The 72,089-nt window shown below is 42.0% G+C and overlaps 1 protein-coding gene across 1 annotated transcript; it reads left to right on the top strand.

The window, feature by feature from the left end:
* Nucleotides 1-37,343: 37,343 nt before the first annotated feature.
* LOC143983004 (uroplakin-3b-like protein 1) lies at nucleotides 37,344-65,889 on the top strand. The gene is made up of 6 exons (XM_077482203.1): nucleotides 37,344-37,520; nucleotides 41,512-41,655; nucleotides 45,931-46,147; nucleotides 52,458-52,534; nucleotides 62,535-62,664; nucleotides 64,548-65,889. The coding sequence occupies exons 1-6, from the start codon at nucleotides 37,463-37,465 to the stop codon at nucleotides 64,717-64,719; spliced, it is 798 nt and encodes a 265-aa protein (XP_077338329.1). The 5' UTR covers nucleotides 37,344-37,462; the 3' UTR covers nucleotides 64,720-65,889.
* The last annotated feature ends 6,200 nt before the right edge of the window (nucleotides 65,890-72,089 follow it).

Genomic DNA, 72,089 nt, shown 5'->3' with positions numbered 1-72,089 from the left:
TGGCGAGGCTTCCCCTTCCCAGACTGGCAGAGGAGGACTGTGCCATGCTAGACGCTGGTCTCACATTGCAGGAAGTTTGGGAGGCGGTTTTGGCCTTCCCCCCCAACAAGGCCCCGGGGCCTGATGGACTCCCGGCGGATTTCTACAAACAACATTTAGACCAGCTGGACACGAGACTACACTGGGTATTTGAACAATGCTTTGAGAGCGCCTCCCTGCCGGACCTGGGAAGGACTTGACGGATTGTGCGTCGTATCGCCCCATTGCATTGTTGAATGCCGATTTAAAAATTTTAACAAAAATTTTGGCAACAAGACTAGCTAGGGTAATTCAAACGATAGTTAATATAGATCAGACGGGCTTTATACCCGGGAAATCAACTGACACTAACCTGAAACGACTGTTCACGCACTTACAACTACCCCCAACTGACTCTCCCTCTAGAGTCGTGGTGTCAATTGACATTGCGAAAGCATTTGACTCTGTCGATTGGTTATATATGTTTAAGGTACTAGAGAGGATGGGGTTTGGCCCACGGTTTAGGAAGTGGATCGCTATGCTGTACAAGAATCCCAGGAAGGCCATCAGAATGGGGTCAACTAGATCAAATTTTTTTACTGTGGGCAGGGGCACTAGGCAGGGATGCCCATTATCCCCATTTTTATTTGCCCTGGTTATGGAGCCCCTGGCTGCTGCACTGAGGTCCTTGGGGGAGGTAAGGGCAATAGAAGTAGGTTCTATCAGAGAGTCATTGGCTCTTTATGCCGATGACATGTTATTGTTCTTGGCCGACCCTGGGAAATCATTGCGGGCTGTGTTGACTATCTTTGATGAGTTCTCCAGGTTCTCAGGGCTGACGGTGAACTGGAGTAAGTCATCTATCTTACCAATTGATGCCAAAGCCAGGGAGGGGGCGGATTTGGACCTGCCTTTGCGCTGGGTGACGTCGCTCACCTATTTGGGGGTTAAAATCACTGCCAATGTGAGAGACTATATACCTCTGAACCTGACTCCCCTATTGACCTTCCTCCGACAAAAAACGCAGGTGTGGACTAGGCTACCGCTTTCTTTAATAGGTAGAATTAGTCTAATTAAGATGAAGATCCTCCCAATTATACTATATTTCCTGCGCCATGCGCCACTATGGATACCCAAAACCTTTTTTAGGCAGATTGAGGGAGTTGTGAGCTCCTTTGTCTGGGCCCCCAAGTCCCCAAGGATAGGGAATAGGGTACTTCAGGAACCAAGTGAGAGAGGGGGCTTAGCTTTGCCAGATTGGCACAAGTACTATTTGGCTGGTCAGATGGTGTTTGCTCGCAGATGGCTCGTGTCGGATGACGGTGACGCGGCTACCGTTTTAGAAGCTGCCTCGCTGGGTTCGTACGAGAGTCTGCGTTTGGCACTATTTCGGGGGGGCAGGTCGGACCTGCCCCTGACGCAAACAATGAGGGCCACTATCAAAGCTTGGGGTCAAGCGGTGAAACTGGCGGCCCCTAGTTATAGAGGACTTTCCCCGTCCACCCCGCTGTGGATGAATCACTTACTACCTCACTTCTACAATTTGCCAGATCCGATGATTTGGGCAGTGAGGGGAGTAAAAACGCTTAAGGATATTACCTCTTTTGGAGACTTGCTGACATTCCCCCAACTCCAGACGCGACACGAACTACCGAACACATATCTTTTTTGCTTTTTTCAGATTAGGCATGCCTTCCAGAAACAGTTTGGGGAATTGAGGATAGAGTCCCTCCCGTCGTGTCTTGAGTCCATGTTGTCCCGAGTGGACCTTGAAAAGGTTCTTTCAGTGTCATACAGGGAATTCTTTAAGTTAACGCCAAAGGCTGTCCTGAACTGCAGAGCTAAGTGGGAGTTGGAGGTGCCGGATATCCAAGGGGAAGATTGGAATGATTTGTGGTCCCAATCCTTTAAACACCTGATATCTGCCAGGGATAGGCTAATCCAATTTAAGTTTCTCCACAGGAGCTATTACACGCCAGCAAGACTGGCGAAGATTTATGGCCATGATCGGGCAGAATGCTGGAGATGTTCGGTCACCCCAGCTGATGCCAGGCACGTTTTTTGGTTATGCACACACGTACAGGATTTTTGGAAAGAGGTCACGACATGTATCTCAGATCTCTTGATGGTGCACATTCCACTAACTGTGAAGGTTTGCCTACTGGGGTTGGTAGAAGAGGTAGTGCCTACGAGGGCCTTGCGAACCCTACTCACTATCCTCTTGTACTATGGGAAAAAGGCAATATTACTTAAATGGAAAAATGCTAGTGCTCCTGATCTTAACTTTTGGAAGGGCTTGGTTAACGGTATGCTGCCATACTACAAGGCTACATATATAGCCAGGGGGTGTCTTAAGAAATTTGATAGAGTGTGGAGGGTGTGGTATGAGGCTGAAGACACTGTGGGGTAGATGGTCTCCTGGAGAGGATGATACTGAACTATTGAGTGCATGATGATCCTTGAAATACCACTGGACATGGTGTGATGTATGGAAGGGGGAGAATTTTGGGTTATAGATATGTGAGGGGAGGGCCCTAGAGCGGCTGGGGACGTATATGTGAATGGCAACAAAGAAGGAATTTATTGGGGACATTCTGATTTTGACTTGGGTCTCTGTGATCCACTGTGAGCTGTGACAAAATGGGAGGGAGTGATGGGGAGGGATATGGGGAGGGGGGGAGGGATGTTCTGGGTAGTAGATAGGAGCTATCAATGTTAGTCAGGAATGACTGGGCCCTGCGTGGCCCTTCTTTTTTTTTTTTTTTTCGGTTTATTGTTTGCTTAAAATGTAAACTTCAATAAAAAAGAGTTTTATAAAAAAAAAAAAAAATGTATCCACATCCCTCAGTAACGCTCAAGTGTATCTCACAAGTCTGTGGCAGAGACTTTACCAAGCATCCCACCGGCTGCTAGGCCTAGTGAGAGAGGTCTATCCGGGGGTTGTTGAATCCAGTTGTGAAACAGTTTTATTCTCTGGATGCTCTTAATATTTTCACCTTGCAATTTAAGTGCCTGAACTCACCCCTAACACTCTACTCTCCATTAAGAGACTTTGTTTTTTCTAAAATAAATAACCCAAAAGAGGATTCAGTGTCAGTTTCAACATTCTTTGGGCCATTTACCATGGGATCCCCAAAACGGAGAAGCAAGCAGGTGAGGTAACGGTAAGCCCAAATCAAACCAGCAGCTCTTTCGGGGGTCAGTGCTCTAATATATATATCGTCAAAAAATGAGTGAGACTTTTGGTCTTCAGTATGTCAGCCCTTGTGCATTTAAAGCAATGCAGAAGGCTGATGTAGTGCGCTTGGCTGCCTTGAGTGATCCAGAGCTAAGGCTTTTGCTTCCATGTCTGGTTCGCATGGCCTTATGTGCCGCGGCAGACCAAAGTCAGAGCTGGGCTCAAGACAAGAAATTACTTCTATGGCTTCTATCTGGGGTGGAGGCTGTGGATGCCATTGTATCCCTGCTGTCTGTGGATTTTGAAGCTTTGGAGCAGGATGCCAACAAAGAGCAGCAACTAAGGTATGTTGAATTGTTCTTTCTAGGGTTGCACTGATACTAGTATTTGCACAAGTATTGATGCTTGTGCAAATACACTGATACCTGAAACCGATACTTTCATGCTCGATTCTTTGAGCTGTCAGTGGGTCTCCCCTGTTGACAGCTGAAGTGTTAAAAAAGTCCGGTAATTGGAGCTGTCAAAAAAAAAAAAAGCAGCCGGCAATGTTTATTAACAACATTGCTCAGCCGCTGAAACACTAAAATAAAAAGAAACATTTTCTTTTTGAATCTTTTTGTTTCTTCATCTGCAGCTCAAAGGGATAAACAAATGATGTTCCTCTGTTTTAACCCCTTTTATAAACCCTTAATTTACTCTAATCAGCGTTTAATTAACGCCCTATTCTCCTCCATTTAATTATTTTCCTAATTATTATTATTTATTTATTTATTTTGTTTCACGTCTCTTTTATAAACGATAAACAATTATAACTTTTTTTGTTTGCTTTGTTAGTGAATATTTTTACACACACATTTAACATTGAAAAAGCGCAAAATCAAAAAAAAAAAATCAATTTCAATTGTAAATTTACTTTTCAATGTTTTGTACCATTGCTGACAGCTGAAGTGAAAACAAAACAGTAAATGGTATCGGCGAGTACTAAAAAGAAAAGTATCGATACTCGTATTCGTTGTAAAAAAAATGGTACCAGTGCATCACTAGTTCTTTCCATAGTATTTATTTTAAAGATGTTGTGGCTTTTGCTTAAAATGCTAAAGAGAAGTGACTACAGCCTTGGCAGCAGACTTGTCATTTTCCATTCACAGAACACTGTGAATGAGTGATGCACCAGGTGGAGTTTTAAATTTTACAGCTAGCGGGTGAGAAGATCCTACACTAGCAGTCAGACCGGGGGATTGCAGACGAGCTTTCATAACCTGTTACATATTACACCCTGAATATGGGTGTAACAAGTTATGAAAGGTGTACTTATCCTGTAAAAAAAAAAAAAAAAAGTAGCACGTTTCAGTCTTCCCCCCCCCCCCCCCTTTTTTTTTTTTTTTTTAAACAAGATTACTTTTAAATGTGAACATGAACTTTACCCATGCAGGCATCCACTGTACTATTTTAGAGTTTATGTTTGGGTTCTGAAATTGAAAGATTCTGTAGTTTGTCAAGGACAACCATGATCCAGGTCAATGCCTGGTCACTGGATTTTGCTACAGATTGATCTGTTAGCATTTAAGACCAGTAACAGTAAGTTTGAGATTATTACTACTAATACAGGTACTTATATAGCGCTTTCAATTTACACCTCTATACACATATATACTAAACATTCACATCAGTCCCTACCCACAAGGAGCTTACAAAGTAATGGTGCCTAACTTACATTCATACATATACATACTGGGGCCAATATGGATGGGAGTCACTTAACCTACCAGCATGTCCTTGGAGTATGGGAGGAAACTGGAGTACACGGAGGAAACCCACATAAACACAGTGAGAACGTGCAGACTTAAGGCAGGTAGTGTCTAGTGGCGGTGCGTCCATAGAGGTTGCAGGAGTGCCGCCCCCTCTCTCCTGCACCCATCTATCTCTAATAGATAGATTCATACATTGCTATTGTCGCCGCTGCTGCCCCATATTCAGGTGTCCGGCCCCTTGTCGGGCATTGGGCGTCTGAATTACAGCAGCGGGGGTGCTTTTGGAAGTGCCTGATTAGAGTCGCTGGCTCTAATAGGCATCCTGATTAGAGCCATGGGCTCTAAAAGGTTTCCAAGTTGGTAAACGGCGAGCGCACTGCTGTGCGTTTGGGGTTTACACAGTGTCGCGTTAGGGAAGTGATTTGATTCCCTGACCCGCCTCTCAGCCAATCGGGTGCACTGGGTCTGGTTACCTGTCACCTGATTGGCTGAAGCAACAGGCACTGTGATTGGATGTCTATCAGTCGTCTATTCATAGCAGAAGAGGATGGAGAAGACATCAAGGACTTGGAGGGAGCGTGGAGGACAGAGCTGACCCGAGAGCAAGTACCAGGCGGGGGGCACACTGGCGGCAATTGATGGGGCATGCTGGTGGCAATTGATGGGGCAAACTGGCGGGAATTGATGGAGCAAACTGGCGGCACAGTGGCAGCGTTTAATGGGCACAGTGGTGGCAATTTATGGGTACAGTGGTGGCAGATGATGAGTAGCTGCGTTTGATGGGCACATTGCGGCTGCAATTGATGGGTTGTTTTTTTTTTTCAGTTTGAGCCCCCCAAAAAATTTTGAGCACCAGCTGCCACTGGTAGTGTCATTGGTGACCCTAATGCTGCTAGATGGAAGTGTTAACCACTTAGTCACTCACTTTGTGCTTTAGTTTTATGCCTGTATATGTGAGTACATGGTAAATACCTGTGGGCATATTGATAAAGCAGTCAATTTAACATTCAGTGATCACTACAGCTGGGCCTTACTGCTGCATGTGCTTTCAATGACAATGGATACACTTTTCATTTACTCTTTTATTATGCTCCTTGTTGAGTACATCTCCAAAACTGTATAAAACCCTCTTCAGCTCTATGTTTTTTCTGATGTACTGTACAGCTTCACAGCCTGATAGTTTGTTCACTGCAAGTGATTCTTGCCTTGATCTAGACACAAGCTTGGGCGAAGTACTGGAGAAAGTATTTTGGTGTCTCAGCTTCAACATGACCTTGAACTGGAGTTTGAGCACAGTGACTCTCCCTGCCAGTTGCGTCTAGTACTTAACCACTTTCAGACCGGACCATTTTGCTGGTAAATGACCAGAGGCCTTTTTACACTTTGGCACTGCGCTGCTTTAACTGGTAATTGCGCGGTCATGCAATGTTGTACCCAAACAAAATTTGCGTCCTTTTCTTCCCACAAATAGAGCTTTCTTTTGATGGTATTTGATTGCCTCTGCGATTTTTATTTTTTGCGATATAAACGTAAAAAGACCGCAAATTTTGAAAAAAAATGATATTTTCTACTTTTTGTTATTAGAAAAATCCAATAAACTCAATTTTAGTCATACATTTAGGCCAAAATGTATTCAGCCACATGTCTTTGGTAAAAAAAAGTCAATAATTGTATATTTATTGGTTTGCGCAAAAGTTGTCACATCTACAGACTAAGGTACGTTTTCTGGAATTTACGCAGCTTTTAGTTTACGACTGCCTATCTCATTTCTTGAGGTGCTAAAATGGCAGGGCAGTACAAAACCCCCCAAAATGACCCCATTTTGGAAAGTAGACCCCCTAAGGAAATTGATAAGAGGCATGTTGAGCCCATTGAATATTTTATTTTTTTGCCTCAAGCGATTGAATAATGACAAAAAAAAATTTTTTTTTTTTTTTTACACAAAGTTGTCACTAAATGATATATTGCTCACACATGCTATGGGCGTATGTGAAATGACACCCCAAAATAAATTCTGCTGCTTCTCCTGAGTACGGGGATACCACATATGTGGGACTTTTTGGGAGCCTAGCTGCGTACGGGGCCCCGAAAACCAAGCACCGCCTTCAGGCTTTCTAAGGGCGTAAATTTTTGAGTTCACTTCTCACTACCTATTACAGTTTTGAAGGCCATAAAATGCCAAGATGGCACAAAACCCCCACAAATGACCCCATTTTAGAAAGTAGACACCCCAAGCTATTTGCTGAGAGGCATGTTGAGTTCATGGAATATTTTATATTTTGCCACAAGTTGCGGGAAAATTACAAACTTTTTTTTTTTTTTTTTCACAAAGTTGTCACTAAATGATATATTGCTCACACATGCCATGGGCATATGTGAAATGACACCCCAAAATAAATTCTGCTGCTTCTCCTGAGTACGGGGATACCACATATGTGGGACTTTTTGGGAGCCTAGCCGCGTACGGGGCCCCGAAAACCAAGCACCGCCTTCAGGCTTTCTAAGGGCGTAAATTTTTGAGTTCACTTCTCACTACCTATTACAGTTTTGAAGGCCATAAAATGCCAAGATGGCACAAAACCCCCACAAATGACCCCATTTTAGAAAGTAGACACCCCAAGCTATTTGCTGAGAGGCATGTTGAGTCCATGGAATATTTTATATTTTGCCACAAGTTGCGGGAAAATTACAAACTTTTTTTTTTTTTTTTTTTTTTCACAAAGTTGTCACTAAATGATATATTGCTCACGCATGCCATGGGCATATGTGAAATGACACCCCAAAATAAATTCTGCTGCTTCTCCTGAGTACGGGGATACCACATATGTGGGACTTTTTGGGAGCCTAGCCGCGTACGGGGCCCCGAAAACCAAGCACCGCCTTCAGGCTTTCTAAGGGCGTTACAGTTTTGAAGGCCATAAAATGCCAAGATGGCACAAACCCCCCCCAAATGACCCCATTTTGGAAAGTAGACACCCCTAAATTTAGGGGTACACTAGTGAGACTAGGTAATAAATGGCGGGTGCCCTGAAACTATAAAAAAATAACTAACCAACCAGCGTCACCTGTAACAGTTATATGGTGATCACTGGTAAAAGGGTTAACTAGGGGGCAATCAGGGGGCTTTATGCGGTAGTATATGGGGGTCCCTGGCGCTATAAAAAGCTGCGGCGAACCTAAATACCTACCTGCTTAACTAGCGTCACCTGTGACACTAATACAGCGATCAGAAAAACGATCGCTTATTAGGCTGGGTTCACACTGGAGCGATGCGGGAACGCCACGAATGCGCGGCGGGTTCCCGCATCGCATGCCTCCCGGCGGCAGTTCACACTGCCCTATGCGAACTGCTGGGAGTGTCAGTGAAATGTTACTGACACCCCCAGATCAGTTCGCATATCGCAGTGCGATCTGCAAACTCGGATCGCATGGTGTGAACACCCATGCGATCCGATTCTGCTGCGGGCCAAAAAAAGGGTCCCGTGCGAATTTGCGGCGGGTGCGGCGGGTGTGGCGGGTGCGGCGGGTGCGGCGAATGGCTGAACTCGAATCGCACAGAGATCGGATGTGATTTGCACTGCAGTGCGGTGCGAATCACATTCGTTCTCATAAACCGCTGCAATGTGAACCCAGCCTTAGTGACACTGGCGACGGGGGGTGATCACGGGGTTAAACCTTTATTGGGGGGGTTAGGGGGGTACATTAGAACTAAAGGGGGCTAACTCTAACTGCCCTAACAGTTATTACAGTCACAAATGACACCAATGCAAAAAAAAAAAAAAAAATGACATTGGTGTCACTGTGACTGGGGGGCAGGGGTAATTGGGGGGGTGATCGGGGGGTAAAGGGGGGTGTGAGTGTGCCTGGCATGTTCTACTGTGTGTGTAGAGTGTTGGTGCAACTCACCGATCCGCTCTCCTCCGTGTCGGAACGAAAAATACCGACACGGAGGAGAGAATACATCACTTCCTCTCCTGTGTTTACATTACAGGAGAGGAAGTGATGTCACGGGGGATTTCCATTCGTCGAGAGCGATCGCGAGGGGGTGGCCATGAATGAATGGCCGCCCCCTCATCCCGGATCGCTCTCGAAGGAATGCCGACCGCCGCAGGCACCGGGGGGGGGGCCCGATCGGGCCCCCCCCCGCGGGCAGGCAGGGACTTATATATACGCCCATATGCCTGCCCGTGCCATTCTGCCGACGTATATCGTCGTGCGGCGGTCGGCAAGTGGTTAATGAGTTGTTGGCAATAATAAATAAGGTATGATGTTTCCATAATTTTCGTTTGAATTTAATAAAAAAATTATCCCCTTTTTTCAGATTTTATTTTAATTTTTTTTGTTCTACTGTGTATTTTTCTCTTTCAATAATTTTTATTGAATTTAACTCTTTGGTAAATACATCATGTATAATCAGAAAATAGAAATAGAGCAAAAACATAACATAAAAGACAGAGAATTCAAATAAGGCAGGATGCATCAATCAGAAAAAGACAAGTTATGCAAGGTATCTTATACAGATATATTTGGGACTATTATAAGTCATGAAAGACTTGGAGTGTAAAGATCCACTTCATTTAAAATTTATAATAATGATATATAAAAAAAAGGGACACAAAAAAAAAAAAAAATTAAAAAATATATATATAAATATATACAGTGGTGTGAAAAAGTGTTTGCCCCCTTCCTCATTTCCTGTTCCTTTGCATGTTTGTCACACTTAAGTGTTTCGGAACATCAAACCAATTTAAACAATAGTCAAGGACAACACAAGTAAACACAAAATGCAATTTGTAAATGAAGGTGTTTATTATTAAAGGTGAAAAAAAATCCAAACCATCATGGCCCTGTGTGAAAAAGTGATTGCCCCCTAAACCTAATAACTGGTTGGGCCACCCTTAGCAGCAACAACTGCAACCAAGCGTTTGCGATAACGTGCAATGAGGCTTTTACAGCGTCCTGGAGGAATTTTGGCCCACTCATCTTTGCAGAATTGTCCTAATTCAGTTACATTAGAGGGTTTTCGAGCATGAACGGCCTTTTTAAGGTCATACCACAACATCTCAATAGGATTCAGGTCAGGACTTTGGCTAGGCCACTCCAAAGTCTTCATTTTGTTTTTCTTCAGCCATTCGGTGGTGGACTTGCTGGTGTGTTTAGGATCATTGTCCTGCTGCAGAACCCAAGTTCGTTTCAGCTTGAGTACACGAACAGATGGTCGGACATTCTCCTTCAGGATCTCTTGGTAGACAGCAGAATTCATAGTTCCTTTTATCACGGCAAGTCTTCCAGGTCCTGAAGCAGCAAAACAGCCCCAGACCATCACACTACCACCACCATATTTTACTGTTGGTATAATGTTCTTTTTATGAAATGCAGTGTTCCTTCTACGCCAGATATACTTGGACACACACCTTCCAAAGAGTTCCACTTTTGTCTCATCGGTCCACAGAATGTTGTCCCAAAAGTCTTGGGGATCATCAAGATGTGTTGTGGAGAAATTGAGACGAGCTTTGATGTTCTTTTTGCTCAGCAGTGGTATTCTCTTTGGAACTCTGCCATGCAGGCCATTTTTGCCCAGTCTTTTCCTGATGGTGGAGGCATGAACGCTGACCTTAACTGAGGCAAGTGAGGCCTGCAGTTCCTTGGACGTTGTTGTGGGGTCTTTTGTGACCTCTTGGATGAGTCGTCGCTGCGCTCCTGGGGTAATTTTGGGCGGCCGGCCACTCCTGGGAAGGTTCACCACTGTTCCATGTCTTCGCCATTTGTGGATAATGGCTCTCACTGTGGTTCGCTGGATTCCCAAAGCTTTGGAAATGGCTTTATAACCCTTTCCAGACTGATAGATCTCAATGACTTTCTTTCTCAATTATTCCTGAATTTCTTTGGGTCTCGGCATGATGTGTAGCTTTTAAGGATCTTCTGGTGGACCTTACCGTGTCAAGCAGCTCCTATTTAAGTGATGCCTTGATTGTGAACAGGTGTGGTAATAATCAGGCCTGGGTGTGGCTAGAGAAATTGAACTCAGGTGTGGACAACCACAGTTATAGTATGTTTTAACAAGGGGGGGGCAATCACTTTTTCACACAGGGCCATGATGGTTTGGATTTTTTTTCACCTTTAATAATAAACACCTTCATTTACAAATTGCATTTTGTGTTTACTTGTGTTGTCCTTGACTATTGTTTAAATTGGTTTGATGTTCCGAAACACTTAAGTGTGACAAACATGCAAAGGAACAGGAAATGAGGAAGGGGGAAAACACTTTTTCACACCACTGTATATATATATATATATATATATATATATATATATATATATATATATATATATATATATATATATATACATACATATACATAGATAAAAGGGAAATAGGAAAAGAAAAAAGAAAAAAAAAAAAAGGATTTGATTAAGGTTTAATTGGGAGGTGTAGAAGATTTAAGTCATAAACATAGCGGCAACTTCTAAGGAGACCCCCAAGGTCACCACTCCACCCCAATGGGCTCACACTGTGGAGTGGGATAGCTCAGGGGACTCTACTGTGTATTTTTAATGAAGTAGGCTTGCTAGGAGACACCTGGCTAGCTATAGGATTTAATGGCTGTACTGGTTTTTCTTCTTTGCCTAAAGCCCATAACAACTTTAGCTGCACTGAATGGCTCAACCTAATTGATAGAGTACTTGCTCTATACTCTTCTCTTTCCTTGGCTGTTTACGGGTGGCAGCTTACTCATGCCAGTAATCATGCAAAAAAAAAAAAAAATGCATTGATTGTTGATATGGTCTTAAATACATTAACAATCAATGTTTAATTCATACTATTTGAATGGCAAAATGCATCTTAAGATAACAAAAGTGAAACAAGCCCCATAATGTATTGTTAAATAATATGTAAACCCAATAATTCATATTCCTAAGAAGTGCCTGCTTTGCCATGTACTTATATGAAAAAAATCGCCTGTTCTCTTTGTATTGCTTTCTCGTTGTGAAATCCCTGGTGTTCCTGCTAGTCCCTCTGATTTCATATTAAAAACTGACCAAAATTTTTTTTTAATATATTTTAAACTGAGTGGTATTTACAAGGTGATCGTTTACAATCACTTTAAAAAGGGACCCTAATAAAACAATGGATATTCTCGAGTCTATGCATTTTGTCTGCATTGTTGAAGGATGTGAAATGAACAAGGTTATTTCAACTGTCCTAGAATTCAGTCATATTTTTCCTTTATGTATAACACCTTCCTTGTCAGTGACCAGAAGATGATGTGTCTCTGAGATATTTTTTGCTCTGCTTATAATCTGGAGGCAACAAAAAAAAGGAAAAAAATTTAAGATTTTCTCTTTCTAAAGTCACAGGATATGCCTATATTAAAAGTGAACCTCTGCAGTGGGGATACAAATAACAGTACCGAATGGACATGGGTTATTTAATATCCCCCACATTACAGTTAATGAAGGTACAACATTTAGCAACTCACATCGCTGATGATTAATACAGGCACATCTAAGTATGCAGACATCTGGGTTAAAGCTGTCCACATAGACCATCCTTCGCAACTCCGGCTCTCACTGCTGTCAGTCTGCAATCGTGACCGGGAAGACTACCCTGCAGTAGAGAGATCTGAAAGTGTGGCTTGAAGTGCTTGTGGAAGGGATGACATCAATGGTGGTGAGGAGAATGGTCTATGGTGACAGCTTTACCTGGGATGCCTGCATACTTAGATGTGCCTGTTTTAATCATCAACCATATGAGTTGCTAAATGTTGTACCTTCATTAAATGTAACATTTTGCTACACTTAGAGGCGCCTCTCTTCTCTTTTATACTCAGTTGTGACATGATGCTTCTTGTATATCAAGACATCGCTTCTATATAAAGTCACAATTTGTTTAAAAATTTGCTTGACATGCAAAACGTTCTCAAACAAAGTTGCTCTCAAACCAATGTTTTACTGTATATCTAAAGCCAGTACTGTTTTTGTTTCATTTTGGATAAAGTAGGGAAGTTAACAACTGTCAGTTCTTTGGTTTCCCTCTATTTCTCATCGGGAGATTTCTCCTTCTTCTCACATAAAAAGTACAAGGGTTGCAGCACAAAGGTTTTTATTCAATAAAAGTTGCAGAATTTCACACAAAGTGAACCCTGGACCAGCTGTGTTTATGAATTCTTGCACAGTTAATCTCCTTATCTTAATTATACAGTACAGGACACAAGCATTCTATTCATACACCTTGGGTTATAGATTCTTATCTTCAGGTGATTGGATACTGGAAAGCTTTTGAGGACATCTCAAGTCTCCCACATTTTGGCTGTGGGCTGCGGGCTCCTGGACACCCGTGAGCACAGGGCTATCTCCCGGCTGGGTCTGTCACTCAGTCACAGACAGAGCAGCCCAAGAAGCCAAATGGCTGTGGCTGAGTGATGGGCGGATGCAAGGCACTGCGAGCCGAGCCAGAGGGGGGGACAGCCCATACTGCTGTCCCCAGCCTGCTGCATGAGTAATGTTTTTTTTTTTTTTGGGCTGGGTCCGGCTGATTCAGCAGGGAAGGAGGGGGTGGGCGGAGGCAGAGAGAAGACTTTGATCTGCAGGCTGTAGCTATTAAAAGAAACAAAAACTTTTCCCGGTCAAGCAGACTTTTTCTCCCGTTTGGGTGGCGCTGCGGAGTGATCTTCTGTGCGACAAGTACATGACAGTCCCTTCTATATCAATCCGCCGGGCAGACCGCTGGGATTGTCATGTACTTGTCGCACAGGAGATCACTGCACAGCGGCACCCAAAAGTGGAGAAAGAGTCCGCTTGACAGGGGAAAGGTGTGTTTTTTTTCTTTCAATTGCTACAGCCTGCAGATCAGTCTTCTCGCCGCCTCTGCCCACCCCTCCCTCCTTCCCTGCTGTATCAGCCGGACCGACCACAAAAAAGTACCCATGCAGCAGGTCGGGGACAGTAGTATGGGCTGCCCCCTGCCTCAGCCCACCCCCTTCCTTCTGGGGAATTCTCTGACTGGGATGGCTCACCAGCCCCATTGCAGCCAGACTCCAGGGCCAGCATCCCAGCTCCAGCAGCCAGACCCCAGGACCAGCATCCCAGCTCCAGCAGCCAGATCCTTGGTCCCAGCAGCCAGACCCCAGGACCAGCAGCCCAGCTCCAGCAGCCTGACCCCAGGACCAGCAGATCAGCTCCAGCAGCCAGACCCTTGGCCCCAGCAGCCAGACCCCAGGACCAGCAGCCCAGCTCCAGCAGCCAGACCCTTGGCCCCAGCAGCCAGGCCCTAGCAGCCAGACCCTTGGCCCGAGCAGCCAGGCCCTAGCAGCCAAACCCTAGGTCTAGTAGCCCAGCTCCAGCAGCCAGACCCCAGGACCAGCATACCAGCTCCAGCAGCCAGACCCTTTGCCCCAGCAGCCAGACCCCAGGACCAGCAGTCCAGCTCCAGCAACCAGACCATTGGCCCCAGCAGACAGACCCCAGGGCAGGTAGCCCAACTCCAGCAAGCAGACCCTTGGCCCTAGCAGCCAGACCCCAGGGCCAGTAGTCCAACTCCAGCAACCAGACCCTTGGCCCCAGCAGCCAGACACCAGGGCCAGTAGCCCAGCCCCAGCAGCTGTGTAATCAGGCTGTATTTCATTGGGCACTGGTATAGCTGCATTTAATTGGCACTGGTCAGGCTACATTTAATTGGCACTGGTAAGGTTGCATTTTATTGAGGGGGGTTCGGCGCCGGAACAAATCGTCTCCTCCTTGAAATGAGTTTTAATAAGGGGAGGTTAGAGGCCAGTATTTTTTTTTCAGGCATGTGTTGGACCGGCTATAAGGGGAGGTTTGAGGCTGCCATTTTTTCTTTTTCTGGCGTGGGTTGGACCAGCTATGAGGGGAGGTTGGAGGCCAGTATTTTTTTTCAGGCGTGTGCTGGACTAGCTATGAGGGGAGGTTGGAGGCCAGTATTTTCTTTTTAAGGCAGGCATTTGTACAGTTTATGATTCTCCTTCAAGAAATGAACATAGCTTAATAGAATAGTACTGATATCATCACTGCTAGTAAGCAAGTTACTCACATTCTACATACAACAGGTTCTTGCCACCATGCCTCACACTTAAGGGGTTGTGATGGATTAATTTTGCACAGCTGACAGTGCTTCAGTTCTTCGTCTCCCTCCAGTGCTCTCCATTCTTTATCAAACTCCTGCAAACTACACAAATAAAATTGCAATGTAAATATGTTGTTGTTTAACAGGAATAAAGGTCTCCACACATGCAAATTAAATTTTTGATCATATAATATTTTTGCAAAAAGTGGACAGAACATATTGTTGACCATCATTCTGATAAATACCTCCACAACAAGAAATGACTTCAGGCTAAATGCCATTTTTAGATGGCAGGTAGGGAAGTGACTGTCTTGCTGTTAGGGCTGGCTTAGCCCTTCCTTCTCTGGGCTGGCTGCTCAGCTGTCGGCTAATTGCCAGCTCTCATCTCTCTCCACAGTTACCAGCTGTTCTTGATCATGCTCGTCTGACCTGCCTACTTAAAGCTGTCCAGCTCACTTCACCTCTGCCTTCGCCTTGGTCACATCACAAGAAACCATCTCCTGCGGTTCTGTTTAAAGACTGGCTTGCTGACATCTCTTCTGGCTTCTTATCCTGGTTGCTGTTGCTCTACTTGGATCCCTGACTTCTGGCCTGGCTGATTACACAATCTGGTTATTGAACTCTGGCCTGGCTGACTACTCGATCCGGTTACTGGACTCTGGCTATGTTTTAACTACGCTTTTTATATTCACCTTTTTATTTTTATTTAACCAGTTGCCGACCGCCGCACGCCGATGTACGTCGGCAGAATGGCACGGGCAGGCATAAGGGCTTACATGTACGTCCCTTGCCTCCCGCGGGTCGGGGGCCCAATCGGGCCCCCGCCCGGTGCCTGCGGCGGTCGGTTTTCGTCCGGGAGCGATCCGGGACGAGGGGGCGGCCATTCATTCATGGCCACCCCCTCGCGATCGCTCCCGACGAATAGAAATCCCCCGTGACATCACTTCCTCTCCTGTAATGTAAACACAGGAGAGGAAGTGACGTATTCTCTCCTCCGTGTCGGTATTTTTCGTTCCGACACGGAGGAGAGCGGATCGGTGAGTTGCACCAACACTCTACACACACAGTAGAACATGCCAGGCACACTCACACCCCCCCGATCACCCCCCCAATTACCCCTGCCCCCCAGTCACAGTGACACCAATGTCATTTATTTTTTATTTTTTTTGCATTGGTGTCATTTGTGACTGTAATAACTGTTAGGGCAGTTAGGGTTAGCCCCCTTTAGTTCTAATGTACCCCCCTAACCCCCCCAATAAAGGTTTAACCCCGTGATCACCCCCCGTCGCCAGTGTCACTAAGGCTGGGTTCACATTGCAGCGGTTTATGAGAACGAATGTGATTCGCACCGCACTGCAGTGCAAATCACATCCGATCTCTGTGCGATTCGAGTTCAGCCATTCGCCGCACCCGCCACACCCGCCGCACCCGCCGCAAATTCGCACGGGACCCTTTTTTTGGCCCGCAGCAGAATCGGATCGCATGGGTGTTCACACCATGCGATCCGAGTTTGCAGATCGCACTGCGATATGCGAACTGATCTGGGGGTGTCAGTAACATTTCACTGACACTCCCAGCAGTTCGCATAGGGCAGTGTGAACTGCCGCCGGGAGGCATGCGATGCGGGAACCCGCCGCGGATTCGCGGCGTTTCCGCATCGCTCCAGTGTGAACCCAGCCTAATAAGCGATCATTTTTCTGATCGCCGTATTAGTGTCACAGGTGACGCTAGTTAGGCAGGTAGGTATTTAGGTTCGCCGCAGCTTTTTATAGCGCCAGGGACCCCCATATACTACCGCATAAAGCCCCCTGATTGCCCCCTAGTTAACCCTTTCACCAGTGATCACCATATAACTGTTACAGGTGACGCTGGTTGGTTAGTTATTTTTTTATAGTTTCAGGGCACCCGCCATTTATTACCTAATAAAGGTCTAACCCCCTGATCACCCGGCGGGTGTCATTTGTGACTAATAACTGTTAGGGCAGTTAGGGTTAGCCCCCTTTAGTTCTAAGGTACCCCCCTAACCCCCCCAATAATGGTTTAACCCCGTGATCACCCCCCGTCGCCAGTGTCACTAAGGCTGGGTTCACATTGCAGCGGTTTATGAGAACGGATGTGATTCGCACCGCACTGCAGTGCAAATCACATCCGATCTCTGTGCGATTTGAGTTCAGCTATACAGATAGTATGGCTGAATTCGTGTCGCACCTGCCGCACCCGCCGCAAACTCGCACGGGACCCTTTTTTTGGTCCGCAGCAGAATCGGATCGCATGGGTGTTCACACCATGCGATCCAAGTTTGCAGATCGCACTGCGATATGCGAACTGATCTGGGGGTGTCATTAACATTTCACTGACACTCCCAGCAGTTCGCATAGGGCAGTGTGAACTGCCGCCGGGAGGCATGCGATGCGGGAACCCGCCGCGCATTCGTGGCGTTCCCGCATCGCTCCAGTGTGAACCCAGCCTAATAAGCGATCGTTTTTCTGATCGCTGTATTAGTGTCACAGGTGACGCTAGTTAGGCAGGTAGGTATTTAGGTTCGCCGCAGCTTTTTATAGCGCCAGGGACCCCCATATACTACCGCATAAAGCCCCCAGATTGCCCCCTAGTTAACCATTTCACCAGTGGTCACCATATAACTGTTACAGGTGACGCTGGTTGGTTAGTTATTTTTTTATAGTTTCAGGGCACCCGCCATTTATTACCTAGTCTCACTAATGTACCCCTAAATTTAGGGGTGTCTACTTTCCAAAATGGGGTCATTTGGGGGGGGTTTGTGCCATCTTGGCATTTTATGGCCTTCAAAACTGTAACGCCCTTAGAAAGCCTGAAGGCGGTGCTTGGTTTTCGGGGCCCCGTACGCGGCTAGGCTCCCAAAAAGTCCCACATATGTGGTATCCCCGTACTCAGGAGAAGCAGCAGAATTTATTTTGGGGTGTCATTTCACATATGCCCATGGCATGCGTGAGCAATATATCATTTAGTGACAACTTTGTGAAAAAAAAAAAAAAAGTTTGTAATTTTCCCGCAACTTGTGGCAAAATATAAAATATTCCATGGACTCAACATGCCTCTCAGCAAATAGCTTGGGGTGTCTACTTTCTAAAATGGGGTCATTTGTGGGGGTTTTGTGCCATCTTGGCATTTTATGGCCTTCAAAACTGTAATAGGTAGTGAGAAGTGAACTCAAAAATTTACGCCCTTAGAAAGCCTGAAGGCGGTGCTTGGTTTTCGGGGCCCCGTACGCGGCTAGGCTCCCAAAAAGTCCCACATATGTGGTATCCCCGTACTCAGGAGAAGCAGCAGAATTTATTTTGGGGTGTCATTTCACATATGCCCATGGCATGCATGAGCAATATATCATTTAGTGACAACTTTGTGAAAAAAAAAAAAAGTTTGTAATTTTCCCGCAACTTGTGGCAAAATATAAAATATTCCATGAACTCAACATGCCTCTCAGCAAATAGCTTGGGGTGTCTACTTTCTAAAATGGGGTCATTTGTGGGGGTTTTGTGCCATCTTGGCATTTTATGGCCTTCAAAACTGTAATAGGTAGTGAGAAGTGAACTCAAAAATTTACGCCCTTAGAAAGCCTGAAGGCGGTGCTTGGATTTCGGGGCCCCGTACGCGGCTAGGCTCCCAAAAAGTCCCACATATGTGGTATCCCCGTACTCAGGAGAAGCAGCAGAATTTATTTTGGGGTGTCATTTCACATACGCCCATAGCATGTGTGAGCAATATATCATTTAGTGACAACTTTGTGTAAAAAAAAAAAATAATTTTTTTTTTTGTCATTATTCAATCGCTTGAGGCAAAAAAATAAAATATTCAATGGGCTCAACATGCCTCTTATCAATTTCCTTAGGGGGTCTACTTTCCAAAATGGGGTCATTTGGAGGGGTTTTGTACTGCCCTGCCATTTTAGCACCTCAAGAAATGAGATAGGCAGTCGTAAACTAAAAGCTGCGTAAATTCCAGAAAACGTACCTTAGTTTGTAGATGTGACAACTTTTGCGCAAACCAATAAATATACAATTATTGACTTTTTTTTTTACCAAAGACATGTGGCTGAATACATTTTGGCCTAAATGTATGACTAAAATTGAGTTTATTGGATTTTTCTAATAACAAAAAGTAGAAAATATCATTTTTTTTCAAAATTTGCGGTCTTTTTACGTTTATATCGCAAAAAATAAAAATCGCAGAGGCAATCAAATACCATCAAAAGAAAGCTCTATTTGTGGGAAGAAAAGTACGCAAATTTTGTTTGGGTACAACATTGCATGACCGCGCAATTACCAGTTAAAGCAGCGCAGTGCCAAAGTGTAAAAAGACCTCTGGTCATTTACCAGCAAAATGGTCCGGTCTGAAAGTGGTTAATAAACAAGTGTGATTTAATTGTACTTCTGTCTCGATCTGATTCATGATTTCTGATACTTGCAATGGCCTTTTAAAAGAAAACAAATCCCCTGCTAAACCTGAAAAATGACCATGTACAATACCAGATAGGAGTCCACTAATATTTCAGGTTAAGAGAGGCCAAGCTGTCTGGCAAGTAAACCTCTCAAACCCAAGAAATACTGCTAGGTGTATGACATATTTTAAGAGAAGACCTATAAGACTGGCTTCTTCTGTTGCAAAAAAAAAGTTTTTAAAACAGGTTATTCATTTTTAGTTGTCATTTTTCTAATTCCAGAAAAACAAAATTATTTTTTAAAGTAGCCCTAATCTCTCAAACATGAATTTAAACAGTTTGACGATTAAAGAATAAAAATAACAATTACATTATATATACAGTGGCTTGAAAAAGTAATCATCCCCCCCCCCTCCATATTTTGTCATGTTACAACCAAAAACTTAAATTTATTTTATTGGTTTTATTGGGATTTAATGTGATAGACCAGCACAAAGTGACACATAATTGTGAAGTGGAAGGAAAATTATTTTTTACAAATATCTGAAAAGTGTGGCGTGCATTTGTATTCAGGCCCCTTTTACTCTGATACCCCTAACTAAAATCTAGTGGAACTAAGTGCCTTCAGAAGTCAACTAACTAGTAAATAGAGTCCACCTATATTTACAGCGACTGCACTTCTAACTCCACTTGTTCCAGTGTAAAGTGGATTAGCCTTTAGTAAATAAACCCCATTGGATGCTGCTATTGTATTTTCCTGGGCTTCTAGTGTGTTCTGTGTCTTTAAAGAAGAAGGTTGGTAATATAAAACAAATTGAACCTTCATACTCACCTCTATGTTGCAGCATCTGTGTGATGCTGCAGCTAGCCCCCGCTGGCTTTAAGCCTGAGAACTGAGTGATCAAATGACCGCTGATTACTCAGTTTTTGGTTTGCTCTGAGCAGCGAGCGGTGACTGTGAGTCACTGCTCTGTCCCTCCAGTGCTCACTGGAACACAGGGAGGGGGCTGACGCAGCTGGCTCAGGCTTTCGGTGGTGTGCTTAGAGGCTGAGCCAGCTGCTGATCAAGAATCTGGCTGGATCCCAACAATATGGTCGGAAACCTTCCAGAGCCTGTAGTGGCTCTGTGAATTAGCTGACAGTGGACTTAAGTGCACTCCTGTGACCCACAAGAGATGTATGGCCAAAAGAAGCTATGGTCATAATTCTCTTTTAAAGGGAACTCCACTTTTATGGCAAAAACATTGCAAATAAAAAATAATAATGAAATCACAATCTCCTGTGGGAAAACCCGCAACCATATTTGCTTAGGTGTGAACCCAGCCAAAGGGAAATCACGTCTACAGGGATGCAGACCCTGCCACTTGCCACCGTTGGACTACTTGTACTGTAGCTGCATATCAATGGCCCATGGATTTAAATGGGATGTACCAGTATGGCAAGAGCAATGTTTCATTTAGCTATATGGGAAAACTTCAAAATAGTTTATAAAGCACTTTAGTGACATCACAAGAGAATTTCAGGTATACTAAGACTACTGTGGATGGCAATCTGTCTTAGCCCTTGTACACACGGTCGGACATTCCGACAACAAAATCCGTCGGATTTTGTCTGACGGATTTTGTCTGAAACCGGTGTTGCATACACACGGTCGGACAAAGTTGTCGGAAAATCCGATCGTACGTAACGTGATGACGTTATTTTGTTACGACGGGACTACGTTCAGACTAGTAGCCAATAGCTTTGGTCTAGGAATTTGATCTGAGCATGCGTGGCACTTTGTCCGATCGGAATTCTCTACACACAATCGGACAAAGTCCGATCGGATCATGTTGTCGGAAAGTTTTATAGCCCAGCTGTAACTCTTTGTCCGTTGGATATTCCGACGGAAACAGTCCGATGGAGCCCACACACAGTCGGATTATCCGACAACATGGTCCTATCGGACATTTTCCATCGGAATGTCCAACCGTGTGTACAAGGGCTTAGAGGTAGAGGTCAACCGATATATCGGCCAGCCGATATTTGACCATTTTTGAGAAATTGCCATGATTCATGATATCAGCATGATAGTGTCTAGTGTGGGCTCAGCAGCGGGGGAACCAGGGACCTGGTTGTCCTCACTATTCAGGGGGGAGTCCTGGGGTTGCAGGGAGTCAGCTTGAGTATCAAGCAGGGCCGGGTTAACTCACCAGGGCTGCAGGCTGTCTGTGAGGAGCTGAGCATGTCATGCCGCTCTGCCTGTGTCTCGGCACCATCTTGCCATATGAAACAGGCGAGTTGTCCCGCCGTGGATGTCGTTGTAGGTGGCTTGTATTTCACCATGGATGCCAGCCTGAAACTTTGTATTTAGCACTGAACTTATTTTGAATTTAGTTTGCATATATAAGAGGGCACAGTGGGGTTTATTTACTAAAGCTGGAGAGTGCAAAATCCGTCTAGTTTCTGCAGAGAAACCAATCGGCTACTAACTTCTGCTTGTTCAATCAAACTTTGGCAATAAAACCTGGAAGCTGATTGGTTTCTATGCAGAAGTGAGACTGATTTTGCACTCTCCAGCTTTAGTAAATCAACCCCAGTGTGTTATATTTTCATGCTCCTGATGATGTGCATGGCACAAAACGGCTATAGAGCTTAAGTTACATGCCTGAGGTCCAGCCACCATCCTCAGTTTAGTGTGGCGACACCTTATGTAGGTGACATTTGCTCTATGTTTTCTATGTACCTTATGGACTACTTGTACCAATTGTTATATACTGAAGGTCCAGCCGCCATTCCTACTATTGGGGTTTGGCGGTATTTGATGTAAGTCGCTGTTTCTTACCCACTTTTGCAATTTGTTTTTGTGGATCGTAGTTGTTTTTAATATTTTAAACCTCATGATTTACAATAAATACTACGCTATGAGTATTTTTCTCTGGAGTTGGTGATTTTCCTGTTTCTTGGTTGGATGAGAGTAAGCAGTTCCCCTGACTGCCTCATCATAGAGATTGGGGGTTCTACTACATCCTACTGTTTATCACTTGCACCCTAAGAGGAAGACCAACAATTAATGAATGTGCTTTTGCTGTCCTATAATTTCGACAGCAACAGGCTCTGGTGAATTTGCATTTCATTAATTTGGTAGAGGCAAGACACCTCGGGTGATATTTTGAGATTGTTGATCATCTGCACCTGGATTTTATATCTCATATAAGGACACTTCTTATTCATGTAATATGTTCACCTGATCAATTTATTCATCACTGTTGTATGCACTTTCTTTATTCTTGTGAGAAAATAATTTTATATATATTTTTTGTCATTTATGTCACTGATAGCGCTGCAATATTTTTATTATAATATATCTTGGAACCATTCATTCAGTAACATTGGCATAGCCTGGGCCATAAAGGCATGCCTAATCCATTTTAAGATCATAATCCAGTAGCACTTGTAATTGCTAAGACACCATATGCACGTGCTCTTCCTGAGTTTCTGTGCAGAAAATGAATTCAGTGTGTCCATAGTTAATCCTTTTTTTGAGCCCGTAATACAGCAGAACTAAACATATCCTGGGCACTATGAGGCATACACATGCTTCGTTCCTTTCAAGATCATAATCTGCAGCACTTGTAATGTAAAATGCCCCCTTTGAGTTTCCGTGGGAAAACATCAGCACACTGTACATCCTGGGCTCCATGAGTTGTATACATGGCTTTATTAAAGTGGTTCTAAATGTTCAAGGTTTTTACCCTAATGCATTCAGGTAAAAAACCTCCAGGGTGTAGCTCCCCCCTCAGCTCCCCTCCGATGTGCATAAGACCAGTGGTCCTCTCCCCTCATTGATTCACACAGCAGTGGGAGACATTGACTTCCGCTGTTGTCTATCACAACCAGTGAGTCAATGAGGAATGAGTAGAAGCGGAGCCAAGCAGCGCTCTGTCTGTGAATGGACACACAGAGCACGGCTTGGGAGGGAGCCTACTCAAGTGCCCCCATAACAACATTCTTGTTATTGGAAGCACTGGGCAGGGGGGAGGAGCCAGGACCCCCGATGAGGGACCCCAGAAGAGGAGGTTTGAGGCTGCTTTGTGCAAGACCACTGCACAGAGCAGGTAAGTATACAATGTTTTTTTTTTATTTTATTATTCTTTTTATTAGAATCACTTTAACCACTTCCAGCCCAAGGACATCGTCATATGATTTTCAGTGGGAACATCTGAATGATGCCTGCAGCTACAGGCATCATTCAGGTATCCTCGTTTTCAGCCGGCAATTCTGTGCACTATAAGAATGATCAATTCCATCGGAGGCCCGGGCGCAACATTATGACGTCACGTCTGGGCCGCGGTTGTAAACAAAGGCGTGATCACGGCTGGTATGCATGAGAGCGTGGATTTTCTTTTTTGATCTCATGCTTTTTTGTTTGGAGGAGAGATGTGGGGTCTTATTGACCCCACATCTCTCCATAAAGAGGACCTGTCATGAACCATTCCTATTACAAGGGATGTTTACATTCCTTGTAATAGGAATAAAAGTGATCATAAAAAGTGTAAAAGAAAATGTAAAAATAAAGTAAAATAAAAAATAATAATTTAAAATGCCCTATCCCCAGTAGCTCACGCTCAGAAACGAACTTGCGCATAAGTCCCGCCCACATATGTAAATGCCGTTCAAAACACACATGTGCAGTATCGCAACAATTCAAGCACTAGACCTTCTCTGTATCTCTAAACTGGTAACCTATAAAACATTTCAAAGTATCGACTATGGAGATTTTTAAGTACTGAAGTTTGGCGGCATTCCATGAGCACTTTTTTTAAAGCGTAACATGTTGGGTATCTATTTACTTGGCATATCATCTATCTATTATACATTTTTGTTGTTTTTAATTACAAAAAAAAAACGCGTTTGAAAAATTGTTGCACAAATACTGTATGAGATAAAAAGTTGCAATGACAACCATTTTATTCCCTAGGGTGTCTGCTAAAAAAAATATATAATATTTGGGGGTTCTGAGTAATTTTCTAGCAAACAAATTATTTTACATGTAGGAGAGGAGTTACAGAATAGGCCCAGTATGTAGTTAAGCTTATAATTATGCATCTATGGGTAGTCCCTCTTCAGACAAATAATCATAGCATGGGCTCCTGAGCCATATACATGTGTCCATGATCAGTACCTCCTAATAATCCAGCAGTACCTGGCATAGCCTTGGCTCAATGAGCCTTATACATATGTCCATGGTCGGTTCCATTTGAGACCTAATTCAATGGCACCTAGCATATCCTGAGATCCATGAGCAATATACAGTTGTGCTCACAATTTTACTGACCCTGAAGCAGTCTTTACTCAACAAGTTCACATACTGTTTGTATCTGGGAAGAGTAACACAATGAAGTTGGAAGCACAATACTTTAGTGGTGAACTATCGCATCTCTCTGGTCAGGGCAGGACTTAGGGTGGTGGGGTCCCCTGGGCTTGAGTCACTTTCGGGCCCTACCTTCCATACATTACAGTATTTATCGGCGTATAACACGTGCTGACGTATAACATGCACCCCAAGTTTAGGAGGGAATTTTAAGGAAAAAAAACTTTTAGGAGGGAAGTTTAGGGGAAAAACTTACATTTAAATGCCCATCAATGCAGCCTCATCAGTGTCCATCTGCAGCCTTGCCTATCCTTCTGAAGCCATGTCCAGTGTTATTTGCAGCCTTGTCATTGCAGTCTTGAAGTTTAAAAATGGCGCTGCCAAGATACAGAGTCCTGTGTATCTCGGTGGCTGTTGGGTCCTCTCGGCAGTGTAACGACATATTCGGTGACCCATCGCAGTTTGCTATGAAAGTGGCGTTCCGTTGCTGCCATCTTTCCACACCCCACACTCGTCCACAGGAAGGATACACTAAGAAGGGGTAAAGCGGACATGTTGTTACACCCACCAGAGTTTTTCATTTTACATGTATTTATAACAGTAAAGTCAATTTATATAGTGAAATACAGGACTTAGAACTCCGTCTGACTACTTAGATCTTGAATTTTAAAAGCAGCGGCAACCCTGCCCATCTCACAGGTTTGCTAATCTGACAGAAGTTTGCTGCTTTTAAAATTCAACATCTAAGTAGTCAGACGGAGTTGTAAGTCCTGTATTTTACTATATACTAACTTTAATGTTATAAATGCATCTAAAATGCAAAACTCCGGTGGGTGTAACAACATGTCCGCTTTACCCCTTCTTAGTGTATCCTTACTGTGGACGACTGTGGGGTGTAGCAAGATGGCGGAGACGGAATGTAACTTCCGTGAAAAACTGCTATGGGTCGCCGAATATGTCCTTACAGTGGCTCTCAGGTCCTCTCGCAGTCCCGAGCGGAGCCGAGAGTAGCTGAGTGTACTCGGCTCGGCTCACAGTCACGCCCAGTCCCTGTGTTATGTCCACCATAGGGCGGGAATGGGCATGACTCTAAGCGGAGCCGAGCTGAGTACACTCGGCTATGTATCTCGGTGGGGCCTGCGGGGCCCCCTAATGGTCAGGGGCCCATGGGCTTGAGCCCAGTCAGTAAGTCCTGCCCTGTCTCTGGTGTATACAGTACATATTAAATCTCCAATGTATTTTTGTTTTTTTTGCATTTATTTTGGGCAGAAACAAGATACAGTTGTAAGGATGATTTGAATTCAGGTTATCACTGATTCACAGCAACTTTTCTTTTGTGACTATGTTCATAACATGCATAAACTCATACATAAACTCAACTGCTACATGTAATACTGAAAATCTGCCAGCAGATGATGCACTTACTTTACGATGGATATATTTTTATGTCAATTAGTCCATACACTGTGCAAACACGACCATTTATGTCATATGTGCATTTAGATGATTCTGTTTATATTTTGCTCATGAATTAAAAAAAAAAAAACCTTACTGTCTATTCCTGTTATAACACGCAGTTTCCTTCATGGAAAGAACAAATGTGCTACAGCTTAATTTTTGTGTAATTATATTCATTCTTGGCATGGCAGGGAAATTAAACGAAATAATAATTTAGAAAAAAGTACATTTCTTCTTAAATAAGAGAACCAAACAAGTAACCTTAGATGGATAATGAGGGGAGCTTTTTATATGACACACAGACAGTACCTCATACCTCTGCTTTATAAACCGAACTGTTGAGGATTCTGTACACTAATACATTTTAGCTTAACGTCTGCTGGGATACCAACAGTTCTAGAAAAGGAAATCTCCTATATCCCCCACAGGTACTACTGGTCCTTCCTGCTCACCTCTATGTTCCCACTGTCTCCTATAGTGTTGTAGAGGTCAGGGAGGAGCGACGTACTGACGTCACCGTGCGCTACGTCCTGTTGTTCCCAAACATGGGCGTGTGTACTGTAGCCAGCCGACTACAAATTACATACTTTTTTCCTTTTTTTTTTTTATGCTGTTTTCACCTATTTGGCGCTGTTTGCATTTTTAATTTGAATAAATTACCTACGGGTTTTACCTATGGTTGTTCACTATTGTTTTTTTCTGGGCCACGTTTGATCCGCCATACATTGAGCTGCATTCAAGCCTGCATCTAGCACTCAGGTCTGCTGCTGTCCAGGTTGGGAGATCTCTCCACAGACATGCCGATTGGACCGGGACTAGAGACCTATTGAAGGAAAGACCCTGGCTGGGCGCTAGTCATAGGCATTGGTTGCCTGCCAGCTGGTAAGCGCACAATCTATGCAGTGGTGGGTTCAAAAATGAAGTCACAATTTGTTTTCCTAGAAAAGTCACCGGATTTTTGGAACTGAATATAAGTCATTATCGGCATCAATTTGATAAAGACGTTTTAGTTTTGTTTCTTTACATTGGACTTTTTTCACTTTTTTTACTTTTTATATTGATCACTTATTCACTGGTGTTTATTCACAGTCAATTCAATTATATTTACTTATGGATTATTCATAGTATCTGCACCATTTATTTTGTTTAGAGCACAGCCATTTTTGTTTTTCCATTTACATTTGTGTGTATCTCACATTGTGTTGCAACTTTTGTTAGATTTTTTTTGTTCCAGCGCAGTTTTTTCTTTTTACTATGTAGAGGTCAGCAGGAAGAACCAATGATCGCTGCAGGGGAACAAGGAACTTGACACTTCTACAAGTCTTGGTATCCCAACAGACTTCAGGTGTTGATAGCAGAGGGTGGCATTGGCAGCAGAGGGTGAAAGTATTTTTTTTTTTTTTGCAGGAGCAAGTCTATCTTAATTCGGAGATCAGTGTCAGTGTTGCTTTATCATAACCTCAGTAACACTTAAAGTTAAATGTATCAATGTGCTGTACTTCATCATTCAGTAAGTCAGATCAGGACAAGTATACATTATTTTTATTATCATACAGGGTTTGTATGGTGTTAGTAGTTAATGCAGCACTTTACAAAAGAAGGGAGACAGTGCAGTTACAATACACTTCAATACAAGGGGGATCAGAGGGCCCTGCTTGTGAAAGCTTACAATCTAAGGCCTCATTCACACAAGCATGCTTAAGCCTACAACCGTGAGAAGGGCCGTGTTTGCCCACATGGAATGCACACGTGTTCTTTGCATCCACATGCAGGCAGTTCCAATCATAGCTCCCAACTGTCCCTGATTTTGAGGGACTGTCCCTGCTTTGGAGCAATGTCCCTCTGTCCCTCGTTCCCCATCATTTGTCCTTCATTTTGGTCTGATCCATATAGTTGTATATAAAATGCACTTTTTATCTTTAAAAAAGTGTTTCCCAGTGCTAAACCTTTCATCCAAATTCTAAATTGTAAATTTTAAAAGCCAATATAAAGGAATAGTAGTGGTAAAAAAAAAATCCCTTGTGGATTTAATTAAAACATTTGTTTTCCTTTTTGTTCATTCTGCTTTAAGGGGTTGTGGCGGGGGCTTGTCCTATGCCTACATACATTCCCAAATTTCTCCCAAACTGAACATTTTGATTCATCTGTTTGAAAAAATAATTGTGGATCCTTACAGAAATCGTGTGAGCTGATAACTTTTTTTTGATCACTTTTATTCTTTTTACAAGGAATATCAATAAGACCCCACATCTCTCCTCCAAGCTGGAAAGAATGAGATTGTTAAAAAAAAATCCACAATCTCATGCTTACCAGCTGTGGCCCAGACATGGCGTCATAGCGTCGCGCCTTGTCCTCCGACAGTCATGGAGATGACTGGGGACCATCTGGTCACTGGAAATCGCTATGGTCATCATGCGGAGGTGGACAATTTTTTCTCCTGGTCCCCGATGGCACGGGAGAGCCCGGAGAATCAACGGATGGTGACGGCGGGGGGAGGGTGGGTGTCAACTCCCATCGCCTATAAGAATGATCAAACGGCAGAACTGCCACTATGATCATTCTTATGGTGCACAAAATCACCGTCTGAAAATCTGAAGGCATCATTCAGATATTCCCACTGAGAGTCAGACGTTATATAACATCCTTGGGCTGGAAGTGGTTAATATATTTATAAATGATATAGGGTCTGGGATTAAAAGTACCATTTCAGTCTTTTCAGATGACACCTAGCTATGCAGTGGAATAACATCTTTACAGGATGTCTCCAATTTACAAGCCAACCTCAATGCACTGTTTAATTGATCAGCTATGTGGCAGATGAGGTTTAATGTTGATAAATTTAAAGTTATGCACTTGGGGGCTAAGAATATACATGCATTATACATACTAGGAGTACAACTGAGGGAATCAATGGAGGAGAAGGATCTTGGTGTTCTGGTAGATCATAAGCTTAACAATGGCATGCAATGCCAAGCTGAAGTTTCCAAAGAGCGCAAAGTCCTTTTTTTTGGGCACCAGTTCTCAAAAAGGATATCAGGAAACTGGAGAAAGTACAGAGAAGAGCAACCAAACTGATAAGAGGCATGGAGGAGCTCAGCTATGAGGAAACATTAGAGGAACTGAATTTATTTTCTCTTGAGAAGAGGAGATTAAGGGGGATTTGATCAATATGTATATTTCATAAGTGGTCCATATAGTGAACTTGGTGTTGAGTTATTAACTTTAAGGTCATCATAGAGGACAAGATGGCACTCTTTAGGTCTGGAGGAAAAGACATTTACTCCCCAAATATGGAAAGGTTTCTTTACAGTAAGAGCTGTGAAGCATTGAATAGACTCCCTCAAGAGCTGGCAGAGTCAATGCTTTCCCCTGCACATCTACAGTGGTTATGAAATAGACCACATTGTCTCTTCCTGGCCTACAGATGATGACCTTGTCCGCATTGATGTGCCTTCCATAGCTTGGAGGCAACCGGTAAAGCGCTCGTACATGTCCGGAGCAAACACTTTCTTCCTGAAGGGTTTTGGAACTTTAAGGTAATTCGAGACATCATCTGCATACCATTTATGACGGAAAATACTAATGCCCTCCACCTAACTAATTACTAAATGTCTAAGAAATATATATTAAGGAAGCAGCCAGCACGAAATAGTGATCTCTACACCAAAATTAATAAATAAAATAAATAAATAAATGCGGCGCTGCCTAAAAAAATTTATATACTAAAGTGCAATAACTAAAATGAATTATAGACTAAAAGTGCAAAGGTGAATCTGTTTCACTAAAGTGATAAAATGTGCAACAATGGAACAATGAGTATAATACATCTAATATGCAATATAATAAATAATCATATACGTGCATAAATAATCAAAATTCATAAGTGAAATACATTCCAAAATATAAAATTGAAAAAATAAAAATTGCCAAATAGGCAATAATGTGCAAAATGCAATAATAGACGGTGATCATCAAATAAAGTCCATGCATATAATTGGTGACCATATAACAAAGTCCATGCAAAAAACTTATGAAGTGATTTCCAATACGTGACAATCCACTGCAAACTTCAGTGCCCAACTTGTGCACCACCAGTTTCCCCCAGCCTCTCACCTCAAGTATATGGCAAAAAAGCGCTGTATATACCCAGATGTTACTCCATCCTTATCCATCCAGCCTCAGTTATATACCGCTGTATATGTACAGTTATTGCTTTCCCAATTTCTCCAAATACATCCAGTTATAATTGGTGGTACATATGGGATGGAAGAAAAACAAGGGGGGCTCTCATGTGTAGTATTAAAACACAGCTTTAATAGAAAAATATATCCTCACTTACATGTAAGCAAATGACAGCAAACTCGTAGCAGACACGAACTTCCGGTCTCGGCCGCGACCGGAAGTGATATGTGCAACACCTAGCTCCTTCCCTGACGCGTTGCGTCACAACCTCGTGACTTTTTCAAAGGGTAACAGGAAATAGGTGTCCTCGGAGCTTATATGCGGTCAGCGCCGTCGTCATAGCAACCATAGACGGCGGCGCTTCCGCATACACATACAAATCCTATTCGCAGTAATATTCAGTGCTTAGGTATATGCCTGCATATATAAAGAAATACAGGCATCCTAATATTCTAACAGATGATCTAACAAACTAATGCATATATATTCTAAGTACCATTAAGAATAAGCCGTGGTATATAGTAACATAAAGAGAGAGCGACATCTAGTGGTTAAACCTCAGAATTGCTCTTCAAATATTAAAACCATATAATATATATGAAATAGTGAAGAAAAATGAAAAAATATATAAAAAAATATATAAAAAAATGTATATAAAAGACTAAAAGATCTAACTGATAACTTCTTAGTCATTCCCCATAGTACTAAAAGCCCAAATATAAAAATTCATGTTTCTCCAGGCTATTAATAGCATTAATTGTTAAATGAATAACATCCAGATATATCAATGGGTGTGGATATATAAAAATTATTATGATAAAAATATTATTCACCATAAAATGCCGATAATCTAGAACTATACAGTACTGGTAAAAATACATAAACTGATACAAGTTAAAAATTAAAAAATATATTATTTTTATACTAAAACCAATAAGGAAAGAACTATATTTAATCAGATACTCAAAAAACTCTTTATAAAAATATATATTAAAAATTAGAGATGAAGCAATTTAAATCGAACTCAACATAACATCTTACCAGAAATACCTAAATTTGTTTATAGGAGATCTCCAACTCTGAGGGATAATTTGGCAAAAAATGTCCTTGATCCTCCGAAAAAACCCTTTTCTTTTTTTGAGGGAAAAGGATTTTATCCTTGTAAAAGGTGCTACGCGTGCAGACATATAAATGAAAATAATAAGAAGAAGTCATTTAGATCTACAGTAACGCAGAAAGAATATTTGATAGATGACTGTATCACCTACCACAGTGAAGGTGTGGTTTATCTACTAGAATGTCCTTGCCACATTCAATATGTGGGAAGAACAAAAAGAAAATTATGGAAAAGACTTAGAGAACATGTTCAGAACATTAAAAAAGGTTTTGACAAACACAGTTTGTCTAGACATTATGCAAAATTCCATCAAAAAGATCCTTCGTCATTAATGATTTGCGGTATTCAAAAGTATAAGCCTCACTGGAGAGGTGACAATAAGGTGATTAAAATTAGTCAGGCCGAATCCCGGTGGATACATGAACTCCGTACTCTGACACCTTTAGGGCATAACGTTGAGTTCGATTTAAATTGCTTCATCTCTAATTTTTAATATATATTTTTATAAAGAGTTTTTTGAGTATCTGATTAAATATAGTTCTTTCCTTATTGGTTTTAGTATAAAAATAATATATTTTTTAATTTTTAACTTGTATCAGTTTATGTATTTTTACCAGTACTGTATAGTTCTAGATTATCGGCATTTTATGGTGAATAATATTTTTATCATAATAATTTTTATATATCCACACCCATTGATATATCTGGATGTTATTCATTTAACAATTAATGCTATTAATAGCCTGGAGAAACATGAATTTTTATATTTGGGCTTTTAGTACTATGGGGAATGACTAAGAAGTTATCAGTTAGATCTTTTAGTCTTTTATATACATTTTTTTATATATTTTTTTATATATTTTTTCATTTTTCTTCACTATTTCATATATATTATATGGTTTTAATATTTGAAGAGCAATTCTGAGGTTTAACCACTAGATGTCGCTCTCTCTTTATGTTACTATATACCACGGCTTATTCTTAATGGTACTTAGAATATATATGCATTAGTTTGTTAGATCATCTGTTAGAATATTAGGACGCCTGTATTTCTTTATATATGCAGGCATATACCTAAGCACTGAATATTACTGCGAATAGGATTTGTATGTGTATGCGGAAGCGCCGCCGTCTGTGGTTGCTATGACGACGGCGCTGACCGCATATAAGCTCCGAGGACACCTATTTCCTGTTACCCTTTGAAAAAGTCACGAGGTTGTGACGCAACGCGTCAGGGAAGGAGCTAGGTGTTGCACATATCACTTCCGGTCGCGGCCGAGACCGGAAGTTCGTGTCTGCTACGAGTTTGCTGTCATTTGCTTACATGTAAGTGAGGATATATTTTTCTATTAAAGCTGTGTTTTAATACTACACATGAGAGCCCCCCTTGTTTTTCTTCCATCCCATATGTACCACCAATTATAACTGGATGTATTTGGAGAAATTGGGAAAGCAATAACTGTACATATACAGCGGTATATAACTGAGGCTGGATGGATAAGGATGGAGTAACATCTGGGTATATACAGCGCTTTTTTGCCATATACTTGAGGTGAGAGGCTGGGGGAAACTGGTGGTGCACAAGTTGGGCACTGAAGTTTGCAGTGGATTGTCACGTATTGGAAATCACTTCATAAGTTTTTTGCATGGACTTTGTTATATGGTCACCAATTATATGCATGGACTTTATTTGATGATCACCGTCTATTATTGCATTTTGCACATTATTGCCTATTTGGCAATTTTTATTTTTTCAATTTTATATTTTGGAATGTATTTCACTTATGAATTTTGATTATTTATGCACGTATATGATTATTTATTATATTGCATATTAGATGTATTATACTCATTGTTCCATTGTTGCACATTTTATCACTTTAGTGAAACAGATTCACCTTTGCACTTTTAGTCTATAATTCATTTTAGTTATTGCACTTTAGTATATAAATTTTTTTAGGCAGCGCCGCATTTATTTATTTATTTTATCTGCATACCATTCTTTGCGTTTTTTCTCGATCACCTCCATGATTTCCTTGGGTACATATGGAAACTCTAGTCCATACTCCGTTGCCACCCGTTTGTTTAGCAGTCGCTGGGACCATGCGAGCTTAGGCAGGGCTCTCACATTCCCATCCCCAGGAGGCACACAAGAGTTTGAGGACTTGCGCACCAGGGCAACAGAGCTTTTCTTGGGTACAGGCAAGTTCACGGGTTTAGGCAAAGTTAAATCTATGGTGATCGAGGTTTCTGCCCATGACGATACATTCCCTGAATTTAGGATCATCCAACCGGAGATACTACAGGTTGTGGCAACATCATCTGCGTTAGCCCAAAGCATCTCCTGGGACATTGTCTCAAAGAGGTCATCATCCCCAGCAGCAGAAAGAGTCCAATTCCGAATCTCTGAACTCCTCCGCTGGTAGATAATTTCTCACAGTCCTGCCCAACACAATGGCCCCAGATCTCTCACCATCACTGTTAGCAGACTTCTCCGGTATGATCTCCCTCCTCTGATCTGGTTCGGGTGAACTCCTAGATGGTCCTCGACTGCGGCCGCAGCAAGACTTGACTCGTCCCACTTTCTCCAAAGCAGGCCTGGTAGTAGCGGTGATAGTGGACAAAGTGGTGTCCATAACCTCCGGAGTAGTTCCTCCGACAGTGACAGTAGTAGTAGTAGTCACATCTCCATCTGGGATGCTGACAGCAACAGGCATCGTAGCTATGGTAGGCCTCACCAAAGGAGTATAGACAGCAGACTCCTCTGTGGCTACGCCCGTGCCCAGTCCATGCGGTAGGCCTTTGGTGGCACGATGGGCTGTTCCACTTTAAAAAGGTACTCTCCCCAGCCAAGACAGCGAGCGAATGGCCGAGGGCTTGTGGCCAGTCCTTCACCTTGCCACAAAGCATCCCAAGGGCCTCGATGTCTCCTGATGTGTATAGGATGAAACACCCTTGAAGTGCCAGGCGAATCCCCGTGTCAGTCAACACAGTCCCAGGTAGTCTCACACTCACAGGGATTCCCACAGACAGCATTCTGGGTCCCATGGTGTGCGATGTTCCCAGAATTCAAAACATTTTTTTCTCTTCTGCTTCCGTAACAAAGCACAACCTCCCTCCTCTCTCTCCTACGGCACTCTCCCGCGGTGCCTCGTATAGGGAGAGGAAACAGGCAAGACTCCTCCCACTGGCTCCTCTGGTCATGCAACTTGCTGGCTTTTTCCAACTCCGCCCACAGTTTACACACCAACAGTGGATGTCAATCATTTTTCACAAAATGGCGCAGTCCAAATCTTTTTTTAACCCTCTGCCCTGTAGTTACCACGTGTACAGTTCTTTTGTTGCGAGAGGTAACGGCAAATCCCAGACCTGAGCCCCCATATGTAGCACTGACCCCCGAAGGAGCAGCTGATTTTGTTGGGCTTACCATTACCTTCTTGACCTTGTATGCGTCTAGGGTTTTCCCCAGGTAGATGGCCCAAAGAATTGCAGAAACTGACACTGGATCCACCTTTGGGATTTTTATTTGCAAAAAAGGGTAGACAAAACACAGTCTCTTGATGAAGGATAGAGGGTTTAGGTAGAAAGTTCAGGTACTCTTGGAACTGCTCAAGATAGGGAGTCGCTCACTATAGAAATCCAGAGAATTGCCACTCACAACTAGATTCTCACAGCTACCGGATAGACCTCCTCTCACTAGGCCTAGCAGCCGATAGTTTGATTGTTCAAATAAAGAAAAGCCTCTGCCACAGACATTCAAGTGTCCTACATGCAAGTCTAGAACACTGGTGAATAAATTCTCTGCCACAGACTTGTTGTAGAACACTGGTGAATAAAGTCTCTGCCACAGACTTGTTGTAGAACACTTGTAGTAACTGAAGGATGTAGACAAATTTAGAGAGCCCTCATACGCTACCAGTATCTTGCAGCCGGTCCGGCAATACCGTACGAGTGTAGATTCACTTGGTGTCTTTCAACTAAGCCTCCAGGCTCTTTCTGAGAAGCCAGCCTTATGCGTGGCCTCCCCCCGAAGAGCCCTCCCCTGATTGCTTCTTCAGTTGCTGGATCTCTTGACAGATGAGACAGCACCAGACCACCTTTGAATCCTCCTTCCAGTTACTTTGCCTCAGGCTAGCCATCCCCGAGCCTTGGAATTGGATGGATCCAAACCCCCAAGCCATGAGGGCCACGGGGGCTGGTCAGGAGGACCAGGACCAAACAGATAGAAAGATCTTCTGGACCGCAACCCAGAAGCATGTGATGTCAGTACTCTAAGTACCCTCTCCAAGAATGCACAGCAGGATGACACTCCCACTGGGCTGGTTCCGAGAAAGAAATGGCACTCAATGCGCCTAGCTAAACTGCATTCTCACACTTGCCAGAAGTGACAGCGACACCTGTGGCCAAGCAGAACCCAGTGCAATCCAGCTAGACTGATACTGAAACCATAATTTGGTATAATTAAGCCCAAAAACCAAACTGCGGTTTTAGAAATTTTAAATAGAAAAAAACACATAGCGCGTGCTCTTCAGGAGCCGGCGTTACAGTTCATTTTAAAAAATGATCATATCTTTGGTGTATACAATGTGCAAGCAGAATATACATGCATACCCTGCTACCACTTCCACCTAAAGACACACATCTTTGGTTCCAACAGTCCCTTGCCCGTTGGTGGCTATTTTTTAGTCTTGATTAGAATGAAGAAAGAGATGCACAGTGGCTTGCAACGTGGTTAGCACCTCTGCCTAGCAACACTAGGGTTGAATCTCAATCACAACACTACCTGCCCGGAGTTTTCATGTTCTACCTGTACCTGTGTGGGTTTCCTCTGGGTACTCCGGTTTGCTTCTACGCTCTAAAGCAATGCTGGTTGGTAAACTGGCTCCTGTCTAAATTGGCCCTATTATGTGTATGTATGAATGTAAGTTAGGGACTTTGTGAGCTCCTTGAGGGCAGGGACTGATGTGAATGTACAGTATATATCTAAAGCACTAGTAAATTGATGGTGCTATATAAATACCTGTAATAAAAATAAATAAACCATTGCCAAATTTTCCCCATAGCCTTCATCCATGCTTGGCAAGTTTGTCCTTTCTGTTTTTGTCACCACCACATAAAAATACATTAAAATCATCCCAACAGAGACAACGACAGCAATAAAAAGTGTGCTAAAAAAGGTGATAAAATTGAAATCGATGAACCTGTTGGGACACAAACAGCAACATAACAAATGTTTTAACACTTTTCCACTCTGACCATAAAAGAAAAGCTTTGACTGCAGATATTTTGTAGTAACGTAACATTTGTCATAAGTATTTGTAGCCTTCATAAGAAGTATCTTTATGTTATAGGCAGCTCATTCAAATGCTCCATTGTTTTTTAAACCGTCGCGTTTAAAAAAATGAAATATGCAACGTTGACTTTACCCTCAAGTTAGGGTTTGTTCAGTTAAAAATATCTCTGACGCTCAAACACAAAAACACATTTTTACCACACCCAGTGTGGTATTTACCTAGTTGTATAATGTTAAATGTGCGTCACTACACTGCTTTTACTACTTAACATTCAACCTTTTTTTCTAACATAATTAATATTCTAATAAGATTATTTTAGTTACTCGTGATTTAATAATTAGCTGATTTCAGTTGGTGTTATTAATGAAATCATTAGAAATGTTTATAAAGAACTACCGTGGTTATTCGATTATACATCTTAAACTAGTTTGACATGTTTTTCTTCTATAGTTCTATTCAATATGCTAGGAATGCATGAATATGAAAGGTAGAATTACCTTCTCTAGGGTAGACACCAAACCTTGTGCAATTCATTAGTCTGTTTAGAAGTCTACAACATTTATTTGTGGTTTACAACACTGTATGACCATCAAACATTATCTGAGCGGAGATGGACCTACACCTAAAACTAGGACTTCTGCTGACATTGGTTACTTCTACCATTGCAGGTAAAATTCTGCATTTATTCCTTATAAGAACACTTGAAAGCCAGCGTTAAAAATTTTGGTTTTATGTATGTGAATGGAATGAGTGGCCTGTTTCTTATTTATTGTAACAAGAAAAAATAGCCTTAAACATTTGTTTAAGCATCTGTGGTTAACTCTAGGCCTAGAATATTTGTATCAGCCTGTCTTGTAAACTGCCATGAACATACATAAAAATACACTCATTATACAGAATTTTGATGCAGTAATAAGGTTGATTTACTAAGCTTAACACAAGGATAAGGACTTTTATTTTCAGCCATGTGACTGCAATTTTCAAATCATGAAATACTTATCACTTTTTTGAAAATACAAATCCCTATCGTTAGGGATTAGTGTGTTAGCTTTGTGTATTGAGCTTATTATTAGTGCTAAATGTTACCTGTTTACAGAAAATGACAATTTATTTTCACTTCATTAATAATCCCTAAAATATGTCATGTCAGTCACACATAAGCTGGCTTCATACTTTATTAGTTACCATCTTAACATATTCAGAATACTATTATGTGTGTGTAAGCATTTGTTGCTATGCTTTTACATTATATAATATAAGGGGTTAGTATAACATTATTTTATATTATATGTTTATTATATGTGTATTTTTTTATTATTATTATATAGCGCAGATGACAGCGCTTTACATATACATATTGTACATTCACATCAGTCCCTGCCCTCAAGAAACATACACTCTAAGGACCCTACCTCAAATGCATATACACATACTAGGGCCAATTTAGACAGGAGCTGATTAACCAACCAACAAGTCTTTGGAGGAAGCCGGAGAACCCTGAGAAAACAGACGAAAGCAAATTAAGAATTTGCAAACTACATGCAGGTGGTGTCAAGGTTGAGATTCAAACCCATGACACCAGAGATACAAGGGAGTTAGTAAATTAGTTATGTCTTATATCATAGTTAGCTTACATATAATGACAAAACACAAACTAATATCTAATGATTTTGCTTGTTTAGTTCTTTTGGTAAACTGTGAAATCTATGGGAGCCAAATCTTGTTATTTTAATTTTGCCTTTTTCATTACTAATTTGAAAGCTTTTGGGTAAAAAGGGCATGGGTAATTGGGCACTGCCATGTATCAACAAATTTACCATTCAGAAGGGAGCAGGTATTTTAACAAGGCTTACATGGGCAACATTAAAAACCACAACAATCCTTTAACTAACATGTTTGGGGATCTCTTAAACCTGCAAGTTAAATGCTACACCTGTACAATGTGCTTCATCAAAAGGAACATTTATAAAAAAATAAAAAATATTGCCAGTGAATAGCATTTCCTGGCTGGCCTGTTTTTGTTTGTAGAAAATGGCATGGGGTCCCCTTCTAAATCCATACCAGAACCCTACTTGATAAGGGTCTTATAGGAATACAGCCTAGCTGGCCAGAAAAGGGAGAGACAGCAAGCATGTGCCCACCTAAACCATACCAACAGTTAGGGAATGCATTGGGCACGGGACACAAAGCATCCTCCCCTCAAAACACCTTGTCCCCATTCTGACAGGGACAATGTGAATAATGAATAACAAAAAAAGAGTAAAATAAAAATATCCACACTTTAGAAAAAGTTTTGCATTTAAAAGTAAGTAAACAATATTCCACAGTGTAAATCCAAGTTCAGAGATGTCGTCCAATGATGTATATCATATGTCTTGCGAAATTCCCTGCTAACACAAACATGACAACACTGCACCGTGATAATACTCTCTCATTGCTACTCTCATCACAAATGATAGCCCCTGGCCAGCTGCTGAATGTCAACAATCTGACAAAGGGTGCAAGCTGATACAATTGACCAGTATATGACAGTCTAGATGTTACACTTCCTCAAACTCAATCTATCCAAAACTGAGCTCATAATATTTCCTCCCCCATGTGCCTTACCCTGACTTCTCCATCAAGATCAATGGCACACATCAACCCATGCCCCATCATCACTAAGAGAAAGACTTCAAGCTGCAGTAGCCAGAAATTTGGGCAGGCAGGGGCAAACTGTGAACAGCTTGGGCTTTAGTCAAACTCCTGGTCCATCAAAACCTAAACCTGCTTAATGAATAGTATACAGGAGGTGACACTAAGAGGCCTGTTTTGTGCATTGAACAACTAAAGTGAAATGTCTTGCTTTTTGCACTTTTACTATGTTGCTGCTACCATTTAAAGGGTTGCCTGGGTGTAGTTAGGGGTTAAGCTTAGGTAAACCCTAAAAAGTCTCAGTGTATGGTGCTCTGTATTGGTACTATATTTACATTACATCAAGTTGCAGAGCGAAGAGCTCAGCTCTGGTAATTTTCATTACAAAGATTAGGCAGTGCCTAAATCCCCCTTACACTAATCTATGTAACCCCAACCTTCACACAAACTTATCTTATGTAAAAATAACCCCATGTTTGCTTACCTTTTCTCCTTTTAGGATTCTAAAAGGCCAACAACTCAACCATGAAAGATTCCATTATGAAATTGCAATCCATAATAATAATTATAAAATTTTCCTCAATAAAGAAATAACCCATTTGAGAAATTATTGCATAGGAATTGTAAGGTTGTAGTTTCTCAGCCTGCTATTTATTGAAGAAAGTATAGTCTGAATAAGGCTGTCCATACATTATACAATCTTCGTGTACAATTTTCCTTTAGATTTACCAAAGCCAAATATGAGGTCAAACCTAAACAATTTGCATGCAATTAGGCAGGCCCTTGCACTGCATAGGTAAAGGTAAATCTAAAGGAAATGAAATAAGAAAATTGTATAATGTATGGCCAACTTATGACGCAGGCTAGTCCACTTATCAGAAAATTTTCAGAATCAAATGAAACTAAATGGATTATTTGTGGAAGGCTTCATGTCCCTGGTGAGGGTTTCAGTAATATAATGGATTACTGATGAAAAAACGCAGTTATTGATAGATTATAAGTGGGAGCCAAAGAATCATATTTAGCTAACAGATTCCATTACAGAGATCATTACAATTGCTGTGTTGAAGTTAAAGTGGAGCTCCACCCTAAAGTGGAGCTTCCGCTGATTGGAACCCTCCCCCCCTCCGGCGCCACAATTGGCACCTTTCAGGGGGAGGGGGGTGCAGGTACCCGTACAGTACAGGTATCTGCACCCACTTCCGGCATAGATATCTGCAGAATCAACGCCCCTTTCCGCAGAATCTACGCCCCTTTCCACAGGTCCCCCGCTGTCTGCTGGGAAACGCACGGATCCCAGAGACAGCGGGGACCATCCTTATTGCGCAGCGCGACTCGCACATGCGCAGTAGGGAACCGGGAAATGAAGCCGCAAGGATCCACTTCCTGATTCCCATACCCAAGATCGAGAGATCGGCTTCGGGTGCTGACATCGCGGGCGTGCTGGGCGGGTAAGTGTCCTTATTTTAAAAGTCAGCAGCTGCAGTATTTGTAGCTGCTGGCTTTAAAAAAAACAAAAAAAACTGCGGAACTCCCGCTTTAAGGAATGCTTCGGCCAGGACTTTATGGTTCTTTACAGAAGTATGATTTGGGTGGTGACTTTTCTTAGTAGAGAGGGAGAATAAAGGGCTAGGAAAACAAATGAATTTCTGAGCAGTTGCTCACATGTGTCCCTTGCTAGTGCAGTAAACACAGGATATGGGCTTATTAACATTTGCAGGAAAAACTTCCTGAACATTTAGATGAATGAGTCTTCATTTTAGTGCTGTTAATACACAAATCTATGACCTGAGGATAAGGAGAGTGCTGGTTTAGAGAAGAGGGAGCAATCACTTGGTGTGCTGTTAATAGGCTGTGGTTACATAATCATATATATTTTTAAATACTGTATCGTCCCGGTTATTACAAATTGCAACCATATATTTATCATGATGTGGTGTGGGGTATTATTATTACCACAAAGTAATCAACTTTGATGTATTTGCATGCAAATGCATATAACTGATACCTAAAATTATTTTACAGATGTTCCATTTTATGTTCCTGAAATTACGTTCAAGCCATTTCCAGGAAAACTGACATTCTCAACCTTCACCCTTGACGAACCACAGTGTATCTTCCATCAATATAATACAAGTACAGTTTGGTTAGTGGTTGCCTTGAACAGTGGTATGTTAAAAAGTTCATACATTTAATCACTACAAAACTTAAATATCATGTTCTTGAGGTCTGCTTCCAGTGCCATACAACTTGTTCAGAAAAACTTGACACTTGATTGGTATACACAGAATTGTCCCTAATCTAAATCAGACTTTGGTCATTGGTCAAGTATAGTCACTATTTCTCTATTGTAATCTCTGAAAACTTTAATATCACTTGGCAGGAAAATTGTATTGAAGGCACAACTCCATACTATTGAGCTTTAGGCTATTGTTTTCAGCCTTTAGTCTACCTGTCTCAATCTCACTCCCCTAGAGTTTTTGAACTATGAAAAAATTCTAGCCCCCAAAAAAGCACCCTGTACTAGTGCAGGACCTACCCCAACTACTATACCACTTTGGTAACTATCTTTTTTTTTTTTTTTTTACTGAAGGGCAATCGCCTACCCCACTGCTATTGTCAGCCTCTTCTATCATATTGGTTTTTAGGAATGTCCAAACTCCTGTTTGTGCCCACAGTAACAAGACTATCTGGGCTCAATATAGCATTTTTACTTTCACCATTAACAGTAAAAACAATAATTTTGCTTTTCTGACTTAGTTTAGTCAGTGTCACACAAATGAGCAGTTACCTCCCACTCACTACTCTCCAACTGATTTGTCATCAGGTATCTATCCAAACCTCTGCAAGGTTAAAACTCCTCTGGCACAGCTTACCAATCTCCATGTTTAGCATTTCCTTTTGCACTTTGGGTGCTTTGTCAGGTTTAACAGAAGAACCCACATTTGTATCAGTAACCCTGATTTACTTACTCACAGTTGTGACACTGCTGCTTACATGAACATCAGTTACTTTAACCCCTTCTTGTATTACAGTCAGAACTTCTGCTTCTTATCACTTTTTCACCCTTCCATTTGGCAAGGGTTGCTGCAGCAAGTACATCGAGGGGCCTCTGATATTTGATTCCTCAATATGGTATAAAAGTCCTCTGGGGTGCCCTCCATAGACAAAATTACCCAAAAAGCAAAAAAGCAACCCAGCAATGAACTTCTTTGTCATTAACAAACATTTTACCAAACCATCCTGATTTTGTCCACCCCTTTTCTTTAATACAGTATTCCAAGTGCTGGTATTCTGTAGTACAAACCCATCCCTAAAAGGAAAGGCACAGAAGGACATAGCAGATGAACATTCAGCAAGTAGCATTTCTTTCTTTTCTGTTACAAAAAGGGAAACACTGCATGGGAACCTTTATTGGACTGCATGTGTGAAGAGACATATTAGCTGGAGCTTTAGAGAATGTGTGTAAGGGATATCAAGGGCAGGTATCCAGTGGCAGCAAGGATGACCAGCTCAGTGTAGCTGCGCTAAGAAACTGAAACCAGACTGTGCATGATTTAGATTAATTGGGAAACAAAACCCATCTGAACACCAGCAAACAATGCCCAGCAAACGTGAAGATATAAGTGAACAGTAACCCAGTGACAGAAAACAATATATACACGAAGGGGAGCACAGATAAACAGGGTAAAATCAGAAATGCAAGGAACAGTCAGAAAGGGAGAACAAGGACTTGGATCAGGAGCAAGGGGAGCAGGTATGAGGTAGCAGGTTACAGAATACAGGTACATGGCAGGAGCAGGATCAGGCAGGAACTAAGCTCAGGACAAATCAGTAAGCAAGTATCTGGTTTACTGGCAAAACAGTGAAGCAAGATGGAATAGTAAAGGAGGGACTAAATACCCTCCCAGCATCAGGTGAGGACTAATTGCTTGGATCTGCTGGCGGCTGGGAGACATCCGCTAGTGAATACTGGAACTAGAACTTTCTGATCCGGGAACCATGGTGCCACCAGCAGGTAATCCAGTTCCTGACAATGTATTTCTTATAGGGACCTCAAATCTAGAGATAGTGTCACTCATAACGAACACCATAGTCATAGGCTTATCTAGAACTCTTTCACTGTTACAAGGGGTGAATGCAGGCACTACCTTCCACATAAACTTGGTGTGCAAACACAGACCTATGTCAGGTTACCTTCAGTTTTATCCAGGAAAATGGGACATTTGGCCACAGAAGGCCCACACTCAGTGCATCACAAGCAGGGTACTTGCCTCCATGTCTTGTCAGAGATTCTTAGTAAAATCTGAGTTTGGATCTGCTATCCTAACAGTACTTGACCCACATAATTATTGGGTGCTTGCAGTGACTTCAGTGGATAGCACAATTCCAAAATCTGATGAAGAGACAGGAAATCACCAGCACTCCATTCAAATTTCTATTGCATATATTATTGTGAAGACCGTGTCACATAAGTGCAAGAAAACTGACTTATGACAGCCTAAGTGGCAAACTTCCAATAATGTCATAATCCGGCCAGAATAGATAGGTAAAAAATAAGCCATGATACATGGCACAAAAGTACAGATACCTAATAATGATAAACGCTGCATACAGCCCCAAATGATCCTGCTCCTGGAGAGCATGCTGAAATAGATAAAAGTATGCCAGTAAAGGATTCACCCAATCTTGCCATTACTTGGCAAGATCAAGGAGATAAGGAAGGGGGCAGGAGAGGAAAGAGAAAAAAGATGGAATGTAAGTATGAGCAGATATAAAACAAAAGCTAAATATACAAAGCCATCAGAAGTGTCCAAGAACAATACAGTAATGTGCTGCACCCTTACACAAAAATGATAAACAATGCATTGTTTATCTTTTTTGTGTAAGGGACATTACTGTATTGTTCTTGGACACTTCTGATGGCTTTTGTTTTATATCTGCTCATACTTACATTCCATCTTTTTTCTCGTTCCTCTCCTGCCCCCTTCCTTATCTCTCACGGCTCCCGCAGTGTTCCTGGGAAGGACAGACGAGGATAAGCCGACTCTGTAGATAGCTGCATAGCAATGCACTGACGCGTTTCTGTCATAATTTTAGTCAGAGGGCATCCACGGGTCTGGACTTGGGTGAGGAAAGGACCCTCTTCAAGACACACAGAGGTATTCTGACCAGTGGAATGGGAGCAGGTGTGAGGACAACAGGAGCCAGAGCACATCCGGGAGATCTCCAGGGAGAGGGACAGCCAACTGGCTGGTGAGTGAGACAGTCGGGACGACTGAGAGGAAGCCTAGGGAAGATCTGGGTGAGAGTAGTCTGAGATGGGTGCAGAGTCAGTCTGGGAGGACTGCAGCCAGGTGGGCTGGCAGTGTATGATGAGGTGGGATCAGTAGCCACAGGAGGACAGCTCGACACTGTGACTTCTTTTTTTAAAACACAAAGGTGCCTGTAATGGGCCACTGCTGGAGCTGACAGTCGGTCAGATCCCATCCAACAGTATCCAGCTGGGAGTGATTTTTGTTTCTGGAAGCAAGTTTTGTGCAGGAAGCAGAAGAGGAGTGTATATAGAGACTGTAAATAGTTAAATGACCCTGAAGAGTTGTTGCTTTGATCAAGTGGACATTTCCTATTATCCCTCACCCCATCCAAGTTTATTTCCCTGAACAAAACAAAAAAAAAAAAGAAGTGCTGGACTTTCCTGACTCAAGTGTACTGTAAAGATGTGGCGTGCCTGGCTGTGCAGGGTGGAAATCCTTTTACACTTGTGGCTCCTTAGGGGGTGCGCTACATTGATAATGACTGTATTGGTGCTGACTGGGCTGCACTATTGGAACTTTCTCTAACTGCATCACACTGCTGCTACATCTAACCTTCTGCCTTTTAAAAAAATATTTTAAATTGTCAAAACTAGCTAAAATTTCATTATGGTCTTCCGTTAATAATAACACGAAAAAATTAAAAATAAATGCAGTGGCCAAGGCTATCAGAACTGTCACTGCTGATTCACATGCCTGTAGCTTGTCCTCACCTGGCCACTGCTTTCTAGATTGACTGAACTGCCTCTGTTCCTGAAACCTTTCCACTGTGAGCTGCAGTGTCTGGGAAGGGGAGTGAGTGAGACACAAGAAAGGAAGATTTGGCTCAGTCAGGAGATTTAGGCTGTCATACAGGGTCCTTTAGTTGTACAATAGTAATTGTACTTGATATGATAAATATGCAAGTATGATAAATATAGTCAGTATATAAGTATGAGTATCATATTCTTGTATATAAGTATGATAAATATTGAAACTATCTAAACGAATTAAGCTAATAAAATTAATTCAAGAAAATATTTATCTTCACAGGCATATGTCGTATAAAAATTATATAGTAGTAACTGCTGACATTGTCACACTTTGAGTTTTCATATGGTTATTGCTTTTCTCCTTTGTTTTTTTGCAGTTGTGCCAAACTTAACAACAGCAAATCTGAGTAACCCAGCTGATTATTCCTCATTCAAAACAAATAAATATTATCACATCTACAAAAGAACTGCTGCTAACTACCCATGCTCTGACGTGATTCCAGATACTGTTGGCATGATGCCAGTTGGATTTGAAGAAAACTGCACCAATGTTAATTTTTGTAATGGTCCTTTAACCAAAACTGGATCTTACCGGTACATTTTTGTTTCTTTTTTAAAGTTTAGATTCATTTTTAAAATGTGTGAGACTAAGACTAATTTCCTTGTCTTGCCTGTACAGCATTTCCTGCATTGTTGTTGTTTTTTTTTTATTGCATTTCTAAATGATTTTAGTCTAAAATTAAATACATGAGCATTGCATTTAACATATCATCCATTAACCACTTCCGTCCTGGAAGGTTTTACCCGCTTAACCAGTTTGGGACTGCCCACTGTACGTTTGCGCTTTCTGGTCGTTCTCCAGAATGACATAATGGTGGTCTGCCTATGTAAACAAGGCAGACTTTCCTTCTGTCAGACAGGGAATGCGAGATCTGTGAATCCTACTGATCAGGAACACAGATCTCTCTCTCTCTCTCACAGAAAGCACTCCCAAGGAACACATCTAACCCTTTCATTGCCCATGATGTTAACCCCCTTCCCTGCCATTTTTTTTTTTTCAAAATTGTTGCTCTTTTTTTGTTTATAGCGCAAGAAGTAAAAACCACAGAGATGATCAATTACCACCAAAAGAAAGCTCTATTTGTGGGAAAAAAAGGACACCAATTTATTTTGGGTACAAAGTTGCACGACCACACAATTTTTTATGAAATTAACACAGTGCTGTATCGCAAAAAATGGCCTGGTCATTAAAGGGATAAATTCTTCCAGGGCTGAAGTGGTTAAAGACCATGTCGTACGATGCTATGTCCAAATAAAATGGATGTCCTTTTTTTCCCACAAATAGAGCTTTCTTTTGGTGGTATTTGATCACCTCTGCAGTTTTTATTTTTTGCACTATAAACAAAAAAAAAGCATCAATTTTGAAAAAAAGAAAAAGAAATTACATCCAATAAAAAATGTAAAAAATCGAATTTCTTCATCAATTTAGGCAAATATGTATTCTGCTACATATGTTTGGTAAAAACAAATCCCAATAAGTGTATATTAATTGGTTTGCAGAAAAGTTATTGCGTCTACAAATGGTGGGGTATTTTTGTGGCATTTTTCTTTTTCTTTTCTTTTTTTTTATAGTAATGACGGCAATCAGTGATTTTTAGCCAAACTGCGACATTGCGGTAGACAAATCAGACACCTAACTAACACTTTTGACACTTTTTTGGGAACCAGTGACATTATTACAGTGATCAGTGCTAAAAATATGCACTGTTACTGTACTTAAAACACTGGCGGGGAAGGGGTTAACATCAGGGGTGATCAGAGGGTTAAATGTATGTCTAGCTGGTGCTTTCTAAATGTGTGGGTGTTGCTCTGACTGGATGAAGGCAGAGATCGGTGTTCCTGCTTATCTTCTTCCCTGTCAGAACGGCAATTTGCCTTGTTTACATGGGAAATAATTGCGGATGACTAGTGGACATCAGGTTTGCCTGACCCGCTGATTGGCATCCCCTGTGTCCAATCAGTGCGCGATCACGCCTCTGGTGGCGTGGGCGCCCTCCAGTGCCTATTGACGTACAGGTACATTGTTTCGCACAATAGAGCTGACCTGCCACAGTAAAAGTGCGGTAGGCAGTCAGCAAGTGGTTAAAAGCATAATTAAAGGCAAAGCTTTATTTTACAGTTTTTGATAGAGTGGGGATGGATTTGATTATCTATCAGGTTGTAAGCAGGGGTTATTACCCCTTTTAGTAAAGTCCCATCCCTGGGTGGAGCTAGTGGGTGGAGTAAAGTACCCCTATATAATCTGGTGTGGGAGGAGTCTTGAGCAGAGGAGTAATGGGAATAGGCTACCCCTGGTATACAGCATGTAAGCCTGTAGCCTAAGGAGGAGAGTACCCTTTGGGGTAGGCTGTAGAGACTCTGGAGGAAAATCCACTTATGAAGGACTTAATTAGAGGAGTGTGGGAGAGTTGTCCATACATTCTTTGTTTATGTATTTCTACCCAGCGTGGATTGTACTACTGAACTTAAATCTATGGAGGTGAAGAATGTGATGTAAAGATCCATTAATCTGTTTCTACCACAGTAGAATAATCTAAAGGCTGCTCTTGTGGACACTCCTTTATGATCAGAGGTGGGCCCATGTAAAGGATTTGCTATTTGTCGTAATAGGGTGGATGAATAGTGCCAGTATTCTCTAGCTCTGGGCAGTTGACTATGACTATTGCACCCTCGGTGCACTGCAGAAGATGCCAAGCTTTCCTCTTTGAGGTTTTCCCTGACCCACCCTGTGAGTGGATAGTGCCTTGAGAGGAGGCCGCCATCTGGGAAGAGGTCTCCCAAGTAATTCTTCAAAGAGGAACAGCCGGTATTATCAAAATAATTTACAATTCTTTATTGAAAGATCCACATGTACACTGAGAGCTAGTAAAAATGTATCTATAACAAACCTTCACCACATTCAAAAAAATTAGACAACGTTGTCTGAAGACACAGATGGCCACCACAAGCAGACATACTACACTCCTCACAAATCGAATGAACTTCTAATCCTCGTAGCTGGATCCCAGTGGGAACATGAATGGATATAGTCTTAGAGCAATTCGCTCAACATCTCATAGATGCAACACCTTGAGCTTTTAGCATCCCACAGCTGGGTTAAATAGAAGATATTTAAGAGCAGTTCAAAGACTTGACCCCGGTAAGGCAGATAGGAAAATAATGATGCATCTATGGCAAAAATAATAATGATATTAGAGTACAGTTTCCTAATGATGTAAACAGAGCAGGAATCAACATGGCAGGAGTATTCAGGGTTCCCCTGGGTAGCAGGATGTACACTGATTGTCCGGAAAGTTCCTGTTACAGGTGGGGATGGGCTACTGGATCTCTAAGGAGCAGGTGAGTGTGTGTATATGTGTATACACTTCCTAGCCGGGAAGAAGGAATCGATACAGCTCACCACTCTCCTGATGTCCAGATCGTCCGCAACCTCCAGGAAAACAGACTGACAATCAACCCGATTCCAAAAAGGATGGAAACCACAGAGGATAGAATAAAGGCTCTGTCCACTATTCCATGTGTACCGTGAGCATCCAGTGTCATTTGCATCCAGTGCCGTAGTTCCTGCAAGTAGCTGTAGTGCTTCTGCATTCTTTTGAACCTCCCGGGGTATTCAGAGGGGGATGTCAGTCAGTAGGTGATCTGTGACCTCATTGCAGAGAGTGTGATGATGTCAAGTTGATGGGTTTCACTCGTGACTCAAGTTTCTTCAGAGCATGCACAGACGTGTGGTAATTATCCTTATATAGCCAGTGCGAAGTACAGCATATGGTGTCTCCACAGAGATCCACTTCCAATTACTCACACGATAACAACAAAAAAAGTGGCCAGCCATGGAGTGCAGCAGGGCTCCATGTACATCATAGGAAGTAAACATGGAAATAATAATTGTGAAATAAAAATAAATATAAAGAAAAAAATAATAAATAATAATGATAGTAAGAAAATGAATATAGAAACAAATATAAAAGTGAAAATAATGGGAAAGGAAATAGAGATGTTGGGGGGGTATAGAGGAGACGTAGAAATCCAACACAGCATTATAGAAAGTCCTCGATTGAGCACAGGTTAGAATCACTGGCGGGATACATTTTGTGCCAGGGTAAAGGATACCTCTAGGCATAGGAAAGGAAATTGCACCCAAGTATGGATCTTTGATGGTGACTGACAAGAGTAAGTATATAGTCCAACTTAGGAATTGATGAAAGTAGACGGAGAAGGGATCTAATTAGATTGGAAAATTATTTAAACTCATGTTGGTCTTCGCTAGGGAGAGATTGACAGAACCAGATAGATAAACACTAGGGCTCAAGAAACACAGACAAATTGCATGCATTGTTGAGCCCCAGGGGCTGTAAGCTGTTTAAATTAAAAATACAAATTCTTTATTTTTGGTAAAGAATTCAGTCAAAACCGCCTCTCCTTAATTATTTATTATTTTTCTTTATTTATTCTTTTATTTATTTTTTATTTTTATTTCACTATTATTATTTCCATGTTTATTTATTTACATCCTATGATGTGCATGGAGCCCTGCTGCACTCCATGGCCAGCCACTTTTACTGTTATCGTGTGACTGGCGTAGTAACCAGAAGTGGACATTTGATGAACTCTGTGGAGACACCATATGCTGTACTTCGCATTGGCTATATAAGGATACTTACCACATGTCTGCGCATGCTCTGAAGAAACTCGAGCCACGAGTGAAATGCTTGTGCAGAAACGCTCTCTGCAATGAGGTCACAGATCACCTACTAGCTGACATTCCCCCTCCGCATACCCCAGGAGGTTCGAAAGGATACGGAAGCATTACAGCTACTTGCAGGAACTATGGCGCTGGACACCAAGGGCACTGGTGGACGTTCATGGTACACGTGGAATAGTGGATAGAGTCTTTATTCTATCCTCTGTGATTTCCATTCTTTTCCATATGTGCCTTACCCAGGTCAAGTCTTTGAACTGCTCTTAAATATCTCCTATTTAACCCAGCTGTGGAATGGTTAAAAGCTCAAGGTGTTGCATCTATGAGATATTGAGCGAATCGCTCTAAAACTATAACCATTAATGTTCCCACTGGGATCTATCTATGAGGATTAGAAGTTCATTAGATTTGTGAGGAGTGTATGTCTGCTTGTGGTGGCCATCTGTGTCTTTAGAAAACGTTTAATTTTATTGACTGTGGTGAAGGTTTGTTCTAGATACATTTTTACTAGCTCTCAGTGTTCATGTGGATCTTTCAATAAAGAGTTGTAAATTTTTTTGATAATACTAGCTGTTCATCTTTGAAGAATTACTTGGGAAACCTTTCCTTCTCCCCTCTTTTTTGTTAGCTTACCCTAATTCAGAGGGACACACCTTAAGTCTCCATTCAGGCTTTAAGGTGATGGTATGTGATGTCTAAATGAGGAATTGAATTGAACAAATTTCAGTTCTGCTTTTTCAGCCAAATTTGTATTAGGTGTAGCCGTAGTGTCTTTTTTATCCTTGTTGTTCTATCTGGGAAGAGGCCATTTGTCAGAAAGACCCCTTGAAGCAGCTGGAAACAGAGCACTCAGGCTCTCCTGGTCCTAAATCCTATTCTAAGAGTGAGTGGCAGATGGGTTCCAAACAGACATGCCTTCAAACGTTCTACTTGGTGAGACACAAATGGAACTCATGAATGAGGGTAGAGTCTACAACAAGGGAGCGGCGATACTTAGGGACACGGTGGTTTTCCCATACTGTCGTTTCATAGAGCTTCTGCCACTCTGCCTCAATGAACTAAAAACAAGGCTTCCAAAGCATATGGGAAGTCTAGTCAATACAGGTCTTACACATAGCAAACCACATACTGTAATCATGGAACTGTGATAAAAAGACAAAACAGCACCCATGCCCCCTACAAGGAGACAAATAGGATCTTGAAACCTGTCCCATTGTTACAACTCCCAGTGGCTTCTCAACACCTTTCAGTTCATCCTCCATAACCACTGGTACACACAGACAAGCATATGGGTTTGGCACCTTCTAATAGCGAAGCTTCTCATCCACTTGAGAAAAAGGAGCTCCCCACAAAGCTCCTGGTTCCTCCTCAATGACCTTAGCGATCTCAGTCTGTGACTGTACTTTACTCGTAACCTTTTAACCCGTAGGGTCCCTTGCCTCCTCCGATGACCCCTGATTCTCTGACACAATCCACGTTGCTGGATTCTGCAGCTCCCTCGCTAGTGATGTCACTTAACAGCAGCATCTTCACAGATAATAACAGAACGGAGCTCCCAGATGAACATTGGGAGACATTTGCTCTGTTATTGCTCCTTGGGTAAAATCACCCAGATATCTGTGTTACAGTGAAAATTAGCAAAGTTTTATGACACTGTTGTATTCACCATAATGTAATTTTTGGGTCATTGCCTGAACATCAGGGTGTGGGGGTGTTGAAGGGGGGGGGGGCGGGTATTAGGACTGAACATTCAAAAATTGATAACTTATTTTCCTACTTCTTCTCATTTCTGGACATTTATGGGAAAGCTCAGCAAAAAAACGCAGAGAGAAAGCTTGTGGAAAGGAGTCAGAGGACTTTTCAGAGTTAGGAAACATAAAACCATCTCTCTTTCCGTCTCTTTGGTGTGTGGTATGTGCAGTTGAAAGTAGCTGTGAATAAAAAGCAGACAGCATGATGCTTCTAAACGCACTCTAGCAATAATTATTAATAAAATGATCACATGTCACAAGAGGCAGTTTGTGCAAAACGTTATAATCATTCTGGTGTACCAAGCATATTGAGGCTGTCTAAATAATGTCTTGATAATCAAGAGCTTGAAAGAATAGTCACAATTGCTTGTGTTTCTTCCTTTGTTTCCAGGGTTAAATTTGTTATATTAAATAATAACACAATGATCACATCAACACGATGGTCTGAACTCATCAGTCTGAGAACAGGTACAGTTTTCAAATTTGATTATCACATCGATTTTTGTACAATAACAACATTATTTTTTGAAATATTTCGGTTGTGGTATTATTCCTATATTATCTCACAAAAGTGAGTACACCCCTCACATTTTTGTAAATATTTTATTACATCTTTTCATGTGACAAGACTGAAGAAATCACACTTTGCTACAAAAATAGTGAGTGTACAGCTTGTATAACAGTGTAAATTTGCTGTTCCCTCAAAATAAAATAACTCAACAGACAGCCATTAATGTCTAAACCGCTGGCAACAAAAGAGAGTTTTTTAAACTAAAGTTAAGTTAATTAAAATGTCCAAATTGGGCCCAAAGTGTCAATAGTTTGTGTGGCCGCCATTATTTTGCAGCATTGCCTTAACCCTTTTGCACATGGAGTTCACCAGAGCTTCACAGGTTGCCACTGGAGTCCTCTTCCACTCCTCCATGACAACATCACGGAGCTGGTGGATGTTAGAGACCTTGCGCTCCTTCACCTTCCATTTTGAGGATGCCCCACAGATGTTAAATAGGGTTTAGGTCTATGTAGGTAAGTAACTCCCACACTGTCGAAAAAAATAAAAAGGCTAAGATACACTGCAGCAAGCACCTGATAAACTGATCCTAGACAGAAAAAAAGTGAATGTATACGTGATGGCGTTGCTCTGTGTGTAATGTGCAAATATGTGCCAAATTCTGCTAGAAAAGCATATATGAAATCACCACGTGATAATTTGCAAGCCTAGCGCAAACCAAATATTTGATACAAATAAAACTTGTATAACAAAATTGTGACACATAACGAAAGTGAAAAAATAAGTGAAATAATATGATAAAGTCCAATGTGCACAACTAAATGTGCAGTGAAGGAAACACAATCCCAAAAAATTATGATCCAGTGATAAAGTGATCAAAGAAATTGTTCCAAAAGAATGTATTTCATTTGTTTCTAAACGATATTCCACGCAAATAAGGAATCCCTCCACCGTGAACAGCAAAACAACTGGTGCCTAGTCAATCTTCTAAATGTGGCACCTCTGTGTCTACAAGCCTCTCACCTTAATGCTGTAAGGTGTACAGCATAAATAAATTCACAGAAGATAATCTTCAAACGTCCCTTTGGTCAGATTGAATGAACTTTTTTCTATCGTAGTCTCAGTATATAGGGTTTAGATATAAACGAGAAAACAGCCCATAGCGTGATGCCATATAGGAGGGTTGGTTATAACAAACAAAATAAATTAACTCACTTATTATATGTAATACCTGGCAACAATCCAGATGAAGTCACGTGATATTTACTCTGCTTGTTACAATAAAATTTCCCAAAACGGGATTACACTATGGGCATTTTTCTTTTCTGTGCCTAAACCCCCCTTATATCGAGGCTACTAGTGGAGGGAGTTGAATGTCAAACAACGTCATTAAGGTTCAGGCAGAAGGATACAAGCTCGGCCTCGTGGATCGTTGTCAGTTATTACATATAATAAGTGAGTTATTTTATTATGTTTGTTATAACCTACCCTCCTATATGGGATCACGCTATGAGCTGTTTTCTCTTTTATATCTAAACCCTATATACTGAGACTACGATCGAAAAAAGTTCATTCAAACTGACCAAAGGGACGTTTGAAGATTATCTTCTGTGAACTTATTTATGCTGTGAACCTTATGGCAGTTAGGCTGCTATAGTGAAATATTAATATACTTTCTTTTGGAACAATTTCTTCGATCACTTTATCACTGGATCATCATTTGTTTGGATTGTGTTTCCTTCACTGTACATTTAGTTGTGCACATTGGACTTTATCATATTGTTTCACTTATTTGTTCACTTATCTGTTTGCTATATGTCACAATTTTGTTATACAGGTTTTATTTGTATCAAATATTTGGTTTCAGCTATGGTTTGCTAATTATCATGATGTAATTTCATATATATTTTTCTAGCCTCCTTTGGCACATATTTGCACATTACAAACAGCACAACACCATCACGTATACAGGGCTTAGGTCTAGAGACATGCTTGGCCAGTCCATCACCTTTACCCTCAGGCTTCTTTAGCAAGGCAGTGGTCGTCTTGGAGGTATGTTTGGAGTCGTTATCATGTTGGAATACTGCCCTGTGGCCCAGTCTCTGAAGGGAGGGGATCATGCTCTGCTTCAGTATGTCACAGTACATGTTGGCATTCATGGTTCCCTCAATGAACTGTAGCCAGGGCTGGTGCAAGGATATTTGACACCCTAGGCGAAACCTAATTTTGCCCCCCCCCCCCCCCCCGAATGCGGTGTGGGAAATGCACATGGATGGTGGTTTTCCTGCACCGCGTTCTAGTGTGAACTGGGGCTAAAAGTCTGGTGTGTGAGGGCCAGCTCTGTATATGCCAGCAATCACCAGGCGGTATTGACAGGACAGATCCCTGGACACCTCATCTTTGTGTACTCCAGGCCTGGGCAGTGATCAGGGATGATAGATCAGATCAGAGATGGCTGAACAGTGATTTGTACAATTATGGACGATTTCCCCCTCCAAAATACCAAAAATTTAGCAGCAATAAAGAATAGCTGCTGCTAATAAAATAAGTTACCTTGTGAGATGTAGCATGAAATAAAATCCATCTAAAAAGCAATGTGGCACAATGACTAAAAAGAATAAATATTAAATATCAAATACTCTACACCGCCACTCAAGACAATGTTGTTTTAACACACAATCAGCCACTAAAAAACACACTTATTGTATGTAGGCTGGGGGAGTCATATCTGTATAGACTACCCACCTAACCTTACAATCACTGGGATGTCCAATTTTATTTATACTTTCTGGAAGGAATTTTAAGTGGATGCAGTGGATCCATGATCTGTCTGTGTTTGGCAGCAAAACGGACAAAGCAAAGTTGAAAGCAGTGTAAAGCACACATAAATACAAGAGGCAGCAAGCAGCATAGGTCTGTCAACCAGTGCAGGACATAATACTATATTTGACACATGTGTAGAGTGCAGTTCAGTCAGTATTACATGATGTTATGAGCAATACTACCATCACTCTGGTTGTGTCTCACCCAACCTGTGTGCATCTGCATACCTGTTGGGGCGCTGAAGCAGTGACAGGACATCCTTCCCAAAGCTATAGTCTGCTGCTCAATCCCACTACACACTGAGGATTCTGTATGTGCAGTTGCCCAGCCACCCCTGGTGTCCTGTTTCCTGGCTCAGACCCTATACAGTACACATGGTTTGCCTGGTGACATATTTTTCAGCTACCTTCTTCTAACTGGGCTGCAGCATCATGCGGGACATGTGCCTGTTCTCCAGGCTCCACTACATGTGACCACAGCCTCACTGGGAGGAAAACAGAGCTGAGAAGAAACAGCAGCAGAGATCATGAAGTCTCTTACCAGGAGAGGGGATGTTGGCAGTGTTGTGTCGGTGGGAGAGCGCTCTGATCCTGCAGAGTGCCCGCACAGTAGAGGCTAAAAGCATCGAGCCCTGGACAATGGACATTGCTGGAAAGGCTGAGGAGAGGGGAAGAGGCGGAGTTGTGGGGGGAGAACGGACCATGAGGCATATGGGAACTGGGCAGAGAGAGAGGCAGAGCTGGCTGTAGTGGAATATGATCAGAGACTGGTGGTGACGGTGAAACACAGACAGACAGGTTACTAGCAGTCTGGCACTGTGATGATCAGAGGCGCAGGGGATGACACAGTTCTCTGCCGCCGCTGCGCCTCTGACACTGTACAGAGGGACTCGGGAGCGGCTGCCTGTTGTGTTGAGACTGACTTAGTTACTGGCTGCAGAGAGAGGGAAGAGGGTCACCAGTGGCCGGGCACCCTAGGCGGCAGTGCACCCTAGTGGTAGTGGTAGCACCGGCCCTGACTGTAGCTCCCCAGTGCCGGCAGCACTCATGCACTGTACTTTGTACTCCTCATCTGGTTGCCGCCACACACACATGAAACCATCTGAACCAAATACGTTTATAATGGTCTCATCAGACCACAGGTCATGGTTCCAGTAATCCATGTCCATAGGCTGCTTGTCTACAGCAAACTGTTTGCGGGCTTTCTTGTGCATCATCTTTAGAAGGGGCTTCCTTCTGGGACGACAGCCATGCAGACCAATTTGATGCAATGTGCGACATATGGTCTGAGCGCTGACAGGCTAACCCCCCACCCCTTCAACCTCGGCAGCAAGGCTGGCAGCACTCATATGTCTATTTTTCCAAAGATAACCTCTGGATATGACGCTGAGCACATGCACTTAACTTCTTTCATTGACCATGGCAAGGCATGTTATGAATGGAGCCTGTCCTGTTAATCCGCTGTATGGTCTTGGCCACTGTGCTGCAGCTCAGTTTCAGGGTCTTGGCAATCTTCTTATAGTGAGAAATTAACATCCTGCACTCTCACATCTCAGATCAGCCTAAATTCATGCACCTTCACACCTCAGATATCTCTTCCCCCCTGCAAATCTGTTTCACCACTGTACCCCCTGCATATCTGCCCCACCACTGTACTGCCATGCACATTTGCCCCTCCACTGTACCCCCCTGCTCATCTGCCCCACCACTGTAGCCCCCTGTACATCTGCCCCACCACTGTACTACCCTGCTCATCTGACCCCACCACTGTAACCCCCTGTACTTCTGCCCCACCACTGTAACCCCTTGTACTTCTGCCCCACCACTGTACCCCCTTTCTCATCTGCCCCACCACTGTACCCCCCTCCTCAGCCCCACCACTATAACCCCCGCGCATCTGCCCCACCACTGTAAACCCCTGCACATCTGCTCCACCACTGTACTACCCTGCACATCTGCCCCACCTCTGTACGCCCCTGCTCATCTGTCCCACCACTGTAACCCCCTGTACATGTGCCCCACCAATGTTCCCCTTTCTCATGTGCCCCATCACTGTACCCCCATGCTCATCTGCTCCACCACTGAACCATCTTCTCATCTGTCCTAACACTGAACTTATCTGCTCATCTGCCCCACCACTGTAACCCCCTTTCTCATCTGCCCCACGACTGGACCTCCTGCACATCTGTCCCACCTCTGTTCCCCCTGCTCTTCTCCCCCACCACTGTAACCCCCTGCTCATGTGTTCCACCAATGTACCTCCTTTCTCCTCTGCCCCAACACTGAATCCCCCCCTGCTTATCTTTCCCACCACTGTAACCCCCTTCTTATCTGGCCCAACACTGAACCCCCCACTCATCTGCCCCATCACTGTACCCCCCTGCTTTTCTATCCCACCACTGTACCCCCTTCTAATCCCTCCCACCACTGTACCTCCTGCACATCTGTGCCACCAATGTAACTCCCTGCTCATCTGCCCCATCAATGTACCCCTTTTCTTATCTGCCCCACCACTGTACCTCCCTGCAATTCTGCTCCCTCGCCATGCTCTTCTGTCTCACTACTGAATCACCTTCTCATCTATCCTAACACTGAATCCATCTGCTCATCTGCCGCACCATTGTAACCCGCTTTCTCATCTGCCCCACCAGTGTACCTCCTGCACATCTGTCTCACCTCTGTACCCCCCTGCTCTCCTGCCCTACCAGTGTTCCCCCTGCTCTCCTGCCCTACCACTGTTCCCCCTGCTCATCTGCCCCCCAATACACCTCCTTTCACATCTACCCCACTGCTCTACCCCATACTTTTCTGCCCCAACCCTGAACCCCCCTGCTCATCTGGCTCAACACAGAACCCCCCCTGCTCATCTGGCCCATCAATGTACCCCCCTGCTTTTCTGCCCCACTGCTGAAGCCCCTTCTCATCTCTTCCACCACTGTACCTCCCTGCAGATCTTCCCCACCACTGTACACTCCTGCTCCTCTGTTCCATATCTGAAACTCCCCTGCTCATTTTCCCCACTGCTGTACCCTCCTGTTCCTCTGCTCCACCGCTGTGCCCTCCTGCTCATCTGCTCCACCGCTGTACCCTCCTGCTCATCTGCTCCACCGCTGTACCCTCCTGCTCATCTGCTCCACCGCTGTACCCTCTTTTCATCTATGATATGTGCGATATGCAGAGTGGTGAAGGGAAGCAGAGATAAGAGACATCTACTTGTCCTGGCACACTCATCCTGCTGATCCACTTCGCGCATCCAGCCCATGTGTTTTTATGTGATGTCACATACAAGAATATGAAATGGATGCACAATGATGAGCTCAGGTCAGGGGCATTTACTGAAAGCAGTGGGCTTCTGTGCAGGATCATAAGTTGGGCCTCGGAAGCTGAGAAAATTGTCAGGTGTGATTTTCATTGCGCTAAATACTGACTGTGGCTTAAAGGGACACAGAGTGCAGGGGTTCAGTAGTGATGCAAAGGTTCAGGAATAATTTCAACAAAGTTCCCAAAAGCTCAACAGTAATTCCACAAACTGTCATCTGATTGGGGTTTTCTCAATCACAGTGAAATCCCCTCTTTCTGAGATTGGTAGTGACAACCAAGCGAGTCATCTTCCTCCAGATGGTGGATGGGGCTAGCATGACTGTGATTGGCTTTAGCAGTTGCCAAGACAGTCGTCCTCCTCCTGGAAACATGGACCCCCCCCCCCAAAAGAACTGCACCCAATCTCTTCCCCATCACAAAAGTGGACGATCGCAGCTACAGCAAAGTTAGAGAACCAAACAATGTTTCCCATCTTTTACAAGGTGTCGTGGCACAGTGCCCCCTCTTAGTGCAGGTGCGACGTGGGGGATTCTGAAATTGGAATGCATTAGTGTCTCACTGACACTTCCCTGCGCTGCTCTGCTGATGGGGAGGGAGTCAAGTGCTGCCAAAAGAGGCTTTTTGTGTCCCAGGGTTGCCTACCCCTGGCCTAGGCCATCTTTATGTAAAGCAACAATTCTTTTTTTCAGATCCTCAGAGTTCTTTGCCATGAGGTGCCATGTTGAACTTCTAGTGACCAGTATGAGAGAGTGAGAGTGATAACACCAAATTTAACACACCTGCTCCGCATTCACACCTGAGACCTTGTAACACTAATGAGTCACATAACACCAGGGAGGGAAAACTGGCTAATTGGGCCCAAGTTGGACATTTTCACTTAGAGGTGTACTCACTTTTGTTGCCAGCGGTTTAGACATTAATGGCTGTGTGTTGAGTTATTTTGAAGGGACAGCAAATTTACACTGTTATACAAGCTGTGCACTCACTACTTTACATTGTAGCAAAGTGTCATTTCTTCAGTATTGACACATGAAAAGATATAATAAAATATTTACAAAAATGTGAGGGGTGTACTCACTTTTGTGAGATACTGTATAGCATCACATTATATAAAACTATAATACATCACATAAAACAAAACAAAAGTATGCACCTCTTTTGCAAAGCCAAAAGTGGGAGTCTGGGGTCACGGAAAACAAAATAAAGTAGAGGGTTTACTGAAAATGTAAAAAAATCTACCTAATACATAATACGATAGTCCGGGCCTTATCTTTAGAGCTAGACAGGGTACATAAATTCCCTAACAGGAAACATCCAGAGAAAAACAACAAACAATGGCGATATAACACTTATGATAAAGTTGTGACAATACATAATTACATGACAAAAGACAATGAGGACATGAGCATGGTGAATTTAAAAACATCCCCTTTCAAGCTTTTTGCTATGGCTCTACAAGAGTCAGACACACAGACTGGCTACTCAGACAGTCAGCTACAGAAAACAAGTGAAACAACAGGGTGCCAAGTGGCTGGTGGGACGAGCAAGCCCCTCAGACAAATTGGCCACTTAGAACCTATCCTGTGCCCAGATCATGCACACTGAAGTATATACCGGTGCCTATTTAAACCAAACAACGCATGCTCTTTAAAACATTTCTCATTCATTTCTGTATCTACTATGGCATTGTGGAAAAAATATACTTTCAAAATTCACAACATAGTTATTGAAACTTTAGATTTTTTCCTCTGAGAGCAGATCCTGACAGGCTGCCAACCTTCTAATGTAAGCAGATATCTAGTATTTCAAAGCTGCTAGGCCAGGTTTGCATATATGTGAGTCAAGAACGTGTGCATAATCACGCACACTCCCAACCCACGCACATAAACACACTGCTCCTTAGTAGATGTGCAGAGGTGCCATTAGTTCTTAATGACACCCCTATGCATTGACACCCACGTGTAAAACTGCATTTTTAAAGAGGGTCAGGGACTTCTTTTTCCACGTTTGCCATGGGTACAGCAGTCCACTCAAGTGAACAGGCTTCTGTACTCACGACATTTGCGCCCAAAAGTGCACGCACATATGTGCACCTAGGCTTAGAAACTGAATAAAACCCAACTTTCACACATGAGCAGAGCGTTTTACAGGTATAGATTTTTGGCCATATTTGAGTGCATATGTGAGCGTTTTAGAAGCCTATTTCAAGCATTTTACATGTGTATTAAACCTTCAGGTATTTTTGTTTTAGCCGTAAGGAATGCACTAAATAGGAGACCAGTTTTTACAGGCTAAGAAAATGCCTAAAACAAATGTGCAAAAAGTTCTTGATTCTCTCTTTTTAAGCCATCCTATTCAAGTCTATGGGGCCAAAAATGTCAATTTCTGCTTCAAAAGTAACTTGTGTAGCTTTTAGAGAATTAGGTGCCAAGCTGCAAATGCCTAATCACTCAAATGTGAACAGCCACTATTAAACTACACGGGATTTTGGATGTTGAGAATTTTGGAGATTCAAGCTACCAATTGCTCAAGTGTGAATGGGCCCTTAGAGTTTTTGTTGCAGTCCTTGAGGATCTTTGAGAATAAAAGTGGTTGTAAAGGCAGAAAGTTTTAAAGTGATACTAAAGTCTCATTTTTTTTTCTTTAAAAATAACAAACATTTTATACTTGGTGTTTTTTTAAATGGTTTTGCACAGAGCAGCCCAGATCCTCCTCATCCCACACTGGTGCTCCTAGCCCCTCCCTCCTGCCAATTGCCCCCTCTCTCTCCTGATTGGCTAACTGACTTTAAAAACAGCGGGAACCAATGGTGCCACTGCGATGTCTCAGCCAATCAGCAGGGAGAGTCCCGGACAGCCGAGGCACTCATGCACATCACTGGATAGATATGGGGTTCAGGTAAGTATTAGGGGTGCTGAGGGGGACTGCTACACACAGAAGGCTTTTTATCCTAATGCATTCTTTGCATTAAGATTTAAAACCTTCTATGTGCAGCAGCTCCCCTGAGCCCCGTCTCGATCCAGTGATGTTATACAAGAGACTGCCTGTAACTCTTCCTCCTGATTGGCTGAGACACAGCAGCAGGCGCTATTGGCTCCCACTGCTGTCAAAGCGAGTGAGACAATCAGGAGAGGGGGGGCAGGGCTGGGCCGCAGCTCTGTGTCTGAATGGACACAGGGAGCTGTGGCTTGGTTCGGTGCCCCCATGGCAAGCTGCTGCTGTGAGGGCACTCGGCAGGGTGGAGGGGACAGAAGAATCAGTGAGGGACCCAAGAAGAGGAGGATCTGAGCTTCTCTGTGAAAAACTATAGCACAGAGCAGGTAAGTATAACATGTTTGTTATTTTTAATCAAAAACAAAACAAGCCTTTAGTATCACTTTAACTTCACATTAAAAGCAGTATGTAAGGTCAGGGATGTTTTATATTATAGCTTTTTTACTGCTTGCTAATAATATGTGCATAGTTTAATTTCTGAAGCCTGGGCACATGTGCAGTTTAGAAGGGCCTGGAGGGAGGCATTGGGGGAAGAGTAGTGCTAAAAAAGGAATTACTCATGTTCTGGGTGTATAACAGTAAGAAAGGGCTCTGCATTGGGGATTCAGGTCCACAGGGTTCATGCCCTTTAAAACAGAATAGTTAGATATTAACTTAATAAAAGGAATTAAAGTAACATATAGGGTGGAAACAGTAGTCTGTTTACACTCAAATAAGTGTATGAGCTTCTTATAAAAGATCAGTCATACAAGTACTATATCTTAATAACATAAAATAATATTATATATCCATATATTCTATTTTGTTCCTTTCCCATTAGGAATCAGTCCAAGTATTCTGAATCCATGGCCTCAAGGTCGCAGCGCTGGAATGATTGTACTTGTTGTCATCCTCTCTGTCCTTCTGGCTATTTTGTTGGCATGTCTCATAGCTGCACTTGCTCTGGGCAGGTAAGTACACATTCTTGCTATTCTTTCTTAATATGCCCTAAAATGTTAGTTCACCTTTACAGAAAATCTGTTAAAGTGACCCAACACCGGATTCCCCTCGGTTTCTCGCTGCACCTCACATGGTAGAGAGTGGTAAAGAGACTTGCGGGAACCCTGACAACTCAGGATTCTAGGAAGTAAGTACAGCAGGGCCTGGAGAGGCGGGGAGGGAGTCCCGTGTTAGGTCAGCATTACAGATTTTCTATAAAGGTGAACTAATCCTTTAGCCTAAAATTCCTACTTTATACAATATATATATATATATATATATATGTTTATAGTATTTGTATTCTTTACCAGTGTACCAATAATGTTGCAGTATCCAAACCAACTTTAATAAACATACTCCTAATAATGGAATACTTTTTTCTCTTCACATTCTCTGATGTGTGCGAGTGCCATTATGAATTAATGGCACTCCCATGCATCTGCTTTGCCTGAACATCTGGCATCATGGGACATTCAATATTTGGCAAAAGAACTAAAGTTCATGCCCCATCATAATGAATTTTAACTGCATATACAGCACCCATCACTTGTTTCTCTTGACCGATGGCACTAACTTCTGATTTGATGCATCCAGAAATAAGTGGTTTTCTAAATCTAAACTCCATGGTAAGCGAATATTGTCTAAATACAAGAGGCATGTGTATTCTTATTTGAATCTTGGTGTGCTTTTTTCTTCCAGATCTGTGCAGTAATCAGACATGAAACTTTACTCCTTTGCAGAAGCTTCCTGTAAATAAGACTTCTGCTCTCTCTCTCCTTGTGCAGGGAAACCAGTCTGCTCTCTGTACAGGCTATGTACTCTACAGTGATGGTGTCACTGCTACATTTACAAGTCTGTCCTCTGCCGGCTCTAAGACTGAGAACAGCACGATCAAACACCGATGATCGCTCAGTGCTCCGTGGCAGAGAGCTGGTGACTGTCAGCTCACTGTAGGGCTGGGCTGTGGAGGGTGCAGGAGTGGCTGGCCCAAGCTCTCAGCGGCTCGCTAAGAGCCTAAGCCAGGTTCCGGTCCAGGGTTCTTGGCAGATCCCAACCATATGGTCGCAATCTTTCTCCAGCCTGGACGGGCCCTGTGACGGAAGCCCAATGTCTGTTGAAAACGATTCACAGTAGTGTAGAACGAATGGCACTCCTATTGTCCACAGAAGTATAGTCAAATCAGCTTTGGCTGTACTTGTCCTTTAAAGAGTTACAAAAGCAATTAAAATATGTGTATTGTTGCAGTGTTAGCAGAGTAGGCTTGAGTGTTATGCGGGCATATCTGAATGTTAGTTTATCATCTAATGATTTAAAAGGCAGACTGTTCACAAACAAAATCAGCCTATGCCATCCATCTTCAGGAAAGAATGTATGGTAAAGCTTGCCAACTAACAAGTAACAGATCATTAATGTGCCTTCCTGAAGTTGTTAAAGAAAACCTACAGTGATTTCACAGTTGCTCTTCAATATTGTTATCTCATAGCAGGCATTTCCAGATGCCATGAGGTAGTTTTGTAGTCTTTCTCTATAGATCAGAAAACCAGATTGCCATTTCATACAAATCTGAAAGTTGATGCTCCCCTCAGACTTCTCTTGTTGGGGCTCCAGGAATGCTCAAGTCTACAGTATGACATTTTGTATGCCTAATGTCAACTTTAGAAGCTAAATTAGCAGAATTGCTACAAATAAAATCTGGAATCTTATACATAGCAGGTCTTTCTACAAAATACTGATTCACTTGTGTATTTTACCAGTTTGGATGTTATTCTAGAGGTTTGTGATCATTTTTGTAGCTTTGGTCATTATTTTCTGCTTGATTAATTCTGACATTTTGTATGTCTACTTTTATTTATAGCAAAGACATCTGCTGGTGTCACACAATTGACAATGAAGGATTCTTGGTGAAAGAAGAGGTGGACATGGGTGAATATGTATTAAATACGACATACGTTCCACATAATCTGTACATGACCCATTCAAAACGACAATCAACAAGACCCACCACAGTGTACACAATGTTTAAATGACCTAGTGGGCCTTTGTGCTCCCATATGTAATATCTTTTAAAGATACCTGAAAATTGAAATGTTGCATGCTAAAATCTTTAGCTATGAATATCTATGGAGATCCACCTGTTTTTACAGTCGTTGTATATGTTACAGAGATATGGAGAAATAAAATTTCCTATGTGATACCATCTAAACAAATCTTTAAAAGAAAGTCACCTTCAAGGAATGATTAAAGATTAATTTTACCAAAATTCCAAGTTTCAGTTTTAAGTGTATACTGGCAAACTAAGGCCCTGTTCACATTTTGGCAATTAGGAATCATAGGCAGAATAGATGCGATCCTGCCCATGATTCCAAATTGCGACAAACATGCAAAGAGCAGCCCATTAAAGTGAATGGGCTGCCTTTTGTGTGATACACAGAAGCGCATGTGAATCACATTTTCAAAATTGCTAGTGGGAACCTGTATAAGGCCTGAATGACATGCTGGATACTTCTTGGGACTCAAAAGATACTAATGGCTAAATTTAACCATAGGAATTCCTACTGTTTGTCAACTACTACAGATATTACAAAGAAAAATTATAGTGTCCTAGTTCCCATCTGATAGTAAAATAAACAATAAAGGTATTGCTTTATATGTGGTGTAAACAAATAGTTGGAGAATAGAGCTAAAAGATGTTGACACCCTCCTAATGCCTTCTATGAGTTTTTTGGTTGTCTAAAGACAAATTTCTGTAGACAAATGTTGCCACTTGAGTCTCCAACAAATAAAAAGCCAATGGGTGATTTAACCCACCAGCGTCCAAATATTTTTCTCTTTAAAAGTCATATTTAGTTGGTTGTTAAGGTAAATGCAAAGAGTTTGTATTGTTTTTTTTTTTAATACATTAAGCAAGTTTCTTTGGGTTCTACAGATCTTTCAAGGGTGTTCCTAATAAAACAGAGTTTTTATTGTGCCCTTCCATTCTATTCTCCTATTTCTAGTATACTGGGATTAAAAAAAACATCAAAAGTCAGTCTACAGGTTTGGAAATGTGTGAGCAGTATTCTATTGCTGTCTTGTGATAATGCAAAGTGTATTACCTGAACTCTGCCAAAATAATGTGTGTAAACAGACTATAGTGCGAAGAGCGACCATTTAAAACCTTGAATATGTTACCAATTAAACCTGTACATTCTCTGAAAGATGATTCTGGGGATTTTTAAAACAAATTAGCTGATGGTGTGTATATTTTCTAATAATTTATATGACTAGTGAGTTATTCTTTTTTTTTTTTTTGGCTTATTAAAATATTTCCTTCACAACATAAATGTCTAAACGTGGTTATTCAATCCCCTTTTTTAGGTTGTAAACTGTTGCACTAGAATTATGTCAGCTAGAATCTGATGGACTGCTCTAAGAAAATGGGTATTTATTTTCCCTAAAGATACTTTTTGTGTATGAGAACCAATGTGACTACTAGGAGTATATAATTTTCGTCTATCAGAAAAGCTATGTTATGTAGATTTTAAGTTGCATATCTATTATAATATAATGGGATGCAGGTAAAAATATATCAACTGTCCAGAGGAGGAGTTGTGTGGGACCTGCTTTCTGTGCCTAACATTACTTTTTAGTTCAGACCTATGATCACAGCATGTGGCAAGTCTTTCATGCTTCCAGCACAAAAATTTCTTACATGTCATTTGACTAAATGCCAAAAGTTCTCATTAAACCATAAATAAGGTACCATGACACTTTCCTTGGCCTACAGAAATCTGTCTCTACCATGAAAAGGCAAGTTGGTTTGGTGTGTTAAAAATTCCAAAGATTTCCTGTGCTCCCCTTCACCTTCCATATAGATATAGATATATATGTACATTTCATAATAAAAAGATATGAGACAGTATTTAGGGCCTTAGAAGATAGTTATCGAACCACTTACCCAAATACTGTATAACAAGAATATAACCAGATTTCTTTGACTGCTGTCATAACTTACCTTTTTGTTATTAACAAATAGCCTCCTGATGGGCTCTGCACCCCTCCCATACTGCTCCATCCCAGTCCTGTCAGGTGTACCTCCCAGTCCTTCTCACTGTGTGTCACTAACCAGCCCTCTCGACTGTTCCTGTTGCTCCTGGAAACTTGCCCGGCAGTGTTCTCCCACTGCCTCTACTTGCTCCCAGTGCCTCCTGGCCAGGATGCCTCTGTGTGTTTAGAAGAGGGTCCTGACCAGCCCAGGCCCAAGGTCACCCCCCCCCCAGACTGGGGAGCTCACTCAAAGGACACGAAAGCCTAACACTCCATCTCCACCTTCCACCTGAACGCTCCTTCCCAGCTAGGCTGACCCAGAGTATTTAAGGGGGCCTGCCTCCTGCCAATCCAAGTTGGGGATTGGTCAGGGCCCTCAGAATACTCCAGGCAGCGCCACTTTACTTCCCCTCCCATCTTTCTAGAAGGTTCCAGCACGTTCTAGAAATAGGGCAGAGGTCTCAGTGATGCTGCCTCTGAGTCATCCAGCTCTCCCTAACCCAGGAAAAAAAACACAGATGTGCTTGGCTACCAGCCAAGCCTGCACAAATTGACCTACTCGAAGCAAAAATCTCACCTCTAGCACTCTAGAAACACTAGGGGGTGCTACATAGAAGAAAGGAAGCCAAGAAAATTAAAAGTAAGAAAGGGGAAGTAAAGACAAAGTGGGCAGGGGGAGTAGAAAAGATATGCACTGGCAATAGCAATGTTGTGTGGTCTGCTTACAGTGTTATTTTATTTAAACCAATAGTGGCATAATTTGCTGAATATTTCCCAGAGCCTGTCAAGGAGATAATCCATCAGCCTGAGGTCATTAATTCTACTAAAGTGATTTCAAAACTGTTCATTCACAGGTGAGAGCAGCAATTCTGCATAACAAAGCAAGTATTTGGACTATTATGTATCTTATCCTGTTATACATGTATTGTCTCTTTGCCTTTAATAATTTTGTCCCTATCTCACTCCATAGCTAGGGAATGCTCTATGTAGGTAGTCTCACCCTTCTTTTACATGTTTTAGCCTCCATTCATCACATGTACTGTATTTTGCTGGAGTTAGGCATACTATGATTTATTGACCTGATGTTTATCTGTGAAGATCTGAACAAGTTTTCATTTAAAGCTTTCTATGATCTACAAGATGTCATTTGGATTGAGTCACCCTCTGCTAATTCTGCTGGGACAGTAAGTTACAGTTATCTTGCCACAAATGGATCAGTTGGAGAGATCCCATTTTCAGTGCTTGGATTGAAAAGGCATAACATCTCCATTAGACAAATGCTGCATTTTGAAAAATTACAATATTATCTATTCACACAGCCCATATACAATAAGGCACAATCAATATATTATATATATTCAATGATACAGGTGCCTCCCTCATAGTTTATAGCCGAAAAGTAATTGGCTTGGGTAAGATAAGATGTAATCAGGTTTATCAAATGCTAATTTAAAGCTTGTCAATTGAATGTATTGAAAGAAATGACACCACTAAAATCACAACACAATCATTTGCAATGAAAGTAATCCAGCCTTGTATGACATGAGTCTTTTGCAAAGCATATCTCCAAAAGTGCATTTACCTAAGATAAAAAATAGAGATGCCAAAAATATGACATCCAGATACAGGGTGGATGTTCTGATGTACAATCCGAGGAACACTGCGCTGCCTGAAAACTTCAAATAAATAAAGTCAAGCAGCTAAATTTGTTTCAAAAGGTAAATTAGTATATAAAGTGTAGTGCTAAATATGGTAGTCTGGCTGGAGAGTGCCAAGACCACCTTACTTGCAAAAGTGCAAAAATTTAAATAATTTTTATATAATAAAACTAGTGACATATGCTAGAGTGGTATCAAATATGAAAGATGCAAAAAATAATAAAATAGTATCAAATTTGAAAGATACAAACGATGTGACCAGTGCAAAAATTATCATCTCACATATATAAACATAAAATAGGCTAGTAGTGAAATTGCACAAAAAAAACTAATTATTGCAACGTAAATGAATATAAAACAAATCGTGTGAAAAGTCTTTAGGTGAAAAAGTCTATCATGCAAAAATCCCACGTGGTTTGATTTGGGCATTTCTCAAGACACGAAACAGTATGTGTTGACACGCAATCACTGGTGTGACAGTACCACCACCTGTAAAGATATGAGCTTACCAGATAGCTCAGACCCAAAAGAACCTACGTTCTATGAGTCAATAGAGCTTGGAAGTGTCAGCTGACAACGTAGGATGCGATTTCTGGAACTGCATCCCAAAACTTTTAGAGAAGGTTTGTCTCCACACAGGAGTATGTTTTATCAAGTTTCAACTGGTAAATGGAAAAGGATAGAGAAGACCATATAGCGTAATTCCATATGAAAACGAAAATGTTATTAAAAAGTAACACACTTACATTTTAAAAGTGTTTCAAGCGCTTGTAAAAAAATGTTGGCAGTAGTGGAGTAGTGGAGTCCTCCCAACGTATATATATATATAGTATGAATTACTCCAGTGTGTAAATACCCACCAAAATATATGTGCTATCTGATAACATATAAACATAAACATATGAATGAAATAAAAAGATAAAATCACTAATGATTAATTGTTATAAAAATAAACATGCCAATTAAAGTGCCTAGGATTCATTAATAAAGGCGTTAATGTCCCACTCCACATTCATTCTGAAAGGGGAGTGGGACTGGAGCTCATAGATACAAAATGTCTCTAAACGAGAAACGCCTCTGGTCATAGCACCCCCACGCCATGCAGGGTCGTACTTATCTATGGCAAGGAATTGTGAGCCAGCTGGATTACTGTTATGAAACTCTTTATAATGCCTAGGGACAATGTGCTTAGAATCCCTACTTTTGATGAGAGCAATGTGTTCACCAACTTTTAACGAAAACATCCTGATTGTACGGCCGACGTATTGTTTGCCACAAGGGCAGGTTATCAGGTATACAACATATTTGGTGCCGCAAGTACAGAATTGTTTAATCTTGTACTTCTTCTTTGTTACTGTTGAAGTAAATTCCAGGGTCTTACGTCTCCCTAAAGTGTTGTGTTGACACACAACACATTTCTTGCACGGAAAATAACTTAAGTCATGAAAGAAAGAGGGGCGGACAGGCGGATTCACAATATTTGGTGCTATAAGGTTTGCAGGGAAGGAACTGCCCTAAAAATGATTTTAGCCCTTTCCGGTAATAATGCACCAAGAAGGGTGTCATTTTTAAGAACCTCCCAATGTCTGTTGACAATCGTTTTAATCTGTTTGTGTTGTGTTGAAAATGTTGTCAACATGGCCCATTTAAAACTACCATCAGGTTCTTGTTTAGGTTTAACTACAAGTAGGCACTTCCTGTCCAAATTGGTGACTCTCTGAATTTCAGAATCTAGGGACTTATTATCATACCCCTTATCCAGGAATCGCTGTCTCAAAATATTAGCCTGTGTGTTAAATGTGTCCGTGTCAGTACAGTTTCGGCGGAGCCTGAGAAACTGACTGCGTGGGACCGAACTCAGCCACGATTTATGATGGCAACTGTCTATATGGATGACACCGTTACGGTCTGTAGGTTTGAAGTAAGTTTGAAACTTAAAATGATTATCAACCATCTCGATTTCTAAATCCAGAAAGTGTATCTTACTCGTACTGGCCTCATATGACAAGGTAATACCCCTGTCGTTAGAGTTGAGGAGTTCAAAAAACGTTCCTAGAGAGTCTGGAGTGCCACTCCATAGGAGGAGGATGTCGTCTATGTACCTAGCCCAAAGAACCAATGATGGGTTCTGTTGGACATAGACGACATCCTCCTCTCACTTAGCCATGAAAAGATTTGCAAGGCTCGGCGCAAATTTGGCCCCCATTGCTACGCCCCTTTGTTGGAGATAGTAGCATTCATTAAACCAAAAGTAACTATGCTTAGTGGCAAATTCCAGAAGCTCAATCAAATACTAGCATCGAAAGGGCGCCAGAGAGTGTTCATGACCCAAAAAGTGGCGGACAGCCTCTATGCCCCTCTCATGCGGTATACGTTAGTGTACAAGGATGCCACATCTGCCGTGGCTATGATGTAAATATCCTGTACCTCAATGTTCTCTAATACTCTAATAGTGGAACTCGTATCCTTCAGATATGATGGAGTTTTTCTAACTAGGGCCTGCAGATAGAAATCTATATATCGGCCTATATGTGAAGTGACAGAATTGATGCCACTCACTATAGGTCGTCCTGAGGGTTTCACCGGATCTTTATGGATTTTGGGTAAATAATATATGGTGGGTATTCGTGGAGCTGTGGGTATCAAAAAAGTATTTTCTTTTTAATTTAAAATGTTGAGATCATGACCTTTAGTGATGAGATCGACCAATTGTCTTTTATATATGGATGTTCTGAGGAACACAGATATCACTGCTGCTTGCAGGAGATTAAACACTTACCTAAATGTTTTGCTTGCCATGGAAAACTATCCTCTGATAATGTGATAGTGAAGCTGCCTCAACTAGTCCAGTGATCACTATAGTTAGAGCCACCTGAAGAAATAATGTTACGCTTAAAGCAGAGCTAAAGTCTGAATTTTAAAGGATACGTTCACCTTTTAACAAAAAATAACTGGTGCCTCTAAAGCATTGCACCAGTGATCAGCAAATCTCCTGCAGAGCGGTCTGTTTATCTGTGTACCCATTCATTGAAAACTACAAGCCGATAGCAACTAAGGCTATCGGGACTTGTTGTTTTCCAATCACAGAGGACTGTGAGTGAGCGATGCAGCTGAGTGGGTGGGGCCCCGCTCGGCAATAGTTTTTTCTACATTGTGGCAGCTAGTGGGGGTGAAGATCCACACTAGTTGTCAGAGCAGGGGAGAGGGGGTCGATCCTTTCGGAACATGTTATATGCTACACGCTGAATATGGGAAGAACATGTAACATGTTATGAAAGTTGAACTTATCCATTAAAGGCTGCATACAGGCTCTTTACTGCAGAGGAGACGTGCAATGTTTCTTCTGCAATGAAATAAACCTGCCTGCTCAGTCTAGTTTAGAATTTACACTGAGCTGCGCAAACACAGCTCATTTTACATCCCGGCAAATATCCTGATGACTGAACTCTTGCCTATGTCAAGGGACATCATTGCCAAGTGACGTCATTTTGTACCAGGCAATGAAAATGGCCACAGCCTGGGAAAATGAAGAGCCCAGGTAGAAAATGCTGGTGAAAAAGCATCAGTCCATTGAAGGAAAGATAAGTATTGCAAACTTTATTTCTGTTTTAACAAAGCTCACTCAGGAGACCTGAAAGAAACATGGAAGAGTGATGGATAAAAAGGTCAAGTGGTCCTTTGAATCTTCTGCTTTTTTGTTGTAAATCTCTTGA

Source organism: Lithobates pipiens, unplaced genomic scaffold, assembly GCF_037356315.1.
Source record: "Lithobates pipiens isolate NorthernLeopardFrog02 unplaced genomic scaffold, aLitPip1_a1.2 Scaffold_16, whole genome shotgun sequence".
NCBI classification, from domain to species: Eukaryota; Metazoa; Chordata; class Amphibia; order Anura; family Ranidae; genus Lithobates; species Lithobates pipiens.
This window is presented reverse-complemented; position numbering and strand designations above follow the sequence as displayed.

Bases quoted from the DNA above. Each gene is read 5' to 3' on its own strand.
- LOC143983004 (XM_077482203.1), top strand. From the start codon at position 37,463: ATGGACCTACACCTAAAACTAGGACTTCTGCTGACATTGGTTACTTCT. The intron at 37,521-41,511 runs GTAAAATTCTGC...ATTATTTTACAG, and splicing joins GGTTACTTCTACCATTGCAG to ATGTTCCATTTTATGTTCCT. The intron at 46,148-52,457 runs GTACATTTTTGT...CTTTGTTTCCAG, and splicing joins ACCAAAACTGGATCTTACCG to GGTTAAATTTGTTATATTAA.